This window comes from Monodelphis domestica, chromosome 5, assembly GCF_027887165.1.
Source record: "Monodelphis domestica isolate mMonDom1 chromosome 5, mMonDom1.pri, whole genome shotgun sequence".
Lineage (NCBI taxonomy): Eukaryota > Metazoa > Chordata > Mammalia > Didelphimorphia > Didelphidae > Monodelphis > Monodelphis domestica.
In genome coordinates, this window is record NC_077231.1 from 33,419,758 (window position 1) to 33,490,952 (window position 71,195).

Consider the following 71,195-nt stretch of genomic DNA (forward strand, 5'->3'; position numbering starts at 1 on the left):
GAGGGGTGGAGTTGAAAGGGGTTTATTTGCTCAAGGAAGTCATGGAGGAGGGAAATATGGAACAGGATGAGGAAGGAAGGGAGGGACTGAGCTGGGAGGGAGCCGGGGAGAGGAGAGGAGTTCAGAGTCTACCAGGCAGGAGGGGCACTTCTGCCAGGCTGGAGAATCACAGAAAGGGTTGGAGAAGGGGGATTTGGAGAAGCCTTGAAGGGCAGACCAAAAAGCCGAATTTCATGGCTGGAGCAGCTGGCCTTCCCTCCCCTTGGGGCTGCCCTAAGATCCTTGCTCCTCGGCTGACCCCAGCTGTGGCGTCAGTGCCCCTGACTTCAGCAGGGGTCAGTGACTCAGTCCCCAGCAGCAACAATATGGGGGGGGGGGATGATGGAAGGCTCTGGGTGTTACTAAGAGTCAGTCGGAGTCCTGCTCCCTGGGTTGTCATACCCTAGGGAGCACCCCCCCCCCCCAGCCAGGCACTCTGGGCAGGCAGACTCGGTCCTGTGGTGTGGGGGTGGCCTCCGGAGGCTTCTTTGCTCTGGAACACCCCGCCCCCCCTCTTTCTGATGTCACTGAGTTGCTCCCCCCATCCCCTCCGCGCCCCAAGCAGCAGAGGAAATGGTGAGGCAGGGAAGGGAGCAGGAGAGCGTGAGAAACTGACGCCCAGCCCACAGCTCTTCAGGCCACCCCAGGAACTGGACAGGGCCCAGGCCCCTCTGGGGAGGTCTGGGGGAGGAGGGTCTCTCCGGCCAGCCCCTCAGGCTGGGGGGAGGGCAGTGTGCCCAGCCTGCTGGAGGAGGCTGGGGAGAAGCTGGAGAGTCTCTGTGTCTGGCCCCAGGAGGAGAGGTAGGGACTGAAGGGCTCGGCCAGTTCTTGCACGAAACTCTCCAGCAGGAAGAGGCACCGAGGTGTGAGCTGGTCTGTGGGACACTGCTTCCCTCGGAGGTTGTGGCAGGCAGCCCCACGACCTTCTGAGCACCGTGCTGGACACTGCTTTGTACCCTGCCTCCCCTGACCCCAGCCCAAACGGCCTCCCCTCACCCTCACTACCCAGCTTGATTTTTGGCCCTGGCAGTGCCAGCAGCCTGGAGGTGACCTTACTGCAGAGATCTTATCTCTTTCTCTCCAACACACACATCTGGCCTCAGACCTTTGCTAGCCGTGTGACCCTGGACAAGTCACTTAATCTCTGTCAGCCTCAGTTTCCTTATCTGTAAAAGGAGGAATGATCCCAATAGCAACTCCCTCCTAGGGCTGTTTGTAAGAATAGAATGAATAATTATTTGTTAAGTTCTTGCACATAGTGTTCATTCCCTTCCCTTCCCTTTTCCCTCTCTGTGCCTGAAGATCAACTTTTATGATCTCCAATTTCCTTCCAGCTCTAAATTCTCTGATCCTCAGTGTATGGATTATGATGCCCATTTTACAGATGAGGAAAGCTGAGGTCCGCATAGGCAAGAGATAGATCAGGGACTTGAACCCACATCAGAGGATTGCAAATCCAGAGCTCTTTCCAGGACAAACTTTCATCAATCCCCCCTCAGTGAGGTGCTCCTCCGTAGACAGACAAAAGGGGAAACAGTGGCTCCCTGCACAGAGCCAGACCTGGAGATGGGGGTCCTGGCTTCAAGTCTGGTCTTAGATACTTCCTAGCTGGGTGACCCTGGGCAAGTCACTCAACCCCCATTGCCTAGCCCCGACAGCGCTTCTGCCTCGGGTCGATACTTGTATCAGGGATAAGACACAAGGCAAGGGTTTCAAAGGAAAGAGCGGAGGACACTGTATCAATCCTAGGACAGAAGGGAGGCATTTCGCAGGGGGAGAGAAGTTCTCCATAAGGCAAAAGGACCGACTCCACCGGCTTGGGGAGGGAGTGCTCTGTGCATGGGACCAGCATTGATTAAGCCTGAACGGCACACCAGGCTCTGGGCTGAGCCTGGTGGGAGCTGCAAGTTGTAAACAATCAGCGCCACAGAAAGGGTCGATCCCATGCCAGGACGTGGAGTCCTCGCTTCTGGTCCCATCCCACAGGTTGGGCTAAAAAAGCCCCAGCGGCCAGGGACTCCCCTCCAGGACCAAAGGGGTCCCCGAACCTCCATCCCCCCCTCGCTCTCCCCTGCCACTGCCCCGAGCCCCATGACACACCCTGCTTGGCACCTCCGGGTCAGAGCAGCCCTGGGCCTGGTGCCCAGCGTGGGTGGGAGCCCGGGCCCCACAGCTTTAGGGGGAGAACACATCGAGGCGGGGGCGCGGGGGGTGGGGGTTTCCTGGGTCCCTGGGACCAGCCGAGACAAACAGCCACCATTGAAGGCTTGGAAAATCCCGCCTGGGATTCCGATCTCTCCCCACGTCACCAGCCCTTTGACTATTGTCCCTGTAGGAAACAGGCCGATGGGGACAGAACGGCTATTGTGTGGAGGGCCCCACCGATCAATGCCTTGTTGTTCCCCTCCCAGGCCAGGATGGAGACTCCTCGGCCATTCTTCCAGTTGCTGAGTGGAAAAGAAAGGAAAGGGCCCCGGGGGCTCCTGGGGCTTGGAGTGGGGAGGGGGTGCGAGGGCAGGGCTTCCAGAGATGGGCAAAGCTGGTAGCCTGGGAGGGCCCCTGGCTCCTCTTTCTCCTGACTGGCTTCAGAGCATCTCCGCCTCCTGCAGAGACTGTGATTAGAACATCAAGGTTTACAAGATGTCTTTTTCTCAACAACCCCTTGAGGTTTTATCTCCATCTCAGAGGGGCCAAGTGCTTACTTTCAACCAGTGTCAGATGGGAGATTTGAACCCAGTTCTCTCAACTCCAAAATCAGCACATTTCCCAGCCCCCCGTTTTCTCATCTTCTTAAAGCCTGGAACATTTTTCCTATAGTTTCTTTATTTTTTTCCAGATTATCTGTAGATTTTTTTTTAAACCCTTACCTTAGTATCAATCCTACGACAGAAGAAGGGCTAGGCAAGGGTGTTAAGTGGCTTGCCCAGGGTCACACAGCTAGAAGTATCTGTTTGAACCCAGACCCTAGATCCAATTTTAATCATTGTTTTCTGACTTTGCTATAGATTCTTTCCCAAGACACTTGGAAGGAACCCTCTCCCTTGACGCCACATCTAATTGGCATAGGGCAGGAAGGAGCCCTCCATTTAGATAAGAAGATCTGGGTTCAAATTCTAACTGCTACTCAGTAATCATATCTCTTACTATCTCTGCAGTGGACAATCACTTCCCTTATCTAGGACTTTATTTCCTCCTCCGTAAAATGGGAAACTTAGATCAAATGGTAGGTATCAAAAGACCTCTTTCCAGTTCTCTGGTCCAGTGGCCAACAGGGACCATTCGAGAGGATAAAGGTTCATAATGCTCTTTCCAAGGCAGGATGCTTGAGTGGAGCATTCCCCTAGAACTGGGTCACTGGAGCCCAGCTGTGGAGCTTGGGAACTCCCCTGGCTCAATCGCTTATTGACTGTTGTGATTAAGAGGGAGCCATTCCACCCCCTGGGGGTGGGTTTCATCACCCCAGATCTTTCTTTACCAGAGAATCTGAAGGAAAATTAGATGTTATCTTTTCTGGGCTTCCTAAACCTGAAGGTTCTTGGAGCACGGATGGAGTGATGATGTTCCAGATCTGAGTTCTTGTCCTGAACAATCCTGATTTACTGTTACTTTGGCCAAATCACCACCTCTCAGGGTCCTTTTTATTAAGAACCTCCAGGTCTGGTGTTCTATCCACTGTGCTACCTAGCCACTCCTTGAATTAGATGACTTTTAAGGTCCTCAGGGCATTCGTTTTCTTCTCTGTAAAATGGAGATGGCCTTTAAGGTCCTTCCTAAATCTGATATTCTATAATTCTGAAAGTTCTTGGTCCTCACCTCTATCTCGATGCCCCCTCAGGGTACTATTCAGCACCAAGGACAAGCCACAGATATTCTGTTAGCTTGGTAAGTTTTGCTGGGCTAAACCTACAAAAGGACTTGGCTACTCCTACCATGTTGCAGTAATCCTGAAAGCCTGAGATCTCAGAATCCTTACTATTTTTGTTGTCTTTTTTCTCTTATCCTTCCCTCCAAGAAGTCTCCTCTGATTTTCCTCCCAAGCTTTTGTTGCTCTTCCCCAACTCAAAATTACCTTGGGTCTATTGATCTCATTTATTGTTGTAGGCTCCAATGCAACACAAATGATTCATTCCTGTCTACATATCTCCAGGATCTGGCCCCTTAAACTCCAACCTGAGCACCACTTTCATAGGCTTCTCCTTGGAAGGGCCAAGATTGCCCTCCAAGTCCATCCTGTTGGGCTCTCCACTGAAGGCTCCATCGTCCTTCCCTTCTCTTCCCTCCCACAGCTTCCCCACGGCTTTGTCTTGTAGCCACACATTACAGAATTCCCACGAAGAGCTTGTGTAAACCCTAGTGAGGCATTACCTTGTCCACTTGATGCCTCACAACTGCCTGCTTTAGGGGGAGATACGCAAAGTCCTAGGTTCAGCTACAAGTCTGTTTTTTTTATTCAATATATTAAATATATTAATCAGAAAAGTCACATACTATAAATCCAGAAAAATACACCAATATAAACGTCAGACTCTGTCCTAGGTCATTTCTTCTAGTGACAGACAATTTATTTACATCGTGGCAGGGGGATAGAGGGGATGGGGAAGGGCATCTTCAGACAAGTCTGGAGTGAAACTGTTGGGTCCCCCCAGCATCACCTCTCGCCCATGCTCCCTCCCACCCATCCTCCTCACCCCGGCCTCTCTCTCTGGTATATACAACAGCAGCTTGCTGCCTATTTACAACGTGCTTGTTAAAAAGATTTATTATACAAAAAAATTAAAGCAAGAGGGGATGGCCAGCCTTTTTGTCAGGGAGGGGAGGAGGGCCGGAAAGAGGCCTCCCCCCCGGCGCCGCCTCCTATTAAGGCCTAGACAGTTCTCCGCGCTCCCTGGGAGTGCGGAGGGGTCCTGGGCACGGAGCTGGAGCTGAAGGCACTGGGGTGTACGGGCGTGTGCGGGCTCGGGGTCTCAGAAGGGCAGCGTGTCCATGAAGATCTTCTCCACAATGGCGGGGGGCGGCACCAGATCCTCCAGCTTGAGGTAGAAGATTCGCTGCAGCCCCTGGGTACACAGGGTGCGGAGCTCGGGCAGCTTGCCCAGCAGGCGAGACAGGCAGCTGGGCGGCTGGGGCTCTCCGGACGGGGAGGACGACACGTGCTCCTTCAGACAGCCCGCGATGCGGTTCTGGAGCTCTTCCACCCTCCGTGGCTCCTGCAGCCCGTGGCGGTCTGTGGGCAGAGAGGGGCAGGTGAGACACCGCCTGGCCCAGGCTGGGCACCGAGAGCCAAGGGCCCTGCGTCTCCGGTAGGGCAGTAGGGTAGCTCGCTGCTCCCTCCTGCCCCACTGGGCACTGGCTCCAAGGTAGAAGGGAGAGAGGCCAGGCAAAGGGGCTGAAGCCGGACTGGCACCCAAGACCTCCGGACTCCAGGCCTGGCCCTCTACTGAGCCCCCCTCGCCTCCGCTTCAGGCTCGGGCTTCTGGAGATCCCTTAGCATCAGTCCCTGCACTGGTCAGACACTGGGGTCCTCGTAGACCCTGCTGTGTGCACTTGTCTCACCGCCCCTTTTGGGGAGCCTCTTTTCTGTCCTAGCCACAGCTCCGAAGGAAGGGCTGGGTGAACACGGCTAAGCGACGGGCCGGGCCGCCCAGCAAGGCCACGTCGGAGGCCACATTTCTACACGTAAAACTCTTCTGCTGGGTTCCACATGTCCTATCACGGCCGCGGGTTTCCTTACTGTTCATTTCTGCAAGTAAATCATCTTCTAAAACCAAACCCCAAGACAGCCCAAACAACTAAAGTGAAAAATGGCCGGCTTCCGTCGGCTTCCAACTCCAACAGCTCTTTCTCTGGAGGTGGATTTTTTTGGTCCCAAGTCCCGAGAGCACATTTGAACCCAGGACTTCCTAGGTCTAGGCTTAGCTCTCAAGGCGCCGAGCCACCTGCAGCCCTCATCATTGCTTGCCTTCTGAAGGAGAAGCAAGGGACAAGAGAGAGGGAGATCATTTGGAACTCAAAATTTAAAAAAAGGAGTGTTCAAAAACTGTTTTACGTGTCACTGGGAAATAGTTAATGAAATAAATACTGGTTGCCTGACCTTGGACAAGTCACTTGACCCCGCTGGCCTCAGTTTCCTCATCTGTAAAATGAACTGGAGAAGGAAATGGCCAACGACTCCAGCAGCTTGGCCAAGCAAAGCCCCAAAGGGTCACGAGGAAAACCCCGAGCATCACGTTAAAAGAGTCAGGGGGTGGCTCTGTGGCCAGAGGCCGGGTCTCCCTAACTCTGGGCTCAGACACCCCGTTCCACGGGGGCCCACGCACTCCGATATCGCTGGGAAACGCTGAACGGGTTCAAAGACCACAGACCACTGAAGGTGTCCACGTGTGGTGGCGGGCATCCTCGGGGACTGGTGATGGGTTGGCTTTGGCAGGGCACTTCCCTGCCTTTCGGGGCCCTGACCGGAGGGGCTCCCCACTCCGCCCCCACCTCCATCCCAAGCCCCCGTACCGGTGATGATGACGAGGGCGGCCAGGCAGGAGAAGGCTGGGACGTCGATGACCATGCTGTGCAGGGACCGCGAGAAGGCCAGGATGCTGTCGATCCAGTCCCCGAAGCCGCGCACGCACTGCAGCCGATGAAGGACCAGCCCCGTGCAGAAGATGAGCTTCCCCTCTCCCGGCTTAGACCTGCGCCAGGGGAGACGGCAGGTGGAGCCCCAGGCCGGGAGGACCCTGCGCTCCCCGGAGCCGAGCCCCGGCAGGCAGCAGCACCGCCTCCCAGGCCTCCTGGGACACCCGCTTAACCCACTGGCTGGCCCTGCCTGCTCAAGGCCCCTAATGGGCGGGAGCCATGCTCGGGGCGCAGCGAGGGGAAGCGGTCTGAGCTGGGGCTACCTGTAGGCCAGCCGGAGGATGAAGAGCTCCAAGAAGGCCGACTCCAGCAGCAGGTCCTGGTCGGCAGGAGGCAGCTCCAAAAAGCCGGGGATTTTCTCGGCCCACTTGCGGATCACGTCCATGGAGCCGGACAGCAGGTCATAAAATTGCTGCACGTCTCCGGGGTCCTCCTTCCCAAACTGGGGCAACACTAGCTCCTGAAACTGAGGGGGCCGCTGGCTGAGTGGGGGGTCTTGGGAGGTAGGCTGAGCTGGACCCCTGACCCGGGTGCCCCCTCCCCAAGGGGACCTCAGACCCAGATCCCCCCTCCCAGAGAGAGGGGACCCCACCCCCGGATCCCCCCTCCCAGAAGGGACCCCAGACCCCGATCTGCCCTCCCAGAGGGGACCCCACACCTGGATCTGCCCTCCCAGAGGGGACCCCACCCCCGGATCCCCCCTCCCAGAGGGGACCCCATCCCCGGATCCCCCCTCCCAGAGGGGACCCCACCCCCGGATCCCCCCTCCCAGAGGGGACCCCAGACCCCGATCTACCCTCCCAGAGGGGACCCCACACCCGGATCCCCACTCCCCAAGGGGACCCCACACCCGGATCCCCACTCCCCAAGGGGACCCCACACCCGGATCCCCCCTCCCCAAGGGGACCCCAGACCCCGATCTATCCTCCCAGAGGGGACCCCACACCCGGATCCCCACTCCCCAAGGGGACCCCACACCCGGATCCCCACTCCCCAAGGGGACCTCAGATCCAGATCTGCCCTCCCAGAGGGGACCCCACACCCAGATCCCCACTCCCTAAGGGGACCCCACACCTGGATCTGCCCTCCCAGAGGGGACCCCACATCCGGATCCCCCTCCCAGAGGAGACCCCAGGGCCTGGGTCCTGCTGGTCAGTGGCACGGCTCACCTTGGAGTAATCCAGCTTGGCAGTGCTGGGCACAGAGTCAATGTGTGCCCGGACCAGGGACGTGAGGAGGTTCACCGGAGAGGAGTCCGGAGTCTGCTTGGGTTTGGAGGGGAGGCGCCCCCGGCGGCCCTTCAGACTGTCCGTCCGGACCACTAAAGAGAGGGGGTCAGAGGTCAGGGAGTCCCTGGGCCGGAATGGCGGTGGGTTTCTGGGTGCAGAAATGCACAGGACCTCCAAGAACCCCACTGCAGTGGGATGTGGGCCCCCCTCTCGGGGCCACCCACCTTCCTTCACCATGCCCACGGCCAGACACTTCTGGAAACGGCAGAACTGGCAGCGGTTCCTGCGCCTCTTGTCCACGGGGCAGTCCTTGTTGGCCAGGCACACGTACTTGGCGTTTTTCTGCACCGTCCGCTGGGGGCAGGGAAGAAGGGGGCAAAGGAGGAACAAGCTGTCAGGCTCCGGACAAAAGCCGCCTCTGTTCCCGGCTATTTTCCTAACATTTGGGGCGGCCGAGGGGGAGGGGGAGGGGGAGGAGAGGAGGGTCTGGGGGGGCGGGGAGGTTTCGGGTTTCACCAGAGGCCAGCCCAAGGACACGGAGATGGGGGGGGGGTGGCCCAGGAGGGCTCCCCGGACCCTGCACCTGTACTTTTCAATCTGGCCTCTGGGCCAACCCCTCCCCCGCCCAGTCCGTGAGGGCCGGGAGGGGGTGAGGGAAGGGTGGGGGGAGCAGGCACAGGCCCAGCACTGGGACAAGAACACAGCCTGTTCCAGAGGCCCCCCAGACCTCCTCCCAGCTCCTTTCATCCCCTGCCAGGAACATGACTGCCCCGGGGCTCCCGCTCCCCCCTCCCCCCCACCTCGGGGCTGGGGTGCTGAAGAGTGGAAAATTCAGAGCCCAGACATCCTGGAGACTTGGATCCCTGCATGGCCCAGGAAGCGAGGATCTGGGCCTCCCTCCCCCATCCCTCCGGGCTAAACCCCCAGAGAGCCCCCCAGGGGCACCCCGGGCTCTGGTTACCTTGAAGAAGCCCTTGCAGCCCTCACAGGTCCGGACCCCGTAGTGCTGGCAGGAGGCGTTATCCCCGCACACGGCGCAGCGGCCTTCAGGGCCCCCCGGGACCCCTCCTCGGGCCTTGGCTGGGGACAAGGGCCCGTCCAGGTGCGGGGAGCCAGGGGCCAGGGCAGAAAAGACGGGCTGTCCGAAGGCCTCCCCGTCGCCCAGCCGGTGCGCGGCCTGTGGCGGGAGCAGCTTCAGGGGGCTGGGGGCCAGGGTGGGGCTGGGAGCGGCCGGGGGGCTGAAGGAGAAGAAGGCGGGGGGCTGGGGGCGGCCCTTGGGCAGCTGCTCCGTCCATGCGCGGAGGCCCTCGTAAGTCTGGTTGGGGGAGAAGGGGCCGAAGGAGCCCCCGTCCCAGGGGGACAGCTGCGGGGGCTGGAAGCCGGGGGTGGACGGGGACGGGGCCGAGCAGGGGCTGCCGTAGTAGTCGGAGCCGCTGGACGACAGGGTCTCCTCCAGCTGGTTGCTGAAGGAGCCGGGGTAGCAGCCGTAGATCTGAAAGTCCTCGAACTTGAAGGAGGAGGAAGCTGGGGACGTGGCCGACGAGGAGGACGTGGACGAAGAGGAGGACGACGAGGACGAGGACGACGACGAGGGCTGGGGGGCCCCGGGCGGAAGCTGGTACAGGAAGGTGTCGAACTCGCCACTGTAGCTATCCATGAAGGTGCTGAAGCTGGGCAGCGCCGTGGGGGCTGTGGGGGGCACCTCCGGGCCGGCCAGGTCCATGGCGATCCGGCTCTGGATCAGGGGCTCCCCTGAGAAGTGGTCACGAGGTCCTGGGCTCGGAGCTGATGTCCCATACTGGGCCGGGATACAGGGCATCTCTGGGGTGGACGGGAGACAGGGAGACAGCTCAGCTCCTCAGCACAGCCTCCCCAGGACGGAAACGAGGCAGCCCAAACTCACAGGGACCCGGGGCAGCCAGGGCACCAGGGCAAGGGAGCCCAGCCCGCGTCCAGTCCGGGGAGAGGCGGGTGGGCCCAAAAGAGCCACAAACGGCACTTTTCTGGGAGGGGAGGCGGCTCTCCATCTCCTGAGCAGCAAAGAGGAGGCCATCTCTGACAAGTAAGAGATGTGCCAGGCTGAGCTCTTCCCCTCCTCTTGCCTCTTCCCCAGGCAAGGGCAGACAGCACCCAGGGCTCCCCCCCCTACACCCTGGGGCTCCCCAGCTTTAACCCCTCATCAGTGGGTGCCCTGCAGACTCGGGGCATCCCCAGACAGAGGCAGACAGCACCCAGGGCTCCCCCCATTCACCCTGGGGCTCCCCAGCTTTAACCCCTCATCAGTGGGTGCCCTGCAGACTTGGGTCATCCCCAGACAGAGGCAGACAGCATACAGGGCTCCCCCCATTCACCCTGGGGCTCCCCAGCTCTAACCCCCAACACTGGGTGCTCTGCAGACTTGGGGCATCCCCAGACAGAGGCAGACAGCACCCAGGGCTCCCCCCATTTACCCTGGGGCTCCCCAGTTCTAACCCCCAACACTGGGTGCCCTGCAGACTCGGGTCATCCACAGAGGCAGACAGTACCCAGGGCTCCCCCCATTCACCGTGGGGCTCCCCAGCTCTAACCCCCAACACTGGGTGCCCTGCAGACTCGGGGCATCCCCAGAGGCAGACAGCACCCAGGGCTCCCCCCATTCACCCTGGGGCTCCCCAGCTCTAACCCCCAACACTGGGTGCCCTGCAGACTCAGGTCATCCCCAGACAGAGGCAGACAGCACCCAGGGCTCCCCCCATTCACCCTGGGGCTCCCCAGCTTTAACCCCTCATCAGTGGGTGCCCTGCAGACTCGGGTCATCCCCAGACAGAGGCAGACAGCACACAGGGCTCCCCCCCTACACCCTGGGGCTCCCCAGCTTTAACCCCTCATCAGTGGGTGCCCTGCAGACTCGGGGCATCCCCAGACAGAGGCAGACAGCACCCAGGGCTCCCCCCATTCACCGTGGGGCTCCCCAGCTCTAACCCCCAACACTGGGTGCCCTGCAGACTCGGGTCATCCCCAGACAGAGGCAGACAGCACCCAGGGCTCCCCCCATTCACCCTGGGGCTCCCCAGCTTTAACCCCTCATCAGTGGGTGCCCTGCAGACTCGGGGCATCCCCAGCTCTAACCCCCAACACTGGGTGCCCTGCAGACTCGGGTCATCCTCAGGCAGGGCAGAGGCGGCTGATCAGGTAACAGGCTCAAAGACCTTTAAAGGTCGCAGTGGGCTGCTGGAAGCCGCGCACAGGCAGGAAGGCTGGGGAGCCCGGGAGGGAGAGGAGACAGCTCCTGGGAGGGGTTCCAAGGCTGCCTCCAAACCCATTTTTCCTTGTTATTTTTTCAGTGCCATTTCCAGCTCCAGCAGGGTGCTCGGGAGCCTTGGAGGAGGGACAGGGAAGAAGCCCCTGGGCCCGGGCCAGCGATCCCTTTGGGCTCTCGGGTTTCGCTCTAAATCAGCGTCTGGCCCAGGAACACCGAGGACAGGGATAGGAAACGCCTCAGTTTACTTCTCCTTCACCTGAAACTCGGGGAGCCCCAAGAGACAGCGAGCCTAGGAACGCCTGGGATTGGGAAATGGGGGGGGGGACAACAAACTCTCCTGCTAGCTTCATATGTGACCTCGGTTGGGCAAGTATGTCCTGCCTCCATTTTCCTCATCTGTGAAATGGGGTGGGGGCTAGCCTCCACGGTCTTCATCCGGGAGCCAAGGGAGTGGGTCTGCCTAAATGAACAATTCCGGGGAGCCCCGGGGCCAGGAATACCTTCAGAGGAGGCGCCCGTGCCAAGAGGGGCGGGTATCACCCCCCCCCCCCCCAGCCAGCACTTGCCAAAGGAACAAGGAACCCTCTTGCTCCGCCCCATCCATTATCTCGGTGGGCACACAGCACAAAGAAGAGGATTAATGGGGTGGGGGCAGGGGGAGTGGCTCTGTCCCTGTCCCCAGTCATCCGCGCAATCCAAGGACAACAAGCCCCTTATGGCCCCGGCCAGGTCCCTTCTGGGCTCCACTGAAGTAGGTGGGGGTGATTCAAGTGTCCGGGATGAGCTGCATCTCCCCTCCTCCCACCAAGCGAGGCTGGGGGTCACGCCCCCCCCCATGAGGCCAAGCCTGGAGAGGATACGGGGGGGGGGGGAAGCAAAGCGGAGTGATCCCTAGCCAAGGCCTCCCCTTATTCCAGCCTCCTCATCGCAGGGCTGGAGACCCGACCCCGAACAGAACGAGACCCCCCAGACGGGATACAAACACCAAGAACGGGGGGGGGGGGGGGGGGGAGGCTGGGGAGAATCCGGCTTAGGGCAGGTGCTGGCAACCGCGCAGGCTGCACCTGTTCCTCCAAAGCAGCCCCAAGCTGCACCCCACCTGTGAGATCCAGCCTCCGAGGGGGAGGAGCATCCTCCGAGAGTCAGCCCGCCGCCAAGTCTGGGCTTTTCACCCCAATCCGGCCCGAATCCCGCCCCCAGGACCAGATGTGAAAGTGCAGGCGGGCGCCGGGGCCAAGCCCGGCCAGCCCCGCTCCTCCCGAGCTCTGGGAGTCCCCCCCTCCCCCGCGGTGGTAGTGCGCACCCACACAACGGTCTGCCCCACCGGCTGACACTTCCTCCCTCTCCGGGGCTCGAGCTACTGCTTCTCGTGCCTCCCCACCTGCAAAGCGAAACCAGCCCAGCCTACAGGGTCCAGAGAGCCCCGGGCACACAGCCGGCTGGAGACCGACCCAAGCAAGCACCAGGGGATTCTCTGCCGCCGCAGCAAAGTCACCCGCGCCCCCTACCCAGGAAGAGCTTCAACCCCCTAAACAACATTCTGCAGAGGAACTCGACGGTCAAAGCCAGGGGCCAGCAGGGGAATGTTTCCTCGCCAGCGGGTGCCTCCATCTCCAGCTGTTCTCGCTTTGCACGGGGCACCCCCCGCCGAACCCAAGTCCGGATCCCCATTCCAGTGTCACCCCGTGCAGACCCAGCCCGGTCCTCGGCCTCCGTCCGGGCATCATGCGCCCCTCTCCAGGTCCACACGTCCCCCGGCACAGTCACACACATTCTCCAAGTGTGTTCCGTCCCACAGTCCTCTGGGGCGAGTTACCTACCCAGGGGGCTCCCGGCCTGTAGCTCGTCCTTCCCCCGTCCAGGGCTGCCAGCTGGGCCAAGAGCCCGGGTTTGCAAGCTGGGTCTCGTCGCCCCAGTGCTTCCCCCCAGAACTCTGCAGCCTCCGCCACTGGGGCTCTCCCAGCGAGCCAGAACCTACTCTTAAGGACTCCGTGACGCACGGAGAGGGCGGGGGCGCCACTGACGCACGCAGCCCGGGAGCGCTCCTGGCCATACAAGGGCGCGGGGGGCGGTGCGGTTCCGGCGAGAGGGAAGGCCGGGGGAGCGCGGGGAGGGGGAGCCCGAATGGGCGGGGCGCGAGGGCCTGGAATGTCTGCGCGCGTGACGCACTCGGGGTTCCATTGACGCAAAGAGCGGGGATTGTTTGATCTATAAATAGTCTCCGCTCGCCCGCCGGGCTGGCTAAAAATAGCCTCTGCCTAGGCCCCCCTTCTCCCCAGCCGGGCTAGAGAGGGGACCGAAGGGGATGGGCGGCACCCGTAAGCCCAAGGACCCCCTCCCCCGCACACCCCTACTCCTGCCTTTAAGCTTGGCCAGCCCACCCCTCAGGTGCAAGGAAAGGTGAGCGACGGCTCTGGGTGCAGCCCGGAGCTTTGCCGAGGAGCCCCCGAGCCTTCCGGCTCTGCTTCCAGCCCAGCTGGCCCCGGGGCTTTGTCACTCTTGACCCTGGAAGGAAGGAGAGAAGAACGGCCCAGACGATAGGGGTAGCCAGATAGAGGAGGCCGCCTCCGGGGACCTCAGGGGTGGGACAGACCCGCCCTCCAAAGGGCTCCTGGGGCATCCCCGGGCACCGGCACTCCCGCCCCCGCCAACTTTCTCCTGGACTTAATCATGCTACCCTCGGGCCAAGGAAGATCCACGTTAGGGCAGAAAGGCGGCCAAGGATTATCTATGGCCAGTTTTGCCCCCCACCCCGCCCCCTCGGACGGGAAAGCTGACTTGGCCAAGGTCCCCAGTCTCTGAGCCCCCCAGAATGGGCTCTAGGCGACTTCAGGGAGCAGCCTACGTTACAGCCAGCTCCCTACTGCCTGCAAGCCTCCCTCCACCCAGGCAATTCCCAAGGCTTCTCTTTGGCCATCCCCTCCTCCCCACAATGTCCCAGGCGGAATCTAACTGACCAGGTGGAAATCCACATCCACCTAAGTCAGGCTGGTGGCCAGTGACCCGAGGGGTGGAAGAGGAGGGAGAACAATCATAGCTGACATTCCCAGAGGCCGGGAGGTTTGCAAAATGCTCTCCCTACAGATTTGGGGGGCTCCCCAAAGGGACAACCTGTGTGTCTGTTGGCTCTCATTTGGGTCTCACCATTGTACAAATGGGGAAACAGAGTCTCCAAGGAGTTAGAGATCAGTCAAAGGACGGGGGAAGGGTTACAACTACTTGAACCCAACCTCCAAGTAGAGCTTTCTTTCCATTACACCCCCACTGCCTCTCTAAGCAAGCACACGGAACAATTTAGACTTTAGTTAGTAAGAAGCAGTGATGCTGATAGGAAAAACTGCCTTGTCTAACCTTACAATGGCTAGGTACACAGGTCAGAACCAGGGCTAAGGGAGTAATGGCTAGCACCAGAGAGCAGGCTAAGGTTGGCAAACCACTCTATACTAGAGGGCTCTCCTTAGATCCAAAAAAGCTGGGTTCAGGTATGGGGAGAAGCAATGAAGAAATACTAGGACCAAGTGAGAGAGCCAGGGATCCGGAATGACCCGGCCCCACAGTCTGCCCACTATGAAGAACAGGGTGCCAGAGGAAACAATTAGGGAAGTAGAACAGGAAGGAACCCTCCCATTAAACCCATTTATTTAGAAAGAGGGGAAAAAAAAACTGGCCAGGGCAAGAAGTCAGAGCTATGTCTCTCTCTCTCTCTCTCTCTCTCTCTCTCTCTCTCTCTCTCTCTCTCTCTCTCTCTCTCTCTCTCTCTCTCTCTCTCTCTCTCTCTCTCTCTCTCTCTCTCTCTCTCTCTCTCTCTCCTCTCTCTCCCTCTCTCTGTTCTGTCTTTCCCTTCTCTCTTCTCCCCCTTTCCTATCTCTCTCTGTTCTCTTTCTCTCCCTCTGTCTCCTCTCTCTCCATTTCTCTTCTCTTTTTTCTCTCTCCTTTGTTCTCCCCCACTCTTTCTTTGTCTCCATCTCTGTTCTCTTTCCTCTCTGTCTCCTTTCTCTCCCCTGTCTCTCCCTCCTCTCTTTCTTCTCTGTCTCTCTCTCCTTCTCTGTTCTTCCCCTGTCTCTCTCCTCTCTGTTCTTTTTTTTTCTCTCAAGTTCATTAATATTCTTTCCTCAAACTCCTCCCCCAGTTGATCTCTCTCTAAATAGAACCCTGGAGTCCTGAATCCTTCCAAATCTACAACTCCAGCCCAGGACTCTCTCCTCAGCTACACCTCTACCTAAGATGATATGATGCCAGCACCTAACCTTCAACAGGTTCAAAAATGGAACTCAACAACCCTCCCCACAAAACAACAACTAAGCAAGATACTATGAAGTCTTAATGGGATAGAGTGGGGAGTTGGGGCCTGAGTTCAAATTTGACTTCCTCAGACACTTCCAGGCTGTGTGACCCTGAGCAAATCATTGAACCCCAATTTGCCTAGCCCTTGCCACTCTTCTGCCTTAGAAATGAACACTGAGACAGAATGTCTGGATTTTAAGCAAACAAAAACCCTCTGCAATCTTCGTGGATTCATTGGGGAAATCCAGGAGCAGAAACAATCTTTCACCAAACCCTACCACTTCTCTGAAAAGCATTATTAGATTCGGCCTAGATCCTTCTCCCCTGACCATCAGTCTGGTCTGGGCAGGCTTTTGCCTCAGGAAAAGCCTCCTTCAAACACTTTTCATCATTCCACTTCCCTGACAGGAGCCCACAAAGGGCGTTCTTATCCCTACCCAATCAGAGTTGTGGGATGTCATCCCAGAGAATCTAATGCTACCCACTGAGAAAGAAAATGACTAATCCCAAGTCACTCCGCTGGCAGATGGTCACAGCCCAGGTCACTGGATTGGCTCAAATGTTCTTTCCATCAGAATGTGCTGTCCTAGTGGACTCCCCCCTCTCATCCAATGGAGGTGGCCCCACTGGATGCTTGGAAATGGTGGCCAAGGAGCTAGCTGGACCCCTTCCTCCTCCTCTCTCACTCTGAGCCTTAACCGCATTCCCATAAAGCTCTTCCAGCCACCTCCTGGGCAGGCTCCACAGTGGACCCACTGCTGAGAGTGAGAAGCCCATCTGGACTCTGCCCCAGGCTCCAGCACACTCCTATCCAATCCACAAGTCAACTTCAGAATGTGGAGACTTAAAACGAACAAGCCCTCACCTTCTACCTTAGAATCTATACTGGGTATTGGTTCCAAGGGTGTCAGAAGAGCTGTCAGGGCTAGGCAATGGCAGTGAAGTGACTTGGCCCGGGTCAAGCAGCTAGGCCAGATCTGAAGCCAGGCCCTCTAGACCCGAGCCACCTAGCTGTCTCCTACAAGTCATTTTAATATTGGAGCAAAGTGTAACTAAAAAGGAAGGTTGGTCTTGGCTGTCGCTCCATCCCTTTCAGCACATGACATAATCCAAACCAAATCAAGATCATTTATATTTTTTCTAATCTTTATTTATAGATTTATGCCATCCAGATTGTAAAATTATTTTTATTTTACATTAAATCTAATAACCTCTGACTGAACTGTTTTTACACAAATCATAATAAGTATAACTATTCAACACATCGAGGCTGCCCCTTCATCAGCACAGGAATCCGAGTAGATGGCAGGGATGTGCGTGTCTCTGTGGACAACAGTGGAGCCTGAGAGCCAGGTGCCTCAGACACTTCCCGGCTGGGTGACCCTGGGCGAGTCAGGTAACCCTCACTGCTTTAGCCCTCCCTGCTCTTCTGCCTTGAAGCCAATATGCAGCATGATTCTAAGACAGAAGGTAAGGTTTAAAAGAACGGAGTAGGCAGCAAGGGGGAGTGGAGCAGGCTGCCTTGTGCGAAACAGATCCTGAGCAGAAACCTTCCTTCCTGGCGAGTCTCAGAACCAGCTAAGTCATCAGGAGAGAGCGCCTTTCTTCAAGCCGATTCAGAAATCGAGTCCCACCACCGAGGCGCAATCCACACATGTGAGCCTTGGGAAGGGAGTGGGGCCCAGTAGGCTCTCCCCATCTGTGACCCCCCCAACCCAAACTGCCCCTGCCCTCCTGGATAAAACGGGAACCCAGAGAGCAGGGGACTGTTGGAGGGGCGAGAAAACCTTAGTACGGGGGAGGCTGGGACAGGCTGCCTGCAGGAGAAGGCATCCGAGCAGAGCAAGTGGCAGAAAATTGAAGAAAAACGCAGATTCCGAGACACCCAGATGAAGGGCCAGTGCCCTTCAGACATGGAGAAGGCAAGTGATGAGATTCGGGACATCGGTATGGAACAGGAAGTGATAACGCATTTCAGGCATGTCTGACCCCATCTGGGATGCCGGGGTGGCGCGCTCAGCTGGTAAAGGCCCGAGGTCAAATTTGAACTTGGGTCCTCTTCCCTCTACCGCATCCCTGACTGTCCTAGAGTACTATATCATGTTAGCTATTAATGGGCCAAGAAGTCTGTGTTAGCCCCTTAGACGCAATAAGGAATCACAGATGTTTCTCAGGGAAGGGAGTCCCTAGGCAGACAGACCAGATGATTTCAGCTGCTTTGTGCAGGGGGGACTGGGAGGATTCTTCTTCTGCCTTTCAGTCCCTCTTCCCCCTTTTCCGGATTGGCTTCCCTTCATGGGCCACCTCCCCTCTTTGCCACATAAGATGGGGGAAGACTTTCTTCCTCCCTGTATTGGAGAGCTTGAGTTAACCCAGTGGCCATGTGAGTAGAGGGAGGGATTCCAGAGATGTTGTGGAGGTTGAGGCAAGGAGATTTGGCATCTAATGAGAAAATGGGGGGAGAGCAGAGCAGAAAGGGGGGACACAAGACAACAATGACTAAGGCTGTGAACCTGGGGGCCTGGAAAGATGCTGGGATCCACAAAAGAAGGGACGACACTTGGGAGGTCTGTGTTAAGGGGTTCGGTTTCATTTTGGATGTAAGTTTGAGATGCCTGAAAGATGTCTGGGCAGTCACCCTGCTTAGGTCAAGGACTAATAACTTGGAATGGTGCACTGAAAATGTTCCTTTGAGGCCCTCGACCTCTCAGACCCTTCAGAGATTCAAGAACTTACAAATCCAGATTTGTTTATTTTACACCCTTACCTTAGTATCAGTTCTAAGGCAGAAGAGGGACTAAGACTAGCCAAGGGGTTAAGTGACTTGCCCAGGGTCACACCATTGGAAAATATCTGAGGCCAGATTTGAACCCCTGGGCTCAGTTCTCAATGAACCATGCTACCTACCTGCCCCTGTCCATAGATTGGTTCATCCAGTTCATCCACCTTATAGGGAAAGATTGGAGAAATGGAATCCCTCAAAGGACCCCATGACAACTCTGTCACCCCTGGCCAGCTGGTACTAGAGCATGTACCCCTGGGCATCCAGATTCAAGAATCACACAAGGGATTTCTAGCTGGAAGGGGCCTCGAGGATATTTGAATCCTAATTGTAAATTAGAATTTAAATCTTTATTTTGAGATTAAATTGAAATCCAAATCCTCTCATTTTCATTTGGTCCAGGATCTGGAATCATGGATTCTCCTAGTTGGGAAGGACCTGGGAGACGAGAGGATCCAACTCGTATGACAACTACCTGAAGCCCATCTGCCTGTTTGCCAGCAAATGTTCCTTTAACCTTTGTCTAGAGACCCTCACGAGAGGGAACCCTCTGCTACCTGAAGTGGCTCACGTCGTTCTAGAGAGTTCTGAATGTCAGGAAAGAGTCCCTTACACGAAGTCTAAACCTGCTATTTCGTAACTTCCAACCACTACTGTCTTCTGATTGAAAGCCGAAAACACAAAAGTCCAATTCCCTTTCCACACGGCAGCCCTTCAAATAGTTAAAGAAACTACTCGCGGTCCCTGCCACGTCTCAGAGCCCTGGCTCTTTTAACCAGTCTGCAGACAGCATGCTCTTAAGACGTTTCAACAACCATCCTGGCCACCCCCTCTATGACTTCACTGCAACTTATTAACATCTTTAATTAATGTGCGGCAGCCAGAACCAGAGGGTTCCAACTATGGTCTGCTCAAGATGGAGCATCCTAGAACCATCGTCTCCTTCATCCCGGACATCATGCCCTTCTCAGTGGATCCACAAGTTCACGTCAGCTGTTTGACTACCATAGCACAGGGCACTAAAGCCCCATCTCTGCCCTCTGATCTTGGACTTGTGACCTTCATTGATGTTCCCCCCTCCCAGGTGGTAAACAGTCTGATACAGGTTTTACTACTGCTTTCAGGCAACACATATTTCCATACCCCCCATGCCACGACAGAAGACACATACGGCGTATGTAATCAAAAGCTCAAGGAGGATATGAAGTGAAGATGGCACACTTTGATCTGCAATCAGAGCCAACAGTTCCTTTTGTGGCTGTGAGGAGCATTTTTTACCATGAGCCCCTGGGCTATCTTGGAACCGCGCTTTGCAGATGCTATTATGCACGTACACTGTTCTCCTGGTTCTGCTCCCTGCAGTTCGCATCAGCTGATATAAGTCTTCACAGGTTTTCCTGAAATCATCCTGGTTTCTTACGGCACAATAGTATTCTATCACAACCAGATGCCACAACTTGTTCATCTGTTCCCTAAGTGATGAACAGCCCATCAGTTTCCAATTCTTTGCCACCATGAAAAGAGCCGCTACCAATATTTTGTGCCAGTAGGTCCCTTTCCCTTATCTCTGATCTTTTTTTGGGGAATATAGACCTAGCAGTGGTGTTGAATAGCTCGTATTTGTTGTTTTTTTTAAACCCTTACCTTCCATCTTGGAGTCAATACTGTGTATTGGCTCCAAGGCAGAAGAGTGGTAGGGCTAGGCAATGGGGGTCAAGTGACTTGCCCAGGGTCACACAGCTGGGAAGTGTCTGAGGCCAGATTTGAACCTAGGACCTCCCGTCTCTAGGCCTAGCTCTCCATCCACTGAGCTACCCAACTGCCCCCGAACAGCTCGTATTTTTAAAGTCCAGGGTTTGCAAAGTGCTTTATAAATATTAACTCACTTCATCCTCACAGATGTCTGACAGGCTATCAATCACACCCACCATCTCTTTCAGGGTTGTCTGGGATAGGGGCGAGTTCAAAGACAGCTAGGTGCTCTCTTCCATGCTCTCTACTTATCATGGATCTCAATTCCATAGTCACCAATTAGAAAGAAAATAGAAGCAGGATGAAGTGAATTATTCTGCTTTCTGTCTGTCATCTGTTCTCCTGATTCCATCCACCTCTACCATCAGTCTTATCCCTTCTTTTCGCCAACACATTGTTTTTAAACCTTTACCTTCCCTCTTATAATTAAGTATTGATTCCAGGGCAGAAGAATGGTTAAGCTAGGTGATTGGTGAGGCCAAATTTGAACCCAGAACCTCAAGTCTCCAGCCTGGTTCTCTATCCACTGATCCATCTAGCTGGCTCCCAACATGGTTTTAAAGACAAAAACGTCCTCACTTTAATGCTCCAACACTATACTCTCCTAGTGCCATGTCAACCCTTTGTATTCATCTTTCCCCTTTCTCTACATCCATCTTTTAAAAATATAAATTGGTTGATCAGTTCCTTCCTTGTGTATCCAAATAGATTTCATCGACATTTTGCCCTTCACTTTCCTCATCAGAATATTTTGCTTCACCAAGAGCTTCCTGTCCTCTGACAGAATTTTATGCTGTAGAAATTTCAGAGCAACACCCTTTTATAACAAAAAACTAGAGAAAAAAATGGATGCCCATCAACCAATGAAAGGCTGAAAACAAATATGGCATATGGGAATAGAGGAATATTATCTGAGGCATATGAGGCATCCAGAGAAACTTAGACAGATTTTCATGAACCAATAAAGAGGAAAAATAGGCAGAAGTAAGACCGTAAATACCCACAACAAATACAACAATGGTGATGAAAACAGCACGAGAAGAAAGTCAAATTTTGAGAGGGGAGAAATGAACTAAGGTCCCAGAAAGCAGATAATGAAACCTATTCTCTCTTCAGAGCAAAGAAGCAGAGAACTAGTAGATCAGAATATTGTATAAACTTTCAGATGGAGCCACTTGCTTGATTATTACTCTTTGTCAGCCTCTGGAGAAAGTGTTTTGAGATTCCCAAACTGTTCAATTCAATGAACATTTATTAAACACCAGTTGCATAAAAAGCAGTGTCAGAGAGTGTGAGGGTGATAAAGTTCAGACAGTTTATCATTACCCTCCAAGGCCTTTTAGCTGAAAAGGGGAGTCTGACAGTCAAATATCTTTTAATACCATAATATCAAAATTAGCAAGTAATATAAAAATAAGTTCATCTTTAAAAATCAAGAAAAAAATTAACTTCCAATCATAAGCTGAGTATCCAAGACCATGTCCCTCATCACTTCTTCAGTCTCAGAGAAACTGTTCTCACCCCCCCCCAAACATATTACCTTGCAACAATATCCCTATCACTAATCAACACCTTCTTGTTGTTTAGAGGTCTTCAGTCATGTCCCACTCTTCAGGACTCATTTGGGGTTTTCCTGACAAAGATCCTGGAGTAGTTGGCCATTTCCTTCTCCAGTTCATTTTACAGAGAAGGAAACTGAGGCAAACAGGGTTAAATGACTTGCCCAAGGTCATATAGCTAGTAAATGTCTGAGGCTAGACTTGAACTCTGGTCTTCCTCCCTCTAGACTTGGTACTCTATCCACTGTACCACCTTGCTGTCCTTCAATATGACCTTTAAAAAAAAAAGATGTTTTATTTTACCAATTCTATGTAATAAAGTTTTCCACATAAGTTTTCTCAAGTTATAATATCCAAATTGCCTCCTTGTCTCCCTCCCTCCCTTCCCAGAGATGAGAAGCAATCTGATCTGGGTTATGCATACTCAATATGGTCTTAAAACAGTTATTATTGAGAACTTTTCCTTTTTTTTTACACCCAATTACTTTCTGTCTTATACTATATCAGTTCCAAGGCAAAGGAGATAACCTTTGTATCTTTTGAGTAAATTACTGGAACTCTTCACTGGTTTAAAAAAAAAAAAGAAGAAGAAGAATGATGGTGTGGGACCAGATTACAAAAACTCCTCCTGCCTCGGTGATTATTAAGATTCTATTCCAGCTCTAACAGCAGAGAACCGTCCCAGCCTCACTGCCAATCTGCCAAGAGACCCTGAGCCTTAGTTAGCATCTTCATCTTCAAAGGGAAACCCTTTCCAGAGGGTTGCTCTAGGAATCTAACATTCTAACCAGTTCCCAGAAAGTCTTGAAAGATTAAAGAATGCTGCTGACTCTGGCTCCACCGTTTATGCTCTCTGATTGTCGGGAACAGAGACAGGCAAGTCCTCTCCCCCCTCGACCCATAATCCTCCTTTTCTCCTTTCAGTTTTTAAATGTGTGCTTCTCTTTATTATTCTCCTGTCCCATGGACTCTCCTGAATCCCAAGGCCGAGAGAGAGAGGAATTCTGCTGTTCTCCTTTACTTTACTGTTCTCCAGATTCTCGTGTGTGTGTGTGTGTGTGTGTGTGTGTGTGTGTGTGTGTGTGTGTGTGTGTTCGTGTTCTCGTTCACAAAAGTCTTCCCAGGAGAGTCTCTGAATCCTTCATGTTGGTCATTTCTTCCGGCACAATAATAGTTCATCTGAAGCAGATCTCCCAATTCGTTTAGACTTCCCCCAAAGGATGAGCAACACGCCACTTTGCCGCTAGGTCTTTGCTACTACAAAAAGGGCCTGCAGAAATATTTCTTCCTATTTGGGGCCTTTTTCCCCTCTATCTCTGACCTTCTTGGGGTGTTTCAAATGACATCCATACAAATATTTTGCAAGCCTGGAAGCACTGGAGAAATGCTAAGCTAGCATTATCATTACCCCCAGTTATATGTGGCCCCACTTCCTACTTGAACCAAAAGGGAATAAAGCAAGCTCCTTCTTTCCCTCCCTTGGAACTGGGGATAAGAAATGGGCGGTACCAAGAATCCATCCAGCTTCCAGCTAGGTGTCAGTAAGAATTCCCAGAGTGGAAAGCTGGGAAACACAGGGCAAAAGGGTCTCCATCCTTCCCTAGATGCCTTAAAGGTCTTAACCTGCTGTCTATCAATCTGCGCCAACCCCATCTTATTCCCCATCTGTCTAGCATGAAATTTGGCTTGGCTCCTGGAACAACCCCAGGCTGATCCTCATGCCAGGGTCTCAGGCCACTTTACAGACCCCACGCCAGATTCCACAGTCTTTCCCTCTGCCCCCTCACCAAGGCCACCACCCAGAAGAGGTGGCCAAAATTTCAATTCCCAAAATAAAAACCTTCTGATAGCAAGACACATCCGGAAAGACTGAGACGTTTTCCTATTGTTAAAGTATTTTTAGACCCAGGCTCTGGATTTGTTTAGAGACTCACGTTCACGTTCAGGAGAACAAGAGAGACAGAGACAGAGAAACAGAAACAGAAATGGAGAGAGAGAGAGAGGAAAGAGGGAGAGACAGAGACAGAGAGAGGGAGACACACAGAGAGGGAAACAGAGAGAGAGAGTGGGAAAGAGACAGAGAGAGGGAGACAGAAAGAGGAAAAGAAGGAGAAAGAGAAAGGGAGGGGGGAGGGAGGGAGACAGAGACAGAGAGGGAGACAGAGACAGAGAGAGAGACAGAGAGACAGAGACAGACAAAGACAGAGAGAGGGAGACACACAGAGAGGGAAACAGAGAGAGAGAGTGGGAAAGAGACAGAGAGAGGGAGACAGAAAGAGGAAAAGAAGGAGAAAGAGAAAGGGAGGGGGGAGGGAGGGAGACAGAGACAGAGAGGGAAACAGAGACAGACAGAGAGACAGAGAGACAGAGACAGACAAAGACAGAGAGAGGGAGACTCACAGAGAGGGGAACAGAAAGAGTGGGAAAGAGACAGAGAGAGGGAGAGAGAAACAGAAAGAGGAAAAGAAGGAGAAAGAGAAAGGGAGGGGGGAGGGAGGGAGAGAGACAGAGAGACAGAGAGAGAGAGACAGAGAGACAGAGAGAGAGACAGAGAGACAGAGAGAGAGACAGACAGAGACAGAGAGAGGGAAACACACAGAGAGGGAAACAGAGAGAGTGGGAAAGAGACAGAGAGAGGGAGAGAGAAACAGAAAGAGGAAAAGAAGGAGAAAGAGAAAGGGAGGGGGGAGGGAGGGGGAGAGAGACAGAGAGGGAGAGAGAAAGAGAGAAGAAAGAGGGTCAGACAGACAGAGAGAGGGAAACAGAGAGAGAGAGTGGGAAAGAAACAGAGAGAGGGAGAGAGAAACAGAAAGAGGAAAAGAAGGAGAAAGAGAAAGGGAGGGGGGAGGGAGGGGGAGAGAGACAGAGAGAGAGAGACAGAGAGAGAGAAACAGACAGACAGAGACAGAGAGAGGGAGACACACAGAGAGGGAAACAGAGAGAGTGGGAGACAGAGAGGGAGAGAGAAAGAGGAAAAGAAGGAGAAAGAGAACGGGAGGGGGGAGGGAGGGAGAGAGAGACAGAGAGGGAGAGAGAAAGAGAGAAGAAAGAGGGACAGACAGACAGAGAGAGGGAAACAGAGAGAGAGAGAGGGAAAGACAGAGAGGGGAAGGAAGAGTCAGAAAGAGAAAAAGAAAGAGAAAGAAAGGGAAGGGGAGGGAGGGAGAGAAAGGGAGGAAGGAAGAGAGGGAGGGAGACACACACACACACACACACACACACACACACACACACACAGAGACAGAAACAGAGAGAGAGAGAGAGACAGAGAGAGAGGGAGAGAGAGAGAGAGAGAGAGAGAGAGAGAGAGAGAGACAGAGAGAGAGGGAGAGAGAGAGGGAGAGAGACGTAAAGAACTCCAGTTAATTCCATGTCAGAGTTGAACCCTGGCCCTGCTCCCAGCCCCACTGCTACTCCAGGGAATGTGTTTTGTGGTGAGGAGACTGGCATGCTTTCAAGCTTTTGCTCCAAGGGCACAAAGAGCCCAAGGAAAAGGCAGATGCAAGAAGCAATGAGAAGCCCAAGGTTGGGGGAAAGGAGACAGCAGAGGCCTTAAAACCTGAGAAGCCTGGCTAAAGCAAGCCCTTGGTCTCCCAAAGCTCTCCAGTCTCTTCCCTTGCTCTCGGGACAGAGCCATTCTTTGCCTTGGCCAGGCGGGAAAGGGGCAGAGGAAAGAGCTCGGTCCTCTGGTGAAGCTCTCAGAGAGACCCCTCAGAGCCTGGCAGTGCCAGCATTCTCCAGCTCTACCCATGGGATGCTCAGGCAGAGGTTCCAGGATGCTTCTTCCCATCGCAGGCCTCCCCTCCTACATGTGCCCGTGGCTCCAGCAGGGTCAGACAGACAGGACTTGGAGGGAGGCCCATCATCACTCACCAGTCCGCTCATCGGGCTCTGCTCCGGGCCCAGAGGTCCTCAAAGTTAGCAGGGAGGGCGGGGGGCTCCTTGCTGCTCTCGGGGCTCGAGGGAAGGCGAGCTTCTGCCTTTGGCCGGTTCTCCAGCCCAAGGCGGGGAAAGACAGGGCCTGGGACGTGAAGGGCCAGGATCCTGGGGCTACTTCTAAGCCAGGGTGTCCCAGTGTGTTTATATAGCAGAAACCTGAGCTGAGCGCTCCCAGGGCAAGCAGCCAGCCTGGGGTCTCTCGGTGGAGAGTCTGCATTTGGCTCCGGTCAGCAAGAGCCCAAAATACTCTGTTGACAGGGCAGCCGGGTGGCCCCTGCTTGGGCCGGGGCCCAGGCCCCAGCAGACAGGTGCCCACGTCACAAGACCAGCAGCTCTGGGGACTCACGGGACCCCGGGCTGGCAGGCTGGGCAGGGTGGCCCCGGCATCCGAGGCCCTGGCGGTGGGAGGGAAGGGATATTCCTCCACTGGTGCTCAGACAGCTTGGCTTTTTGTGCCCAGAGGGGCAGGCTGGGTACAGGGCTGGGGGAGGGAAAACCAGGGGCAAAGGGGCAATGCAGGGGGCAGGCCCCCCCATTCTCCCCTGTAACCACCTGTCCCTCTCCAATGCCCGGGAGCCACGTGCGCTGCTGGAGCAGAACCTGCTGATGAAGGCGGGAAGGGCTCTTCCTAGGGTCCCTCCCAAACCTGGAAGCCCTCGGGGGTGAGGGTCTCCCCCCCCTCGCAAGAACATTCAGGCTTCCAGCCCTCACTCTGGGGCAAGGGCAGGGACAGGGGACCCTGAATCCCCCTCCCTCGGCTCCGGGACGAGCCACAAGGCCTGCGAGGGGGACATCGGTGGGAACCCCAGGGGGGTGAACCCTAGCAGCATGGCATTCCCCCATCTCCTTCGGTGACCCAAGAGGCCCGGGAGGTCTCACCCGCCTTCCCTCCGCTCCCCAGTCCCAATCGTATCTGATTTGAGGGCCAGAGAAACAGAAACTCCTTCCCCAGAAAGGCCAGCCCTGGCCTGGGAGTCAAGACGCCAGGCATGGCGTTTATCGGGAAGCTTCCATGATCTGCACTTTGGAGCCCAAGAAGGGCCCTCAGTGATCCTCTGCTCCGCCTGCCTCCACTTTGCCCACGAGTAAACTGAGGCCAAGGGAAGGGACTTGCCAGCCCAGAGCCAGCTCTAACCCGCCAGGGTTTCGTGGCTGCCCTCGGCCACTGACCCGCTCTGGGCGAGCTCATCACCTTTGGGGCTCTCCCTTCTCTTATCTACCACGGGAGCCCTGGCCTCTGAAATCGCCCCCCTTCTCTTCTCCCTTGCTCCCCACCCACGTCTGCAACACCCCGAGAGCCCCTGGGGCCTGCATCCTTCCCCAGCCTCCTCCGCTGCCCCCGGTGCCCCACCGAGGAGGGCTCCGGCCACAAAGGGGCACTTACCCCGCTGCAGGCAGCTTGGGTTCTATTCAGGACATTCTTGAAGCATTCCAGGCCTGGCAAGGAGGGCCAGAGAGGCCGGCAGCGTTGGGGTAGGAGGCCCTGGCCTGGGGCCACGAGGCCGCCTGTGGAGGGAGAACAAGAGTGAGAAGGGAGACGGGGATCCAGCTGGTTGCAATCACCAGAGGCCCAGCCAGGAAACAGGCATGAGTGGGAGCTTGGCAAAGAGCAGGAACAGACGTAGGAGCCCAATGGCGGGGACGGTGGGCGGGCAGGGAGAAAGGAGGGAAGGGCTGAGGTCCACACGCAGCGGCCTCACCCTCCTGGAGCCCCCACGTCCTGAGGGCCCCGCTGGGGGCCAGAACCCTCCCTCTGAGGGACTGGGGCCTGGAGGGGTGGGCACGACCCCCAAAGGGCCCACTGCAGCCCACACGGAAGCCCCAGATCGGAGAGAGGCCCCAGACCAAGGCAGAGCAAGGGGCCGGGAAGACCCAGGCCCTGGCTTCCCTCCTGGCCGCCTCCTCCTCTTTATTCCTCAGGCAGAAGTGTTTGCAGCCTCCAGGGTGGGTCATTTCCTTTCAGGCCTGGCTCTACCAGGCTGCAGTAGAGGACGGGGGCGTCCCAGCCTGTCCCCACCTTAGAAGCCACCTTCCCTGGGCCTGCTAGCCCTGATCTGGGGGTGAGGGCTGGTTATCTCTGCCCTTTGCAGACTGGAGATCTGGGCAGGAGGGAGGGAAGCAGAGATTCAGATATTTCCATGACGAGGAGGAAGAGGGGGAGGGGGGTGCGGCCCTGCCCTGGTCCCCACCCTGGGGACTCGGGCTTCTCACCGATGGGTGGCCCTGAGACCACAGATCCGTCCAGAATGGCCTGTGGGCCCGGCCAGGGGGAACGAGGCCCAGAGCGAGGCCCTGGCCTTTCTCTGCATTTCTGAAGCGGGGACTGAGAGTCTGGCTCAGAGGGGCGGGGAGCTGTAGCCCGGCTCTGCCCTGGGGCCGGCCTGCACCTTTGGCCCTAGGCTTGGAGAGTCGGAGGGAGGCGGGAGGAAGGGAGGGAGCCATTCCCCGCAGGGGCTGATCGCCCCAGAGATCCCCGTAAAGTCCTTCCTTGGGACCCAACGCAGCTGCGGAGGCGAGGCCCAGGCCTGAGGAGAGCCGAGGCGAACAGCGGGGGTGCCCCAAGGGCCCAGAGAAGCCCACGAGAGAGGAGGGGGAGCCGGGGACCGAGGCCTGAGAGCTGACAGGCTGCCCCCTGTGAGAGGCTGTTCCCTCAGCCGTGCCTGCTCCCCTTGACCCCGTGGCGGCTTCTCAGCAGAGATCCCACGGGGCGGCCATTTCCTTCTCCAGTTTGACAGATGAGGAAACCGAGGCACCCAGGCTCGTGACTAGCGAAGGAGTGTCTGAGGTGACCTCTGCACTCGGGGCCCTTCCACCAGCCATGCTCTCTGCCGCTCCTGTTCCGGCTTCTGCCTCTGCCCCAGGGGTGAGCCTCCTCCAGGCTCCCCATCCATCCATGGGCTGCCAAAACAACCCCCTTTGTTCCGCTCTACCTTCCAGCTCTGGCTGAGAAGGCCTAGAACCCACGGGACGGCCACTCCCACCACATCCCCCTGGCCCCTAGGAGGCCGGTCCATCCACCCCTGGCCCCTAGGAGGCCATGTCTGACTACAGCAGGCTCCTAGGAGGTCATGTCTGTCTACAGCAGGCTCCTCCAGAGGCCGGTCCACCCCGGGCTCCTAGGAGGCCGGTCCGTCCACCCCGGGCTCCTAGGAGGCCGGTCCGTCCACTCCGGGCTCCTAGGAGGCTGTGTCTGTCTACAGCAGGCTCCTAGGAGGCCGGTCCGTCCACCCCGGGCTCCTAGGAGGCCGGTCCGTCCACTCCGGGCTCCTAGGAGGCTGTGTCTGTCTACAGCAGGCTCCTAGGAGGCCGGTCCGTCCACCCCGGGCTCCTAGGAGGCCGGTCCGTCCACCCCGGGCTCCTAGGAGGCCGGTCCGTCCACCCCGGGCTCCTAGGAGGCCGGTCCGTCCACCCCGGGCTCCTAGGAGGCCGGTCCGTCCACCCCGGGCTCCTAGGAGGCCGGTCCGTCCACCCCGGGCTCCTAGGAGGCCGGTCCGTCCACCCCGGGCTCCTAGGAGGCCGGTCCGTCCACCCCGGGCTCCTAGGAGGCCGGTCCGTCCACCCCGGGCTCCTAGGAGGCCGGTCCGTCCACCCCGGGCTCCTAGGAGGCTGTGTCTGTCTACAGCAGGCTCCTAGGAGGCCGGTCCATCCACCCCGGGCTCCTAGGAGGCCGGTCCACCCCTGGCCCCTGGGAGGCCGGTCCGTCCACCCCTGGCCCCTGGGAGGCCAGTCCGTCTACAGCAGGCTCCTCCGGACGCTGAGTCTGTCCATCTCTGCCTTTTCAGGTGGGCTCTGACCGGCCTCCCTGGGGCTTCTGGCTCCGGACTGTCCCCCCGGCTGCCCAGCTCCGTGTCTGGTCTTCCTCCATTAGGGCTCTGGGGCCTCTGTAGCCCGGACGATGGGCTTTTCACTGGCCCCCCCCAGGCAGCCTGGAGAGGTGGCCTCTGCCCAGAGCTGGTGGGGAGCCTGGGCAGTGGCCGCCTCAGAGATGTAGGAAACTCTGGAGTGGAGCCTGCAAGGGTCCCTTAGCCCGCTGCCCAGCACTCCCACGCTCCGACCTCAGAGTGGGGGGCCAGCAGAGACTCCTCTGTCCTGGCTCCAGCACAATTGGGGATCAGCCCAGGAATCCCTTCATTTTACAGGGGAGGCCGGGGAGGCAGGGGAGGGTGAGTCCTGACTGCGCTTTCCCAGGGAGGTCCAGGCTCCTTTGCCCCTGCCCCTGCCTAGGGGGGTGAAAGGGAGGAAGCCTGGACAGATCTGCCAAATCCTGCCTCAAAACTTACTGTGTGACCCTGGGGAAGGCACTTGAACTCACCTCAGCCTCAGTTTCCTCATCTGTAAAATGGGGATAACCAATAAGAGCAGCGACTTTGCAGGGTCGAGAACCCAATGGGGAGGCTGGCATAGGCGAAAAGCGCTCTGCAAAGCAAACAAGAAAAAGGATTAATTATAATAACAATAATAATAGTAACAGCCCCGGCACAACAGGCCCAGGTGATGGCAAGCCTTTCGCCTTCCTCCGCCCCCACCCATTCGGCCGCAGCCCACTCCTTGTCCTGCCCCTCCCCCCGCGGGTGAGGCAGCAGGTTTTGCTCCGCCCCCATTTTCCAGACCTGCTTCCCCAGGCCGAGCGCCCCTCCCCCCTTACCTGGCTTGCTGGGGTGCTCCGCGACGCCGGGCTCAGCCGAGCACGGAGCCTTTCATTCTGCGGACCCTGGACCCCCGCCCCTGGCACAGGTCGCGGGGCGCGGGGGTCCGCTCCAGCCTCCTGTTCTTTCTCCTTCCACAGCAGCCACCTCCAGCTCGGCGCCCCCCGAATGCCGTCATCTCCCACCTCCGCCGTCGCCACCGGCCCGCTAGCCCCGCCAAGGAAGCCCCCAGTCAGGCTGTTCTGGGGCCTCGCCGTCGCCCCTCCCCCAGCTCCCCAGCTCGGGCTCAGCGCGAGCGGCTATTCCGGCAGCCGACGCACCTCCCCCCGCGGCTGAGCGGGGGAGGAGTGACGCGCGCGCCCATTGACGTCTCCGGAATCCCGGCGGTGGCGGCTGCCCGCCCTCCCGCCTGCCTCTGGAGCATCGCCCGCCTCAATGGGGCTAAAAATAGCTGCGCCCCGGCGGAATAGCCCCGCGCGCCCGGCGCCCCGCCCCCACCCGGGCAACCCCCCCCCCTACCGCGCGCCACCCCAGGCTCCCCACCTCCGCGCCTTTGCTGGTGGTGCTGGGCTGGAGCAACGGCTCCGCCCTCTCTGCTTGCACCCGCGGGAGGCCCGGAAACGACGGTGAATTAAGAGCGGCACCTGGGGAAAGGCGATTAATTATCCAACTAATTAATGAATACCAACCAGAAGAATTGCAAAGCGCTTTCCAAGTATTAGCCCATTTTATCCTCTCACCGGCCCTGCGACGTAGGGACTTTTATTTTTACATGTGGGGAAACTGAGGACTACAGATTTAGTGATCGACGCAAGCTAGGAAACGTCGAGGTCACGTTCGAACTCAGGGCGCTCCTCCAGCGCTCCATCTCCCGTGACTACCTAACTGCAGAGGAAGGACACTGAGGCGCGGAGGGGTATCGGGATTGGAACCCAGGCCCTTCACTCCAAACCCAACATTTCATTGACATTTCGGTTCTACCTACAGAGAAGTGTGGCATAGTGGGGAAAGGACTTAGGAACACGTTACTCGGGCAGCTAGTGCTGGTGTTCCATTCCCAGTCCTTTAACTTCTGCCTGCCTTGGTTTCCTCATCTGTAAAATGGGGATAACATCGCCTACCTGAGAATGAGAAGTACTTATCTCCTCTGCATGGGTCAAGTGCTTTGCAAACCTTAAGACCTTGTATAAATATTAGGTATTAGAGCTGCACAACCTCATCCTTCTCAGTTCCCCGGGCAAGTCTCTGAGACTAATACACGGCTGAGGATCTGCATTCGGGGCAAAGAACTTCTACACTGAAATTACAAGACCGCAGAGGCATGCCCTACCGCCCTCCAGGGCACTTCTCTTGCCCCTGAGGCAGGGAGTGCGGTGTTACTGCCTCCATTTTACAGATGGAGAAACTGAGGGCCAGTATAGTTCCCCGCCACCCCTCCCCGTATGTATGTATGTGTGTAAGTGTTGGCTATCCCATTGGAATGTAAGTTCCTCAAGGCCAGGGACTATTCCCATCTTGGTACGTCGCCCAGAACTGGTGCGTGGCGATTGCAGAATACATCCTTGGTCCCTTTCCGATCCGCTTTGTTCATTTCTAGACCTTCACTGATGTCTAAAGCCTGAGAGCTACCATGACAGACATGGACCTTTCTGGTCCCTGTGCCTGCTTCAGTCTCTACTTGGAATCGAATCAAATGTACCTAATTCCTAAATACCTCTCCTCCCCCTCCTCCTCCTCCTCCTCCTCTCCCTTCTTCCTCTTCCGACCCCTTTCCCTCCCCTTCTCCTCTCCCTCCTGCTACTCCTCTCTCTTCTTTTATTCTCCCTCCTTCTCCTCCTGTCCTCCCACTAAACTCTCTCCTCCTCCTCCTCTCTCTTCTCTCTCCTCCCCTTCTCCTTTCCTCCTTCCCCACCTCTTCCCTTTCTTCGCCCACCCACCCCGCCCCTTCCCCGTGGCTCACCTTCTCCAGAAGGCTACTTAGTAGGTCCCTGCGTTCCCTCTCTTGCCTCTACAATCTGGCTCCCCGCCCTGTACCTGACAGTCTCTGAACCAGCTCCTCCTCCCTCCTGGCCTCTGAGTGCATGGATGGCGGTCCTGTGTCCTAGATGTTCCTGGCAGAGCTCCCTGCTCTTCTCCTACCTCCCTGAACGCTCCTCAGCTTTTCCTGCTCTCCCTAGGCTCTCCAGGCCGGCTCTGAACAGACCTGTGTTGAGGCCTCTTCTCCTCTTCCACAGACCGGCCCGGGGCGTCGGCGGGAAGCTGGGTCCGGCCCCTGGGCAATAATTGCTCCTTCCCCGGTGATCTCAGCTCCCACGGGCACAGCGCTCATCTCTCCATGGGTGATCCTTAGACTAATCCTGGGCCTCGTGTCCCGGCGCTTGTGGCGGCAGATCAACTTGAGTCTAAGGAAAATCCCCTCTTGTTCTCGCTAGAAGACAGCTTAAACTTCCTCGCCTCACCCCTCATTCTGCGGCGGGCCAGTAAGATCCTCGCTCGGGGTCTCGCCGCTAGGAAACGTCTGACGCCGGATTTGAACTCAGAAAGAAAAGAATCTTTCTGACTATCTACTATGGTGCCCCCTAGAGGCCCCTACAATAAGATTTAAAAGCGTCTCCATCCAAGAAACGGAACAGGCGTAGTCACTATCTCCATTTCATGAATCAATTTCAGTGCGTCAAATGCCTCCATTCTCCAGCACTCCTGTCCTCTTTCCCCTTTTCCCCGTGGCTGCCGGCGGTTAGACTGTACATCCTTCTGGCTCTGCTTTTTGCGTTTTCCATGATTCCTTCGCTTTGAGTTGCCCAAAGCAGTGCTGTCCCTCGCCCCCACGAGTCCCCCAGAGATCAGCGTCCTTCTGATTTCCGAGCCCTTTCTGGCTTTCTCAGCATTCCTCCTGCCCGCTTCATGGCCCCGAGGATGCCTTTATTCTTAAGGATGACACTCGAATTCTGAATGATCTTATTTAGCTATTAGTTCTGTTGGAGGACTGGAGCCCGATTCTCTCTTTTCTCTGGATCTCCCCCACAGCACCCATGACCAGAGGCTGCAGAGTTCCCTCAGTGTTTTATTTTATTTTGTTTTGTTGTTCTGTTAAAAGAGTTTCATAAGAGCCATTTTCTTTTGAGTTCATGTTTCTATGTTATGGGTGCACGTTTTCACATCATGAAGGATAAGTTAGATCTCTCCCCCTACCCAGTCTTGGAAACAACAGTTTTAACAAGAAAGAGGAAAACATGTAGCTCAGCCTAACCAAGAAGGACCTCAGCCAAGTCTGCCAGTCTCTGCAGCGCTCCACGCTCAGGGGCTCCCATTTGTGCAAAGAAGGGAGGGAGCAGCATTTTCTCAGGAAGTCAGTTTGGTTGTTAGAATTACAGAATTCTCAGGGATTTTTTTTTGTTCTTTCCATTGACACTGTGGTCATCATGATGCATATTGTTTTCCTGCTTCTATTTAATCCAATCTGCTTTGGTTCATCTAAGCATTGCCAGGTTTCTCTGAATTCTTCATATTCATTCCTTCTTAGGACACAGGAATGCTTCTTAGACTCAGACCACATTTATTTTGATTTCCCCCAATCAAGGTACATCTACTCCATTTCTATTTTTTTTTCTACTACAAAAAGGACTGCTAAGAATAGTGTGTGTGTGTGTGTGTGTGTGTCTGTGTGTGTAAAGCACCTTTCTTCTTGAAAAATGCCCAGCTGTGAGAGCTGAACATTTTGGCCACTTTCTTAGAATGATTCTAAGTTGCTTTCCAGCAGGGTTGGATCAACTCACAGTTCCATCAACAGTATATTAGTGGGGGTACAGCTAGTGGATAGAGAGCCAAGTCCAGAGACAAGAGTTTGGTTCAAATCTGGCCTCAGACATTTCCTAGCTGGGTGACCCTGGGCAAGTCACTTAACTCCCATTGTCTAGTCCTTACTGTCTTCTGCTTGGAACAAAAACCGTAAAAATAATAGGCAATGAATTGATTATTGATTTATAAACTGATTTAGATACTCTGCTTGTTGTGCTTACAAAGTATCTTCAGTTTATATCAGTGAAGTGAAGCTCATAAGTGAACTTTACTTTAGGGCCAGGCGCAAGGAAGCTAAGGAGACTCTCATATACAAATAAACTACTTATTGAGAATATAAGGATAAAAAAAAGATTTCTAACTCGAACGGATTCTAACTCCACCCAAATAAAACTCCCTGGTTCCTTGTGGAGCTCTTTCTCCTGTTTCCACAGGCTATACTGATCCTTCCTGATATGACTAACCAAAATTTTCACTATTCTAAAATAAACTAAGCACTATTATCCTTATACGAAGTATATAACTCAACTTTGCCTCCAAGTTATAAAAATAACAAAGGCTAGCTGGCTGAGCCTCAACAAGAATCAAGTTAGCACTCTGAGTCTTAGTCCAAGCCAAAGACCAGATCTTTCTTTTTAAAAACAATTTATGTAACAGCAATAGACAGTCACTAGTATTTCCCAAGCTGGAAAAGGAAAATCATTTAGCTCCTTCAGGTTTTTCCCTTCTTTCCTTTTACCTCAGACAGTAAGGAAAGAGAAAAGAAGATGTGGCCTGCTTCCACCACTCCAAGAAAGTGAAAGTAACTGCCAGAGACCAACTGCCACAGAAAAACCTTTACCCTTCCCACACACAGTCAACATTTGAAACTGACACTCTCAACTCTGTTTCAAACTCCAATTCTTTCTCAAGCCAGTTTCTTCACTTCTTATCTCTAAACTAATATAACAAGACTTAATTTCTAATATCATCTTTATAATACCCAATATTGAGTCTAAGACAAAAGGTTAGGGTTTTTAAAAACCTCAACAGTATGGGTTCTCCTGTCTTTACAAAGTCCATAAGTATTGACTTCCTCCATCTTTTCTCATCTTTCCCAATCAATGTTGTTTAATTGGCAATTACACCAGTGTTTTTTTTTAACCCTTACCTTCCATCTTGGAGTCAATATTGTGTAGTGGCTCCAAGGCAGAAGAGAGGTAAGGGCTAGGCAATGGGGGTCAAGTGACTTGCCCAGGGTCACAAAGCTGGGAAGTGTCTGAGGTCAGATTTGAACCCAGGACCTCCCATCTCTGGGCCTGGCTCTCAATCCACTGAGATACCCAGCTGCCCCCAATTACACCAGTTTTTGGTATAAATTGATATGTGGTATAAAAATGCAGTACCAAACATTTAAAATGTAAATATTTGGTATAAAATAACAAATATTTAACACTTAAAAAGGCATCAAAATAGCACATATTTAAATATTCAGTATAAAATAACAAATAATTAATATTTAAATATTTTTTAAAATAATCATCATTTACATAGCACTTTAAGGCTTGGAAAACACTTTCCAACTCCCTCATTTTATTTTTATGACAACTCTGGGAGATAGGAACTATCATTATCACCATTTTACAAATGAAGAAACTGAGACAGACAATGGTTAAGTGCTAAGTATATATTTAAAACAGAAATCTATCATTAGCAATGTAGAAAGATTAGAAGCTCCCCCCCCTCCCAAATCAAGGAGTATATACCTATTCACTTACAATCCTGAAAGAACAAATGCAACAGAAATAGGGGTTGCCATTATTTCATAGACAGGTGGTAGTGAGATGGGAGAGAATAACTCTAGCTTTGTTCTATATGCAATTTAATAAATTTTGATAAATTCTTTAAAAATTAAATTCCCATTTCCCTCTTTGTATCTCATTTTCTGCATCTATAAAATAAAGGGGAGCTGCTAGATTAGCCATCTCTAAAATTTCTTCCATATTTAAATCCTAGGATATACTTTAATATTTTATTCAACCTCCCCTTTTCCTGCCAAAACAAAAATAAGGAAACATATAGAATGTCTCCATCTCCTAAACACCAAAATAATTCAGTCTAATACATGGATTATCATCCATATTCATCTAAGATAACTCCTTTCAATTTATGATAAAGAATGCTATCCACACTGAGAGAAAGAACTATGGGAGTAGAAATGCAAAAGCAAAACAGATGGCATCGCTTATCACATGTATATATGGGGATGGGATTGGGGGTTTAAGCTTTAAAAGATTGCTCTATAGCAAAAATTAATATGGAAATCGGTATCAAGTGACAACATTTGTACAACCCAGTGGAATTGCTTGTAAGCTCTGGGAGGGGGAGAGAAGAGGGGAGGGAAAGAACATGAATCATGAAAACATGGCAAAATATTTTAATATAAATTTTTTAAAAAGATAACTCCTTTCATTGCATTTCTTTTCTGTTATCATGCCCAAGGTTTAAGCTCTAATATCTGTTTTCCAGAGAAGAGAGACTTGAATATCGATTTAGAAATAATACTCCAAGGTAAGATAATCATACGTGGAAAAGAAGTACAGAAATCTAGTTGGTGCAGTGTTCAGATTAGTAACTTATTCTGGTTCTTAGGGTTCTTTTAGCAAAATCAGGAACCACCACAACTTCCTTTCCAGGCTGCAGTCCAAGACAGGGGAACTGACCCAGTGATAACTCCCCTCCCCTAAAAGAATGGTATTTCATGCTTAGGAACTCCTCCAGGCCCATTTGACATGGGTAATAGTAGTAATAATAGCAGAAGAAATGGCAGTGGTAGTGGTACTAGTACTAGTAGTAGTAGTAGTAGTAAAAGTAATTTAAGATTTTTTTAAAGCTTTATATGGTATCTAATTTAATCCTCTCAATAACCGTGTGATGTAGATATTACTATTATTGTCATTTTACAAATGAGGAAACAAGTTGAGAGTAGTCAAGTGACTTGTACAGAGTGAGTTAGTCAGTGTTAGAAGCAGGAATTAATCTCTGGTCTTTCTGACTCCAAGTTAGCTGGTTCACATATATAAAATAAGTTTATTATATGTGTGTATGTGTGTGTGTCTGTGTGTCTGTGTGTCTGTGTGTCTGTGGGCATGTTAAAGGTCCAGTTAAACCTCTCTTTTAGTCACTCTGGAAGCCTCTTGCATCCTGATGACCATTCAGTGACTGAACTAGCAAGACCTCTTCCCAATTCCTTCCCCACAAAGGAAGTAGAAAAACAGATTTATACCATAACCTTAAAGTGTTTCCCATCACAAAGTACCTAGATTACCCTTAAAATTTGCAAAGATAGCCATTATAGAGAGCTAGGAAGGTACAGCAATTGGCCCAAGAATGCAGCAGGGGCATGATGAGAACACAGGTCCCTAATGTTCCAGCTCTAGGTTATCTATCTATCTATCATCTATCTATCTATCCATCCATCCATCCATCCATCTCTCTATATGTGTCTTTATCTACCTATTCATCTATCTATCTATCTATCTATCTATCTATCTATCTATCTATCTATCTATCTATCTATCATCTATCTATCCATCCATCTGTCTCTCTATATCTGTCTGTATCTACCTATCCATTCATCTATCTATCTATCTATCTATCTATCTATCTATCTATCTATCCATCCATCCAGCTCTATATCTGTCTGTCGGTCTGTCTGTCTGTATCAATCAATCTATCTATCTATCTATCTATCTATCTATCTATCTATCTATCTATCATCCATCTATCCATCCATCTATCTATCTATCTATCTATCATCCATCTATCTATCTAACCATCTGTCTCTATATCTGTCTGTATCTATCCATCCATCTCTCTATCTCTCTCTGTCATCTATCTATCCATCCATCTGTCTCTCTATCTGTCTGTATCTATCCATGTATCTATCTATCATCTATCTATACATCCATCTATCTATCTATCCATCCATTTTTCTATATCTGTCTGTATCCATCCATCCACCCATCCATCCATCCATTCATCCATCTATCTATCATCCATCCATCTATCTATCCATCTGTCTCTCTATATCTGTCTGTATCTATCCATCCATCTCTCTCTATCCATCTCTCTCTCTCTCTCTCTATCTATCTATCTATCTATCTATCTATCCATCTATCTGTCTGTTTATGTCTCTCTATAGATTTACCTGTCAGTATCTATCTGTCTGTCTATCCAATTATGTATTCATTTTCATATATGTGGAAGGATATATAAATAAAGGTACATATTTATATATAAAGATATATAACATTTATCCTCATATGTATGAAAATATGCATTCACTTTTAGTAAAATTACATATTCATTTTAATCTATAGTATATATGGAAATATATTTCTATATGAAAGTGTATAAATTTGAGATTATATAAAATTATATATTTACTGTCATACATGAAAAGCATGCATTCATGTTCAAATATATTTGTATAAATGAAAGTATGTATATTTATATCATAAAAGATGTTTAAATTATGCATTCAGTTTCACATCTTTATATGTGAAATCATATGTGTATAAGATAAATTAACAAAATCTGCATTCAGTTTCATACATGTAAAATAGGCGGTCACTTTCACATGTATATGAATATATATCTTTATACATAAAAGTATATATGAGGAATGTATGCCATTATGTATTCATTTTCATATGCATGAAAACTGTACTTTCAGTTATGTTTCTAAAGCACATGTGTATATGGAAAGTGTGGAAAGCTCCGTAGACTCGGAGTCAGAAGACTTGGGTACCGGCTGTCTCCACCACTTATTATGTAACTGGGGGGAAATCCCCCAGGGTCCCGGAGCTTTAATTTCCTCATCTGTAATAGAAAGTTAAGAACCCTTCAGCTGCCCACTTGACAGGACCAAAGTAAGGAAAGCTCTCGGTAAAAGGGAAAGCTCTTTTCTCACCCACGCCTTCCACCCTTTCTTTGAATACTTTACATTTGTATAGCATTTTCCAGTCACAAAGGTCTCTCTCACACACACTAGCTCATTTGTTCCCCCGAGAGAAGTAGACAATACAAGTATTGTTCTCATTTTACAGAGAAGGAAACTGAGGCTCAAAAAGGCAGATGACCTGTCCAGTAAGTTGCAGAGCTTCCAAGCCAGCACTTAACCCACCACATCAGGCTCTCCTCCTCTCACATTCGAATCCAAGGAATGAGAACACAGAGTGTCCCGATCGCTTTTCCCCTCCTCCTAGCCACCCTTACTGCCAGGCCTTCCTCCTCCCACCCAGCAGGCAAGATCCCCAGACACCGAGAGCAGAGGGCTTTCAGACAAGTAGGAGTCAGAGGAAGCCACGAGGGGGGCATTTCCGGGGAGAGTGAAATTGAGAGAGGAGTGAGTACTTCTCTTGCCCAGAGGCGGGTGGCTGCTTTTCCTTGACTGGGAGCATCAATTGGTTTATGGAGGTATCCAGAGGCTCGGGGGACCATCTCAAAGTACCCAGCTTCCCTACTCATCGTGACAGACTCTGAGGAAGCTAGTGTGTGACCCTGGGGGCGATTTTTCTCCTCACTCCTTTACTGTGACATTATTTGGGGATCCATGTTGGGCTGCCCTAAGCAACAGTTAAAGGGCAGAAATCTCTGTAGAGAGGTGGGAAGGGAGGGGAGGAAAACCCCCTAAAACAAAGCATCCATCATTGACCTCAGGCATATCTCTGAAGTGAGTTTGAGATCCTCAAAATTTCATCAGATACTAGATCTAGAAAGAAATCATGTCTTCATCTGGTTCTACTTTTTCACTTTATTAAAAAAAAAAAAGAGGCTCTAGAATGAGGCAGCTAGGTGGTGCAGGTGAGATCCTTGCTGGTTGTGGAGACAGGAAGACTTGGGTTCAAATCCTGCCCTTGGACATTTACAAGCTGTGTAGACCTGGGCAAGATACTTTGTTTGCCTCAGTTTCCCCCCATGGTAAAATAGGAATAATAAATAGCACCTATCTCCCAGAAGTGAGGATTAAATGACATAATATTTCTACAGTATTTAGCACCATGTCTGGCACAGAATAGATAATAAATGCCTGTTCCTTTCCTCAGCTCTCCACCTCCAATGACTGATTCAGTGACACTAGGACAAAGCCTGTTCTGAGCTCTTTGGGGAAAACCAAGGAAGACAAAAGGTCCTTCCTATCCTCTCAGTTAGGGACTCTGCCCTGCACCTAGAGTGATAAGGGTGGGGGACCAGTATTCACTAGCCTATTTAGGGTAGCAAAGCTCTCTCCCAGACCCATAACTGGAAGTTTTGGAGGGAGTGGGCTTTCCCTCAAAGTATAGCTGGGAGACCCCTGACCAGCCCCAGGTTTAGAGATCATTAGTGGTATGAAGGAAACCATTCTGAGCCTTCAGCCTAAGCCAGTTCACTTCCTAGGAACCTTGTCCTAGAACAAACTCCTCCTTTCAAGTCTTCTTCACTCTATCATAGACCAATCTTTATGATCATCTCCCCATCTTCCTTTCCACCACCACCATATTCCAGAACCAGGTTCCCTTTTCCCCTTCTATCTCCACATACTGCAGACCCACAAGAGCAAGGGCGTGCTGGAACCAGCTCTAACTGGCTTGTGAGAGACTTCCATTTTCAGGTTATACATTTAAATCTTAGAAATCAGCAATCACAGAGCCAACTGGTGGCACAGTGGATTGCAAGCTAGGCTTATAGACAGGAGGTCTGGGTTCAAATCAGATTTCAGATACTTCCTAACTATGTGACCAAGTTACTTGAATCCCAGTTGAATCCCTTACCTTTCTTCTGCCTTGGAACCAAAACACAGTATCTATTCTAAGCTGGAAGGAAAGGGTTGGAAAAAAAAAGGAAATCAACAATCACTACACATCAGAGCTGATTTCATTCTTCTGTTGGTTGTCCTAAACCTAAGAAAAATGTTAATAATGTAGAGTAAACTTTAAAGTATTCCTGCATAAATTCCCCTTTGAGAACCCAATTGTTAAACATGCTGGTATTGCCTGAACTTAGCAGGAGTCCAGTAGAAGACTCAAGGGATGAAGTCATCATTACGCTGGAGGGTTGGTGATACTAAATTAATGATGATGATTTTTAAAAACTGCTAACATTTACATAGTATTTACTATTTACCAGGCACTGGGCTTTATAAATATTATCTCACTTGATTGTCACAACTCTGGGAAGCCAGGTACATTATTATCTCCATTTTATAGATGAAGAAACTGAGGCAAACAGAATTTACATGACTTACTCAGAATCCCACAGCTAATGAGAGTCTGAGGACAAATTTGAACTCATGTCTTCCTGACTCTAAGGCTGAACCATCTACCTGCCATCACGATAATAATAATAATGATATTAACTATGGGCATCCATGTAGCACTTTAAGGCTTGGAAAGTGCTAATAATAATAATAGCTAATATTTATCTAGTGCCTACTATATGCCAGACACTGTGCTAACTACTTTAGAATTATTATTTCGCAATGATCCTGAGAGATGGGTACTATTTTTATTCTCATTTGACAGATGTATAAACTGAGGCAAACAGGTAAAGTATCTTGCCCAGGGTCACCTAGTGAAGTAACTGAAGCCTGATTTGAACTCAGGTCTTTTTTTTTTAACATTTACTTTCTATCTTAGGATCAATACCTTCCAAGGCAGAAGAATAGAAGTGCTAGGCAATTGGGGTTAAGTGACTTGCCCAGGTCATTGAGCTAGGAAATGTCTGAGGTCCAATTTGAACCCAAGACCTCCCATCTCCAGTCTTGGTTCTCTCTCCATTGAGCCAGCCATCCAGCTGTTCCTGAACCTTCTTTGCTCCAGCACCTCTATTCTATCCACTGTGCTGCCTAGCTGTTGTAATGATAGTAATAATTATTATGATGGTAATTATGGCAGTAATAATGATGATGATGATGATGATGATGCTAATTCTTGGCATTTACATAGATAGCATTTAAAGGTTGGAAAGTGTTTCACACTCAGCCTCCTAATTATCCTGCACGAGAGGGCATTTTCTAGAGTCTATTTTTAAGAACGTAACCCACAGGAACTGGTCACACATGTCCTTTGGTCAGGAGCCAGAGCACAACTGGCACACCACTTGGGCTATCCTCATGCACTCTCCACAAATACAAGTACAGAAGAACAATGGCCATTCTCCAAGGCATATGAATGGGGAAGTTTCAAGTTGTTTTTGTTTGTTTGTTTGTTTTAAAGCAAGGCTATCCACAACCATATGAAAAAATGGGACAAAGAGGAAAAATTCAGACTTGAACAACCCCGAAGTTCCATGTCAAACCCATTAGACTGGCAAAGATGACAAAATGGGAAAATGGCAGAAGTTGTGGGAAACAACTGGGAACCATGCCTGAAAAGACACTAACAGTGATACCACTACTAGGTATAATTCTCCAAAATGTCAGAGAAAGAGGGAAAAGACCTACACGTACAAAAATATTTAGAGTGTGTGTGTGTGTGTGTGTGTGTGTGTGTGTGTGTGTGTATGCATGTAGGTATCCCACATCATGGGGACTAGAGGCACACCCTACACCTGGGCAATCTCGAAGATCCTTGGAAAATGTTTTGGTCCTCCCTTTGTACCAGAGGAGGTCTGAATTTTTTCTTTTCTTTTATAGGATATTGACAGTACCTTAAAAACTTATATGAGTAAGATAGCTCTAAATTTCTAGTCTTTGTACGTCATCTGCTGGCTTTCATATCTTTTTCACAAACTAACTTTTTTACTTTAACTTGAAATTGTGTATGTGGTATTAAAAGATAAAACATATTGCTATTATAAATACTATATTACATTATTATATAGTATATTATTATATAATACATAATGTGTTATTATATAACCTATTATTACATAGTCTATTGTTTGATAATATAAATACTATTTTATGCATTTCTGACTTTCTACTCTTTTTTTCTGTCATTCGCACAATTCCCAGAAAATTCCCATTTAATTTCTTTTGCCAACCTGTGATATTTCAGAACTGCAATGGGGAAGTTGAGATGTGGAAGGGTTACCTGTCTATGTAATAATGAATTAGAAATAAAGGGCTTATCAATGGGGAGATAACTGATGATATAATCATGTAAAGCAATACTATCGCACTATTAGAAATGGCAAATAATAAGAGAACCATGGTAAGTCTTTATTTTTAATGAACCCATGCATATAATATACACAAAGATTACAACAATGGGGGATGCCCTAGGGAACTGGAATGCTCAATAACTGTACTGGACAATCTTGGTCCCAGAGGAGAGATGTGGCAGCACCTCCCTCTTTTTAGTTGAGAGAAAGGAGACTTCAGGGATGGGATGTTGCATCTATCATCAGACTGATTTGATTTTACCAAACTTTTTTCTTTGTTAAAAAGGAGGATTTATGTGTTAGAGGAGAGGATTGAGTAAGGAGGGCAATTTATCTAGGAATGACTAAAAATCAATTTGTAAAGACAAAATGCATCAATAACATGTTAAAAATCATCTCTCTTGCATTTATTTATTTATATTTTAAAGATATTTTATCTTATAATATTTTTACCAATTACATGTAATGAAAAATTTCCTCATAACTTTTCTGAAGTTACATGATCCAAATTGTATCCCTAACTCCCTTTCCTTCCCCCTCCTCCCAGAGCTGGCAAGCAATTTGATCTGGGTATACATGTATTATCATGTAAAATATATTTCCATATTGTAAGAGACTAATCTTATACAACAAAAACCCCCAAACAAAAACACAAATAAACTAACATGAAAAATTGTATCCTTTGATCTGTAGCTGACTCCAACAGTTCTGTCCCTGGAGGTGGAGAGCATGCTCTGTCATAAGTCCCTCAGAACTGTCCTGGATAATGAATGGATTGCTGAGTCTCTCCTACATTTTTTAAAAAATCTGTCATTCTACTGGCTCCTTCCTCTCAGCTTACAAACATGCTCACACCTCTTCTGTTCTAAAAATAAACAAATAACACAATACCTTCCCTTGACTCTGCCCCTGAACTGAAAAACAGTTTAGCAAAAATCAACTGACAGTCTGGTGTTGTGTGGAACATTTTCCACCTGTGGTCCCCCATCTTTCAACCCAGGAGAAACATGCTTCCATCTCAATCCTCTGGAGCCAAGAGTGTCCAACACAATTAATCAAGCTGTCATACTATTCCTCTCCTTCCTTCCACTTGTAGAAAGTTCAGTTCCCATTTCCTTGTCACTCACTCACTGCTCAACCTTCTCCACTGAAATAGCTTTCTCGCATGATCACTTGATCCAATGGCTCTTTCTCCTTCGGTCCTCATTCTCCACCTCTTGTGGAATTTGACATTGTAAATCACCCCTTTCTTTTTGGCGTGCTTTCTTCTCTTGGCTTCGATAACTTCATATTCTCATGACATTCTTCCTACCTCTCTGATGGTTCCTTCTCTGACTTTTTTTGGTTATTTCTCCTTTTACTTCTTAAATAGGGATAATATCCAAGACGTCCAAACTACTTTTCCCGTCATCTCATAATACCTTACAAAATAAATTCTGCACAAAGTTGGACTAAACCACTGCTATCTCCAAGCCTTCATTTCCTCTGTTCCCCATGCTTGAAATATATTGCCTGTCATCCTCCTCCCTCTATTAATGTCCTTCCTGATGTTTAAGACTCAATTCAGGTGCCATAAAATCTCTCTTGACCCCACTAGGCAAAAGCAAGTTCACTTTCTTTACAGTTTGTAAAGTATTTCAAGGAAAAATGTGTATATACATACAGGATTTCTAAGCCTGTAGATAGGTGACTCAGGGGGTGACTCTGATAGATATTTTTGGAATCTTGCCCATTGCTTTGCAAGGGAGACTGACTTCCAGGAAGCTGGAAAAGGGCCACAAGTTCAGCTGCTCTTTCCTCCATTCTATGAAAGAGGTATTGGAATAGGAGAAGGAAGGAACAAGCATTTTTATTTAATTAGTCAATTTAGACTATTTTCCCTTGGTTACAAGAGTCATGTTCTTTCCCTCCTCTCCCTCTCCCCCCTCCCATAGCTGAGGCACAATTCCACTGGGTTTTACATGTGTTCTTGATCAAGACCTATTTCCATATTGTTTATGTTTGCACTAGGGTGATCATTTAGAGTTTACATGCCCAATCATATCTCTATCGAACCATGTGATCAAGCAGTTGTTTTTCTTCTGTGTTTCTGCTCCCGCCGTTCTTCATCTGGATGTGGATAGTGTTCTTTCTTGTAAATCCCTCAGAATTGTCCTGGGTCACTGCATTGTGGCTAGTAGAGAAGTTCATTACATTCGATTGTACCACAGTGTATCAGTCTCTATGTACAATGTTCTCCTGGTTCTGCTCCTCTCGCTCTGCATCAATTCCTGGAGGTTGTTCCAGTCTCCATGGAATTCCTCCAGTTCATTATTCCTTTGAGCACAATAGTATTCCATCACCATCAGATGCCACAATTTGTTCAGTCATTCCCCAATCGAGGGCATCCCCCTATTTTCCAATTTTTTGCCACCACAAAGAGTGCAGTGTGATAAAGGAGGAAAAGGTTTGCAATTTGCAAACACTGTTGCAAAAACTGAGAAATGCAAACCTTAGGGAATGATTGACAGAAGCATATGATCAAGGGTCACATGGGAGCCTGAGGGATCTGGGAGAAGATTCCATCAACTGATTTCTTCTTTTCTGAAGAAATTGAGATTAAGGCTTGAAAAGGATTTTCCCTTGTGATCAATGGAGGAAGGAGGTTTCCTGGATCTGGCTGCTGGCAGCATCAGTCTGGACTTACTTGGACATCTAACAACATAAGATCCTGGCCCTATTTGATTTGGACTCCTGGTGTGAGATTGGGATATTTGGGAAGTTAATTTTTTAGCTTAGAAATATAGTTTAGTTATATTCTTTTAAATTAAGTATAAGAATAAGTATATTCCTAAACCCTTATTCCTTTCCTACTCTTCCCAAACAATAAATTAGAATATATTTATATGTTTTCCTCTTGTTTTTCCCTTACCCCAAATCCTGCCATAACATGAATATTCTTGTACATGTATTTTTCCTTATTATCCCTTTGGGATATAAATCCCACAGTGCTATGGCTGGATCAAAGGGCATTTATTAAGCACCCATTATATTTCTATGTGCTAAACACTTTATAACTATTGGGAGCTTCTAGATGGCTCAATGGATGGATAGCAAGTCCTAGAAACAGTAGATCCTGGGTTCAAATTTGGTCCCAGACACTTCTTAGCTATGAGAATCTAGGCAAGTCACTTAACCCCCCTTACATAGCTCTTCTGCCTTGGAACTGATACAAAGTATTAATTCTAAGATAAAGAGCTTAAAAATTACTTTACAAATATTATCTCACTTGATCCTCACAACAATTCTGTAAGGTAGGAGCTACTGTTCGTTTGTTTTTAAGCCTTACCTTCCTTCTTAGATCAATACTAGATAATGGTTCTTTGGCAGAGAAGGGGTAAGAGAGGCAATTGGGATTAAGTGACTTGGTGACTTGCCCAAGGTCACAAGGCTAAGAAGTGCCTGAGATCAAATTCGAACCTGGGACCACTCAAGGCATCATTAGGGCTAAGTGGATCAAAGCTCCTTTATGCCTTAGCAGAAGATGTTTGGGAATTTTAAGGGGCTGAAAAATCCATCCCACTAGAGCAAGTCAAACCATAAGCTTCTTGGAACTTAATTGTAAGGTCCTTGAACCTTCTAGCATATCTCTTAGTCCTTACTCAAAATCTTTCTAGTTTGGTAGGAGCTGCCAGATCTTATATTCTTATGTTATGGGCTTTGAGTCAGGTTCAGCCTCCCTGAAATGAAGGATTAGTATAGTGTGTCAGCCACTAGCCCCCAAAGGAAAGGTTTTACTGTTGGAACTTATTCATAGTGAACCCATATTGGTTTTTCTCTTTTCAAGTGTTCCTAAGTATCTCCTCAATAAATCCCTCCTAAAGAACGTGGGGTGGGGAAATCATGAATCATATAACCATGGAAAAATATTCTAAGTTAAAAAAAAATTTTTTAACTTAAAAATAAATAAATCCCTTCTGGACAAAGAATGTTCTCTGCCTCCAGAGAAAGAACTATTAGAGTCATAATGCAGATCAAAGTATACTATTGTAAAGGGTAAAATTATGGTTGGATTGAATATATAAGAGTGTGGTCACCAAGAAATATATTATTCAAGTCAGAATGACTTTTTTATGTTAGTTTATTTACAAAAGGAGAAAGAGTAAGAAAATCAGAGAGAGGATAGGGTAAGATATCTAACCTAACACACTAAGTATTTTGCTCCAGCCCCTGGCTCAACGCAGGCAGGGCTAATTAGTCCTCAGCTGGAGGGTCCTCAGCCTTGAGAGGAAGACCTGGTGATGAATAAAGCAAGGGCTTCAGCCATGAAGTCTCTCAAGAGGGGAGGCCTCTCCTGTGGCTAGTCACTCCAGAAAATCCAGGAAAGGGAGAGATTTAAGAACAGTTTCACCAAGTCCAGGGTCTCAGGTCCATGAAGTAGATTCTTCACCAGCCTCCAACTCAAACTTGGAACTCCAAAGAATTAGCCCATCACAGGGAGTTGTAACTCCCTTTAAAGATGCTCCTTTGCGTAACTTCCTGTGCCTTCCTCTACTTTTACATGGACCAATTATAGTCTTTAAATTTTCTTAGGACTGCCCAGGGGACAGCAGTGGTTTCTGATTAGTCACCCACTTTCACACACATGAGTCACAGACCTCCCCCATTTAAGGATAAGTGGGGTATATATGCTTCTGGTGATTAAATCTAAAAATGGGCAGGGGAGAGTTAATTCCATCTTCACAATTACCCCCCCATCATTTGGGAGACTAGTCTCCCCAATTGGTCATTTAACATAATCATCTTGTACCTCTAAAAATCTAACTAGAGTATGCATACAATATTGTACCTTCTAAGAGGCAACTACAATAGTTAGAGATAAGAGAGAAATAGAAGAGAGAGAAAGCAAAACCAATGTTTGCTAAAAAACCAATTGGGGGTAGTCCCCTTTGTCATAAAAGTTTACATTCAAAATAAATGTTCACCCCCCTTCATTGTAATCAATTGCACCCCAAAATTCATTCTGGTTCTTCTTGATGCTATGTAGATTTTTGCAGGCATCTTTCTCCAAACAGTTCATTTTCTGGATTCAAGGAGTTAGCAAACTTCTTTCCCTGAAATTTTTCTCAAACAAAATTTTAAATTGTGGATTTTATGAAAATATATACAATCCTCACTGAGGAGGGTGTTGACCAAAACCCAGGTCAGCTCAGGATATGTGACTGAGTTATGGGGTGTATGAGCCAATTATCAAAAGAAAAACCAAAAACATAAAAAGAAAAACAAATAGAAGAAAAATTAAACTTTGGGAGAAAGAAAAATTCAAAATCAGAATCAAAATATCAAAAATCTATATGTATAAAAATTTCCGAGTAAACAAGAATAAATTCATAATAGGCCCTAGTATTAGGGTCCAATTAAAGTAATTTCTGCCCCACAAGTCTGTAGGACAAAATGCACTAATATTGCATTTATCCATTGGCAGCCAGGACTATAGGAAGTTGCCATAATATAAGAGAGAAAAAAGGACTAGATTTTCACATGAAAGGGAAGTGTCATTCTCTGGTCTGATTTTACCTTCACATTCAGGGATAGGGGGAGCCAGGATGATACCCAAACTTCAGTACTTGTTTGAATGTGGGACCAGTAAGGAATGCATCTGACATATGTCAAACAACCACAACCTTGAACCTCAAACAAATCCTCTGTCTTGACACAGATTCTCATCAATCCTACCAGGATTGGTTGATCTCCTTGACCTTGTGTTTCTTTTGCATTGTATAATGGCTCTTTTTTCTTTCTCCTGGAATCAGACACAATCATTAATCACAGTCCCATAACATTTATCAATAAATGGCAAATTTCCATAGTCTAAAGCTTTTGGGTATGCATTAATATTAGAGTAAATATATATTTTAAACTTATATTACTGCAAAATTAAAAAGTAATTATATGTACTTTAAGTGCAAGAAATAAAAAAGAAGAAAATTTGAATACTCTATTGTATACAAGGAAATACAATGATAAGATTTTTAAAAATCAAAAATATATATTTCACAGTCAGTGACACACTGTGTTTGGCCAAGGATAGTCAGAATACAAAGTTTCTCACTCAAAAATGAAATCCATTTCCTTTTTAATTTATCTCTGATCCATAGTGTGAGTGTACATAATTTTTACCAAGTAGCACTTTTTCAAAACAGTAGTATAACAACTAATTCACATTCAAGAAGTACCAAAAATGCCCCAAATTACAAAAACACATTTAATGACAATAGCAAACAAACCTGCTGTGTGATTTTTTTTAAACTATGAACTCATAGACACTTGTCACAAGTTTTACAGATGTAGCAAATCGTTCAACCTTGGCTGAGATATTTTTAACAAAGTCTATTATGTCATCATTCCAAAATTTGGCAGAGGAGTCCAGAAAAGACAACAACAACAACAACAACACAGACCTCTATATTGCTAATGAAAACCTTTTGGGTCTAAACATGTCACCAAGAATTTAGATCATTCTGGTGGAAAGGTAGAGTAAACTGAAGAGTTACAAATATTAAAAACAAACAAACAAGCAAGCAAACAAACAAACAAAAAACCATTCCGGAGGTACTAGACTTCACAGGAAAAAAAATCCTTCACATGTCCCAGATGAGACTATAACCTATTACAGGGTAACTAAGCTTCTTAGGCACCTTGCATCCTCTGGTATGAGACTATAACAGTGTAACAGACCTGTCTCCAATATGTCCCACCCATTTCACATGGAGCTAAGGAATAAATAGTGAAAATCACTTCAGATGTCTCATCCATTACATTTTAAATAAATGCAGAGGTAGGGAATACAATAGTACTATTGCACTTCACTTCAGCTACTAAATGGACCCTTACCTCTTGTTACAAAAAACTCAAAGGCAGGCAAATGATCAGTCAGAGGTATTGAATGCTATTAAATATCTAAAAATCACTTCTGAAGATCCCTTAAAATAAATTTAAATTATTAGGTCATTAAATTCTCCAAAGATTGTATACAGGTTATAACCAGGTTGATGGAGTCCATCCATCATCATCTATGAGTTAATCTCCATCTTCACATTATCTTTCACATTAGTTTATTTATTAATTTATTTGATATATATTATATATAAATATATATTAGTTATTGTTTTTTATTTATTATTATTTATTAATTTTTATTATTTTTATTTATTATATTATTTATTGTGTTTTATATGAGCAACAATTACCAATATGGAAGTATGTTTGCATGTATAATAATACCTGTATAACATATATAAATAACATGTATAATCCAGATCAGATTTCTTACCATCTCCAAACAGGGGAGAGAAGGGAAGGAGGGAGACAGTTTGGATCTTAAAACTTCAGAAAATGTTTGTTGAAAATGATTACTCCACGTAATCCATGTAATTGGGAAAATAAAATATTTTTTCAAATAAATAAATCTCTTCTAGATTTCTGCTACAGTGTCAAGATTAAACTCACTCATGAGTAGTTTTCAAGATTCTTACAGTTTGGTGATTATAGGCATAAATAGAATTACTCCTGGGCAAAAGAGGAGAAAATCAAGCCCTGAATATTTCTTTCTCAAATAGTTACAGCTATTAGAGAACTGGGACTGGAGATGAGTGGTCCTGGATTCACATCTGGCCTCAGATACTTCCTAGATGGGTGACTCTAGACAAGTCAAATAACTCCCATTGCCTGTTGATTCTAAGATAAAAAATCTTTTTTTTTTTAGACACAATTATTTAGCAACCAAGCTGGGTCTAGACCCTAACTTCCCCCAAATTTTCTATTATGAAATTAATCTGGACCACATTGGATAAAAAACTGGTTGGTAGTATTGAGTTGGCAGCAGACTAGCTCTCATTCTGTGTTCCTCAGGCCTCTACGACTGCAAGAGGAAAAGTCTGCAAGTTGTCTGACACTAGCTCTGTTCTACACTAAGTCAATCAGAAAGCCATCATCACATGAGAATCAGAAGTCCATTATATATATAATCAGGAAGGCAGAATCCATTCAAGTCACTCAGACTCGGGGCTCACTTGATTAAGCTGGCCCAATACAAACTTTAAGGAATTTCACTTTCCATTTCCTTAGAAGCCCTGGGATCAACGTTCTCCCAATTAATATTACCCTACTATGGACACAAATATTTGCTCTATTGTTTTCTCTTAATCAATGGGATCATATGCAAATAAAATAGCCAAAGGGTGGGGGAGACAAGTTGGAGCTGACTATGGGTCACCCAGGCCCTGAGATTTCATCAGGGGGAGCTTGGAGAAGTACTTTTTACAAGAAAAGGAATTGGCTTGGCTAGAACCAGCAGAAAAGGAGCTTAATCTAATTAGAGGTAAAGAGAATGCTCATTTTCTCCCCTCTCTCTGGTTAGAAGGGGAAGATATAAGAGGGAATACATAAAAAAAATTAGAAGGGGCAACTGGAATAATAGGGAATAAGTCAGTCAGACAGTTAGTATTTGGTAACTGTCCATTATGGGTCAGGCATTGTGCTAAACACTTGGGATACAAAGTCCCTGATTTCAAGGAGCTAATAGTCTAAAGAGGAGGAAACACTCAGGGAAAAAAATGCACAAACAAGTTCCATGTTGGAGATATCAAAGAGTAATTTCAGAAGAAAGACTACGATTTAGAAAAGGACCTCAAAAGACTTTTGCAGAAGGTGGGACATTTGGGGTGACACTTAGAGGAAATAGGGGAAGTAGAAGGCAAAGATGTGGACTGTGAGAATTTCAGGCATGGTGAAAATGAGAGGAGTCAGGAGATGTGCCTGGAACCACAAAAAGGCTAATGTCATTGGATCAAGGAGTGTGAGAAGACTAGAAAGGAGTTAGGACTAGGAAGGAGTCTGGCTATCCAGGGCTTTGAAAATCAAAAGGGATTTTATTATTGATCCTGGAAGAAATAGGAAGCAACTGGAGTTGACTGAATATGGTCACACTTGTATTTTATTTCATTTAATTTTTTTCACACATGTATTTTATTTTTCAATGTTTGACATTCTTTTTTTAAAATTTTATTTATTTTTAAATGTTTTTCCATGGTTCCATGATTCATTTTCTCTTCCTCCCCACTTCCCGAGCTGATAAGCAATTCCATTACATGGGTATATTAGAGAGTTCAACTTGACAGCTGAGTAGAGGGTGGGCTAAAGTGGGGAGAAAGTTGTGGCAGTGAGCAGACTATTGCCACCATCTAGGCGTGAGGTGAGGAGGTCTTGTACCAGGGTGGGGTGGCTGTGTCAGAGAAGAAAGTGGGCCACAAATGAGAGATGTTACAAAGGGAGAGACAACAGGAACTGATCCATTGGATTGGGGAATGAGAGAGAATGAGTTGTCCTGATGATAAGAGACCATCTCCTCTCAACCTAAGCCCTTTTACCAGGTCCTTTCTCCAAAAACTCCCATGGTAGGCAGGGGCAGACCAGATTAACTGGGTCTTGTGTTCCTGCTGCTGTTGCCAGGCAACATTGCTTCTGCTGATGCTCTTGATGAAGGTGCCAGTTCTGGTTACCAGTTACAAAGCACCATCTGCCTTAAAGGAGCCAGGGATTTTTGAGGGAGCAGAAGTAGGAGAGCTCTTAAAACTATATCCTCAGTGCCCTTATGATGGGTAAATGGTACAAAGATGGATGGGCACCTTCTCAGGCACCAATATTGGGAGTGATCTGATTCTTCTACCTCCCCAGCTCCCTTCTTGTGATATCATTCAATCATTTTTCAGTTGTGTCTGACTCTTTGTGATCCTCTTTGAGGTTTTCTTGGCAAAGATACTGGAAAGGTTTGCTGTTTCCTTTTCCAGCTCATTTTACAGATGAGGAAACTAAGGCAGAGTTAAATGACTTGCCCAGATTTGGAACTATGCCCAAAGGGCACTAAAAGACTGTCTGCCCTTTGATCCAGCCATAGCACTGCTGGGTATGTACCCTAAAGAGATAATAAGGAAAAAGACATGTACAAGAATATTCATAGCTGCACTCTTTGTGGTGGCAAAAAATTGGAAAATGAGGGGATGCCCTTCAATTGGGGAATGGCTGAATCAATTGTTGTATATGTTGGTGATGGAATACTATTGTGCTCAAAGGAATGATAAACTGGAGGAATTCCATGGGGACTGGAACAACCTCCAGGAAGTGATGCAGAGTGAAAGAACCAGGAGAACATTGTACACAGAGACTGATACATTGTGGTACAATAGAATGTAACAGACTTCTCTACTAGCAGCAATGCAATGATCCAGGACAATTCTGAGGGACTTATGAGAAAGATGCTTATCCACATTCAGAGGAAGAATTGTGGGAGCAGAAACACAGAAGAAAAACAACTGCTTGATCACATGGGGATATGATTAGGGGTGTAGACCTAGTGCAAATCTCAATAATATGGAAATAATTCTTGATCAATGATACATGTAAAACCTAGAGGAATTGTATGTTGGCTATGGGAGGGAGGTAGGGGTAAGGGAGGGAAAGAACAGGGATCTTGTAACCATGAGAAAATATTTTAAATTAATTGATTAAATACAATTTTCTAAAACAAACCAAAAAAATAAATGACTTGCCCAGGGACACATAGCTAGTGTCTGAGGCAAGATTTGAACTGATGATGTCTCTCTGACTCCAGGTCTCTTCTGGAGTACCTCAAACATAACAATAAGACCTATTATGTCTGTAAACACAAAACCCTGAGGAAGCCTCTGCTTGCCTCAGAAGTCTTGGAGATCTGGGTTCAAATCCCAGATGTGCCTTTTCCTACCTGTGTGATCCTGAGTGACTCAACCACTGAGCCTCAATTTCATAACCTCTATAATAAGGGTAATAATACTGTTACCAACCTTACCTTCTCCTGGTTATTGTGAAAAAGGTCTTTTTGTAAACCTTAAAATGTAGAATGTGAATTTCTGTTATTGTAATTCATTTATTCCTATAGAAGATTGGCACAGGTTGCCTGAGGCCAGAGTGGACAAGTGCCAGCATAGCCCCCAATCCACCAGTCTGTTCATGTGCCTTAGAGACTGCGCTAGAATGGCCAGGTGGGAGTCTCAGCCCATGGACACCCAAGGATTAGGGATTGCTGCCTAAGACTCCTACGCACACTCAAAAAGGGCAAACCAAGGATGTGGCAGGAAAGATTTGCCTCCTCATACCCAGACTCAGTATGTCTGAGGACTCTCTTTTTCCTTCTGAGAATACATCCCGACGTCCTCCCTTTGCCGCTGTATTCGTGTAAACAGGGCTGCCTGGGTTGATAATCCCCTGTTATCTGAGATCTCTGGGCAACCCCATGTGCATGTGTGTGCACAGGTGTCTCTGAATGTGTGGATGGACTTTGTGAGTCTGGGAGCCAGTGAATGTCTGTGGAATGAGTGTTCACGTGGGTGCCGCTTGGTTTTGTGTGTGTAGCTCCTGGTAGCCAGGAGCCTCGTGCTCCTTTTGGCTCTTACAGCCCTATGGGTCATAGGAGACCAGGCAGCACAGAGCTGGGGAAAGAGTCCAAAGAGGACTTCCCACTGAGCTTGGGGCTAGACTAGGAATAGAACCGAAGAGTCCTGCCTCCTACTCCAGATTACATACACACACACTCAAATCCACATACATATACCCCTACAGTTTCTCTCCCACACATAACCTCTGGTTGGCACTGGGTACCAGCTAAAGGAATAAGAAGTATGGTAGGGGGTCAGGAACATTGGCTAGAAGTCCTGGCATTGATCCCTCCAGACTTCATGACTGTGGGTAAGTAATTAGGGACAGCCAGGGGCTATAGTGGATGGTGATAGCCTGCCCAGCTTAGAGTCCAAAAGACATAGTTTCAAATCTTGCCTTAGATACTTCCTAGATTTATCACCCTGGACAAATCAATTAACTTTAGTTTGCCTCTGTTTCCTTATCTGTAAAATGGGAATAATAATAGTGTCTACCTCTCAGGGTTGTTGTTGAGGATGAACAGACTTTATGAACCTTAAAGCACTATGGAAATGCTAGTTAGCTCAATAGTAGCAGCAGCAGTAGTAGTGGCAGTGATAGTAGTACTATAGTAGTAGTAGTGATAGTGGTAGTAGTGGTGGTGGTGGTGATAGTAGTAGTGATAGTGGTGGCAGTAGTAGTAGTAGTAGTTCTTAGAACCCTAGTGTCAAAGCAGGGGGGAGCTTAGATCTGGTCCTGCTCCCCCATTTTGCTCTCTCTTAACCACTTAGGCCAGTCTCCTCCAGAATCCTTGGGGCTTGGCTGGAAGTCCTGTTCACACAGTGATGAAGAAGCTGAGTCCTGGTGTCAGTGCCTTTCCAAGGACTCGGCTTAAGACTCTAAGTAGCCGGCTGGGATTCGAACCGCGGTCCCTGGATTCCTTGCCAGGCGCCGCTGCACTGGCGGACTGTCGGCAAGTCCAAAGAAACCGCTGGCCTAAGAGGGTTCTAAGGTCCGACCAGGCTCTCAGTCCCAGGAGGCCGGAAGCGGGCGCTCAGAGCCCCGAGGCTCTCTCCCTGCAGAGATCCCCAGCAGAGAGGTGGCCCTGATCTCTGCCTCCAGGGAAGCCTTTGGAGATTAGGAGGAGCCTGGAGGAGAGGGGAGGAGGCAGTGGCAGCCGCATTTAGTCTTGTCCTCGTGAGCGCCAAGGAGCTGCAAAGAACTCAGACCATAAATGTCCAGACGAAGAGTCATTTTGGATCCCGCCTAGGACACATGAGAGTGAGGAGGCTCACACCTCCCCCCGTTCCTCTTCCCCCCCCCCCCCCCCCGCGCCTGGGCAGTGCCATCTCCCAGGGGACAGGGAAACCTGAGCTGGGCAACCTCACCTTGGGAACGACTGGCTGGTCAGCTGATACTGCCCAGAGACCATTCATCATATGCCCTGCCCCCATCCCAGCTGGGGCTATTTTAAGTCCCGGGTACAGGACAGCTTATGTAACCGGCTGACTTCCCAGGGAGCTGGGTGTGGTCTCTGACTGGGGGGTAGAGTGGGCCTGGGAAGTTAGGACCCTCCTAGGAGAGGCCAGTCACCCTGGACCAGTCAACGTGGGGCTCCTGGGCTTCTTGGTCTGGAAAAACATTTGGAGCAATGAAAAGAACACTGGCTGTGAAGGGAGAGGACTCTTCTCCTATTGCTGGCTCCGCTACTTACTAGTCATCTGACTTTGGATAAATCTCTTCCCTTCTTTGGGTCTCAGTTTCCTCTTTTGTAAAATTCCAGAGATTCCAGAGGACTTGGCTTTTTATGGTTTTTGTATGTATGTAAATATGTATATTTACCTTTAGCAGTCAAGTGAAGCTACATAGACAGACCCTTTCTTGGAAAAACGATTTTAAATACATAAAATGATATCTAGAAAAGTGTAAAGGAAGCTAATTTTGTTGAAATACTGTCAGAGAAAAAAAAATTTATTTTGATGTTCCGTTCCATTCAGGTTCCAGGTTAAGAGTTCCTGGAGCTGGTTCTGAGGTTCCTTCCATTTCTCAGCTCTGAGCTCCTCCAGGCTGGATGAAAGGGTTACATTCTCTCCTCTTCTCACCTGGCTCAGCCTAGGGACGGATCCAGCTCGGAGCCTTTTTCTCTAACCCCTAGAAGTCAACCAAAGACTTGAGTCTGATTTTATAGAGAGAAAACGAAAGCCCCCTTCATTCACTCTCGTCTCTCCTGCAGGACAGAGCCTTGCTCCTCATACATTTATGGAGCCTTGTTATTGGGTGCTAGATATTAGGGATACAGAGACAAATATTAAATAGCCCCTGCCCTGGGGGGGGGGCAGTACATTCTGCTGGGAAGGACCACGATTTTCTCAGTCAAGTCACTATAAAACATATGTAGTACTCTGGAGGGAGAGAGAAGAGATCTCTAAGAGGATGGAAGGATCAGGGTAAGCTATTGTGCAGACCAGAGTGCTGAAGGCTCAAAGGAAGCCAGGGAGGCAGGGGGAGAAGGAGCGGTCTCTAAGCATGGTGGACAGGCAGCCTCTGCAAATGAGCCCAGAGGCAGGAGATGGAATGGCCCATCCAAGGCATAGCAAGGAAATGAAGGAGAGAAGGAAGAAATCAGGCTAGAGGGAGAGGTGAGAACCAGGTGGTGCAGGGCCACCCAAAGGCATTGTATTTTATCCTAGAGGTAATAAGGAAACACTCAATCTATTTTTTATCCCTCACCTCTGGTCTTAGAATCAATACTGTCAATTGGTTCCAAGGCAGAAGAGTGGCAAGAGCTAGGCAATGGGGGTTAAGTGACTTGCCCAGGGTCACACACTAGGACGTTTCTGAGGCTAGATTTGAACCCAGGATTTCATATCTACAGGCCTGGCTCTCTATCAACTGAGATACTTGGCTGCTGAGACACTGAACCCTCTTAAGTAAGGGAATGCCATGACCAAAGCTTGGAGCATGGAGAGCAACTTGAAGGCTCCTGTAATTGTCCAGGGGAAAGAAGAAGAGGTGGTGGCTGGATGAGTGGGGAGAAGAGGGAGAGATATTGGAGACAGTGAGGAAGTGGAGACAAGAAGATTGGTGACTGATTAGACAAAAAATCAGAGACTGAGCTTGCCAAGGTGCTGAGCCTCACGGGAAGATACCCTTACCAGGTCTAGGGCCATTGAGAAGATGGTGAGTTAGAACCAAAGTCATCTTTCTAGAGCATTCTGTGTTTTAAACCTGGCCTGGATAGTATTCAATATCATCTCCATTCTACAGATGAGGAATAGGAAAACGGCAGCTGCAAGATTTGAACCTAATACCCAACTCCAACTACAATGTTTATCCCATGGGCCTTCTGTTTCTCATTGATTTCCTAACCCTGGTAACTAGTTGAGTGGCCCTTCTTCTCCTCTCTAAGGTTAACCTCTTTCCTGATCCTTGAGGGAACTTGTTTCCAGGCTTATTCCCTCTTTTCCAGAAAGCCAGGGGACTTAAGAGCTTGAAGGCACCCCATAGAAAGCAAATAATTCATTTCTCATTTTATAGAGTAGGGAGACTGAGACCTCAAGAAGGGCTATACAGTAAGTTAATGGAAAAGCCATGACCAGAACCAGGCTTCCTGGCTCCTACTGCAATGATATTTCAACTGCTATAAGTGAGAGATGCCAAGCACCTTTCATCTTTTCCTCTCCTTTCCAATCCTATTGCCCCCTCAACTTGGGGGCAGGGGAACATTTATTAAGACCCTACTAAAGGACAACTAGGTAGCACAGTGAATAGAATCTCAGATCTGGAGTGGGGTGGACTTGGATTCAATTCTGATTTCAGACACTTCCTAGATGGGAGACCCTGGGCAAGTCATTTTAACTTCAATTTCCCTCTCTTCTGTCTTAGAATTACAGTTAATTACAGCTAGCTGCCCCCCACCCAATATACTTTTGATGGAACTGTGAGTTGATCCAACCCTGCTGGAAAGCAACTTAGAATTATTCTAAGAAAGTGGCCAAAATGTCCAGCTCTCAGAGCTGGGCATTTTTCAAGGACAAGAAGAAAGGTGCTTTACACACACACACACACACTCTATTCATGGCAGTAGCATCCCCTAGAAATGGAGTAGATGAATACTGATTGGAGGTAATAAATGATGGTATATATTAACAAAGAATTATTATAGACCTTAATAAATGTTTTTTAGAGGGAAGTCAAGGTATCTATTATGGAGGCAGCTAAGAGGTTTGGTTGATAGAGTTCCAGGCCTGAGTTCAAATCTAATTTCAGACACTTTCTAGCTGTATGACCCTGGGCAAGTCACTTAGCACCAAGGTCTTTATTGTTCTTCTGTGTTGGAACTAATACTTAGTATTGGTTTTATAATAGAAGGCAAGTATCTATCAAGGGTGAAACATTGTGTTGGGTACTGAGGATACAAAGACAAAAATCCAACAGTCTCTTTCAGAAGTCTACTTTTTGGGGGGTGCTACACTTAGTACTGTGCTAAATGCTTTACAAATGCCATCTCACTGGATCTCCTCAAGAACCCTGGGAGGTGTTATTATAACCTCCATTTTACAGTTGAGGAAACTGAGGTGATAGAGATTAAATGACTTGCCTGGGTTGACACAGATAATAAGTGTCTGAGGAAGGATTTGAACTTAAATCTTCCTAACTCCCTGCCAGGACTATGCCTCATTCCTCTTTATATTTCCTGACCATGTCTGGTATAAATTGTTGTTGGGTCAGTTAGTCATGTGACTCCACTCAGGTTTTCTTGGCAGAAATACTAGAATGGTTTGCTGCTTTCTTTTCCAAATGAGTATTTGACAGATAAGGAAATTGAGGCAAACAGGGTGAAGTAATTTGCTCCATAGTTCTATCTGGAGTAGCTATTTAATATATTTTTGCTAACTTGACTGAATGACTGACCATCACCAATATGATACCCAATTTTGTTGATTCTTCATTCAGAATCTCTTTGGTCACTCTTATCTAGACCTCATTTGGTTACCTCCTTTTGCCTTTCTAATCTGTCTTATGCATTGCTATCTAACTAACCATGAGGTAAGAAACTATCAGAGTGCATTATGGGACTAAAATAAATGAAAGGGCAGCCAGAAGTGGTTGGCCATCCAGATTATGCCACTAAATCAGTCATGAGAAGCTGGGTGTATTCCTTCTCTGGGTTTCCTTTTTTGCATCTGTAAAATGAAACAATTGGACCAAATGATCTCTAAGGACTCCCTTTTGGCTCTTCCATTTATTCTCCTTTCCTATGAATTTCCTGGCTCAAACCTACTGCTCAAGAACAAGTATTGAGCTATGACTAAAGATAGGAGGTCCAGGGTTCAAATCTGAACTCAGATATTTCCTCATTGTGTGACCTAGGGAGATCCACTTCACCCCTATTGCTTATCCACGTGTTATCTCTTCTGATTTGGAACCAACATAGTGTTGATTCTAAGGCAGAAGGTAAGGTTTGTTTTTTTAGATTGTCTTTCTCTCCTTACCTCTTTTGTAGAGGCTGGGGCTGTGTTGCGGATCTGTGGATATGAACTATTTGCTTTTTGCGTATTGATCAGTTTTGTTGATTTCCCCCCTTATTTCTCTTTTTGATTTTTAAAAAATTTCTTTGTTATAAAGGATGGTTCTCTGAATAGGGAAAAGGAGTGGGTAAAAGGAGAAATGTAGGCAATGTAATAACAAAACATCAATGAAATAATTTTAAAGTGTCTCCCTAGAGCTTATTCCAGGAGAAAACTCCATCTAAATTCAGGAGACAAAAAGGGATCTTGACTCCATCTCTTATTAACTATGTGACAACCTCCCTGATCCTCGTTTCCTCACATATCTCTCCTTCACATTCCCCTGGTTTGTTCCTGGGACTATATGCTTCAGAGACCAGAAACAAAGGGTTAAGAGCAAATAACCATCATTCTTTTATTGATTGTTGTACTGAGGGTGATCCTCTTCCTCCTCTTCCTCTCCCTCTCCCTCTCCCTCCCTCCCTCTCTCTCTTTCTCTCTCCCTCTTTCTCATCATCAGATGCTCAAGGCATCAGAGAGTGATCCCAGTCAGGGCAAGTGGAGTTAGGACCCCAAGGTGCCCAATGGAAATGTTGGGCCATGAGACTCTCAGTAGGATAGGATATTTCCTGACCCTGAATCCTGTGTTGAATTAAATAACCAGCCTGCGTGGTGGTGAGATCCGGTATTTGGCTACTCTAGGGCTGAGGTGGTGGTGGTGGTGATTGGGGAGATGAATGAATGATAGCTCTCTTTGATCCAATGCCTTTCAAGAGCATTCATTCCCTTGGGAAAAGGAAAACTGAACTTTAAAGCAATTAATGAGGCTGATGCATTTGTTAGACAAAAGGGATGACTAGTCCTTTCCTTGAGGGGTACACGGCTGCTTGGAGTCTTATTACAGTAATTGTTCATTCTGATTTCTTGTAGTAGGCATCTAAGTAGTGCAGTAGAGAGAGCCTAGAGTCAAGAAAACTTGAGTTCAAAATTGGCCTCAGACACTCACCATCTGTGTGACCCTGGGCAAGTCACTTCATCTCTGTCTACCTCAGTTTCCTCACCTGTAAAATGGGAATAATAATAACATCTACTTTCCAGAGTTGTCATAAGGATAAAATGAAGTGTTTGCCAAGTGCCTTGCAAGTTTTAAAGTGTTCTGTAAATACTCATTATAATAGTAAAGGTATTCTAAATTGTAATGTAATCGAGGTTTCCTTTGGGGCTATACTATAGAAATACCAAATGGGAGAGAAGAATCTTCATGGAAATAAGACATAATCAGATTTGGGGCGGGGAGATTTTCCTGAAGTTGGGAAGGAGGGCAAATTCATTAAGAATTTCTGATATGTCCAAGTAAATGAATTTTACCTTTAAACACTAGCTCAAGAGTATTCCACTGTCCAAGGTACTTCTGCATTTAGGAAGGGTTCCTGACCTTTCTAAAGATCTAGAGCAGCAGGACCTCCAATCGACCAATCAATAAACATTTATGAAGCACCTATTATGTGTCAAATATTGTCGCTGAGCACTAGAGATACATTGTACACCGAGACTGATACACTGTGGCGTAATCAAATGTAATGGACTTCTCTACTAGCAGCAATGCAGTGATACAGAGCAATTCTGAGGGACTTATGAGAAAGATGCTAACCACATCCAGAGAAAGAACTGTGGGAGCAGAAACACAGAAGAAAAGCAACTGCTTGATCACATGGTTCAATGGGGATATGATTGAGGATGTAGACTCTAAAAGATCACCCTAGTGCAAATATCAATAATATGGAAATAAGTCTTGATCAATGATACATGTAAAATCCAATTAAATTGCTCGTTGGCTATGGGAGGGTGTAGGGAGGAGAGGAGGGAAAGAACATGAATCATGTAATCACGGAAAAATTCAAAATTAATTAATTAAATAGATTAAAAAAAAGATTATTCCTGTTCTCAAGAGTCTCAGTCAATGGAATAACATTCAAGCAAATAAATGTAAAGCAAGCTATATACAAGACAAATAGGAAATAATGAATAGGGAGAGCTGGGAAAGACTTCCTGTAAGAATTTTAGTTAGGACAGGGGACTTCAGGCAGACAAGCCCATCACTAGTTGGACCAGAGGAGAGAGAACACTCCAGGCATGGAGGACAGCCTGAGACATGGAGTATTGTGTTTGTGAAACAGCCAGAAGACCAACGTCAATGGTTCAAAGAATACGTTTCAGAGAGTAATATGTAAGAAGACTGGAAAGGTAGAGCAGAGAGTTTTATATTTAAGCCTGGTAGTGATTGGGAGCCATTGGTGCTCTGTAGCTTTAGTAGCCAAATGGAGGATGTAATGGAGTGGGAGAGATGTGAGATGGGCAGACACACCAGTAAGCTATTTCTATAGTCCAGGCATAAGGGTCTTGTAATAATTACATTGATTGAAGAGGTACTGGGGATAAAGAAGGGCTGGTAACAGGGAACAGAGGAGGTGAAAGGACAGAGAGACCCTGGAGGGCTGGAGGGGTAAAATTGAGGAATACCCTCTGGCTGTTTTTGAAATTCCCTCTCACTCAGCCCACAAGAGAGGTACCCCTGGGCAAGGGTAGGTTAATGATGACAGGACCAATGTCCTTAAGAGAACTTCTGGGGACTAGTGGAGATTACATAGCAAGACTTGACTAGTAGTTGAACCCCAGGGGTTCCCCTTGCCTAGCAAACAGACTTACTCTCATTTCACCTAGGCTAATAGCTATCTTAGCCACCAGTCTCTCATTCTTTGTTCTCCCTTCAATATGAATCTGATTGAGATTTTCAATTTCTCAAGTGGTTTAATAATTTTAGTAAATCAACTAAGGGGAGAGGTTTGAGGGAAGAGGAGACCCTACTGGGTTTCTAGTTTTCTTCAGCTGAGCCAAGATGGCTCAACTTTAACTTATCTATCTTCTTCTTAGCTAATCAATGTCTCTCTCCTATTTTAACAAGTGGCAAGTGTCCTTCTTGGGAAGGTCAAGGGATGGAAAGGATATTCAGGGTGACCCCCTGAAGTTAAGGGATCTACTTCCACAGTGTCTCCTCTGAATGTGGATAGTATTCTTTCTCATAGACCCCTCCAAGTTGTTCAGGATCACTGCTTTGTCACTAATGGAGAAGTCCATTACATTTGATTGCACCACAGTGTATCAGTCTCTGTGTACAATGTTCTCCTGGTTCTGCTCCTTTCGTTCTGCATCAATTCCTGGAGGTTCTTCTAGTCTCCATGGAATTCCTCCAGTTCATTGTTCCTTTGAGCACAATAATATTCCATCACCAACATATACCACAATTTGCTCAGCCATTCCCCAATTGATGGGCATCCCCTCATTTTCCAATTTTTTTGCTACCACAAAGAGCGCAGTTATGAATATTCTTGTACAAGCCTTTTTAGAAGGGGCCATTCTTGAGAAATGTTACAAAGGTAATTCTGACTGGCCTTTGCAATGGATTAGATAGAAGAGGGGAGAGATAGTGAAGTGTTGAGGATGACTCTTAGTCTGCAAGCTTATAAAGGGCAAGGTTGATGGCACTAACCCCTGCAGTTATAGGGAAAGTAGGAGGTGAGGAGGGTGAAAGATAAGGAATTCAGTTTTGGATAGATATTGACTGGTCTCAGACACTGCCTAGCTGTGTGACCCTAGACAAGTCACTTTACCTCCATTGCCTAGCCCTTACTGCTCTTCTGCCTTGGAACCAATACAGTCCATTGATTCTAAGACAGAAGGTAAGGTTGGTTTTTTTTTTTTTGTTTTTTTAAGATATCTATTGGCCATCCACTTCAAAACATTTGAAAGGCAATTGGAGATATGAGATTGGAGGCCATCAGAGAGTTTAGGGAAGGATAGGGAGATTTGAGGATTATCATTGTCAAGATGGTACTTAAATCCATGGGAGCTGATGAGACCAGCAGATGAAATGGAAAAGACCCAGAACTTAACTGCTGGGAACACCTATGGTTAGAGGAAATGATCTCAACCTGAGGATCCAGTGAAGGAGACTGAGGAAAGGTCAGGGAAGTAGGGCAACAAAAACAGAACGGTGCCCCAAAAGCCTAGAGAGAAGAGAAAATCAAAGAGAAGAGAGTGATCAACAATGTCAAAGACTTCAGAGAAGTCATCAAGAGTGAGGACTGAGAAGAAGCCATTGGGTTTGGCAACTAAGATCAGGAGTAAGTTTGGAGACAGCAGTTTGTGTGGAATGATTAGGTTAAAAGCCAGATTGTAAAGGGATAGGAAGAGAGTGAGAGAGGAAAGTGGAGGCTCCTATTGTAGATGATACTTTTCGAGAGTTTAGTCCCACAGGTTGGAAAAAGTGCAGGACAGGAGGACAACTGTGTGGGTCAGTGGTTAGAGGGCCAGGTCTAGGGGCAGGAGGATCTGAGTTCAAATCTGACCTCAGATACTTCTTAGCTGGATAATTCTGGGCAAGTCACCTAGTCCCAATTGCCTAGTCCTTACTGTTCTTCTACCTTAGAACCAATAGACAGTATTGATTCTGTCAGAAGGTAAGGGTTTTTGAGAGGGGGGAGATGGAGAGGGAGAGGAAGAATGAGAAGGAAAGAGAAACAGAGATAGAGACAGGGAGGGAGGGAGGGAGGCAGAGACAGAAAGAGAGAGAGGGAGGGAGACAAAGACAGAGAAAAAGAGACAAACCCAAAGAGAGACAGATACAGATAGATAGAGAGAGGGAGGGAGGGAGAGACAGACAGAGAGACAGAAGGGGGAGACAGAGACAGAGAGAGATAGAGACAGACAGACAGACAAACAGACAGAGACAGAGACAGAGAGAGAGACAGAGAGAGAGAGGAGAGAGAGACAAACAGAGACACAGAAGGAAGGAGACAGAGACAGAGAGCTCCCGTGGAATGTGGTCATTCCCACTTGTGGAGGTACCTAACTAGCCCTATTTTACATGCCAGGAATAAATCCACCTGAGCTCCCTGCCCCACCCTACCCCCGCCCAATACTGTGCGCTGTACAGATGCAGAGTGTTCTATGCCCTGCCGTCCCATCGGTAAAGTAGGAGTCATACACAGGATGAGCTTTACTATCTCACACTATAAAGCTGCTCTGTCAGCCTGACTGTTGTGCGGCACTGCCCTCTTGAGGCCATCAGAGATATAGCTCCAGGTTATTTCCCAAGTCCTTTCCCCAAAACCCTTGGTATGGTGGCTTTAATGAAGACAAGAAATGATCCTGCAATTCAGTGGATTTGAGGCTGGTCAGGTGTAGTGGAAGGGAAACAAGAGCCAAAACACCTGAGTTTTATCCTGGTTTTTAGCTGTGTGACCTTGTGGTAGTCACCTAAACTATTCTGAGCCTCATCTATAAAATGGACATATTAATATATGTACTTGCTATTGGAAGGACCTACTAGAAGGAAGGAAAGGAAGAAAACAAGTGTTTTTTCAGGGTCTACTATGTGCCAGGCATCATGCAAAGCACTTGAAAAAGATGATCTCTCCTGTGTAGTACTTGATATTATCATCCCCATTTTAGAGTTGGGGAATCCAAGATAGAGATTTAAAATGACTTGCCCAGGGTCACACAGCTAATAAATGTCCAAGATTAGATTTGAACCCAGGTCTTACTATCCACTTCAGCCAAAAGTCTTTTTTGTGACTTTGAACAAATCATTTATTCTTCCCCAGCCTTAGCTTCCTCATCTGTAAAATGAAGATCTTACTAGCACCTACTTTACAAGGTTATTGTGAGGATGAAATGACATATCATGGGTTCAGCATTTTGTAAACCTTAAAGAATTTCCAAATCCATATTAACTATTGTATAAAATACTATATCAGTATTAGTTATGATTAAACATTATTTTTTCATTGTCACCATTTTAATTTAACATAATACTAGAAATGCTGTCTATAGAAATAAGAAAAGAAAAATACACTGAAGGAATAAGATGAGTTAAACATTATTTAACAGCCAGACAATGTTGATTAACAAGAGAACAATGTGGGGCACCTAGTGGCACAGTGGATAAAGTGCCAGGCTTGGAGTTGGCAGGACCTGAGTTAAAATTTAGCTTTAGACATTTGCTTGCTATGTGACCCTGGACAAGTCACCTAACCCAGTTTGCCTAGCCCTTGCCTTTTTGCCTTGGGAGTTCAAGGGGAAGGAAGACTTTAGCCACAGAGTTTTGCCTTCTTTTTTTTCTTGCTTTCTGAAATCAAAGCTGGCAAGCTTATCAAGTCAGTGGGTTGGATGGCAGGATCCAAAGAATGCCATAGATTTTCCTGAACATTTCCTGGCCCTTGAAAAAGGTTACCTTATACAGCTGTCAGCTGCCAAGAGGGACAGCCCGGATGAAGAGGAGATGGCTGGATTAAGGAGTATGTGCTTGGATGGTGAGGAGCCTGCTCTCCAGTAGAAAGGAGATGGAGATAAATTGGAACAACCATTTTGGAATTATGCCAAGAGATTGCCTAAAATTGTCTACATCCTTTGACCCAGAGATCCCACTGCCAGGCATCTATCTAACCGGGGAGGTTAACCAGAAAAAGAAGTACCTTATCTGGACCAAGATATTTCTTGTGGCACTTTTTGTGGCATCGAAAGCCCAATGCAAACTAGATGTCCATCAAATAAGAAATGGTGAAACAAAGAATGCTACATGAATGAGATTGAATATTATTGTGCTATAAAAAACAATGAATATGGTGAGTACAAAGAAGCGACAAAAGGCATATCAACTAACGCAAAGTAAAGGACGAAGAATAATTGCCATTGAAAGGTATAAAATTCCAATGGCCAAGCTAGGTCCCAAAGAGCGGATACCTTCCCTTACCCTAATTTTTAAAAAAAATCCTTACCTTCCGTCTTGGAAGGCAGAAGAGTGGTAAGGGCTAGGCCATGGGGGTCAAGTGACTTGCCCAGGGTCACACAGCTGGGAAGTGTCTGAGGCTGGATTTGAACCTAGGACCTCCCGTCTGTAGGTCTGGCTCTCAATCCACTGTGCTACCCAGCTGCCTCCCCCCTTGCCCTAATTTTTATAGAGGGGAGGGAACATGAACTTAGAATACTGCATGTATCATCTGGTTTGGATTTTTGGTTTTAAATAATTCTGGCTAGTTTTGCTGACTTTCTCCCCCCCTACCCTTCTCTTTTTTATTTTCTATTATAATAGAGGGTTCTCTGGTATGGGCTGAAAAGATACAGTGGCAAATATAGTGATATAAAACAAAATATATTCATTGAAATTAATTTTGTCGTGAAACTCTCACCATCCATTTTATACTTAATAGTAGTATTAGAATTAGTATTAATTCTGAGGCAAAAGAGTGGTAAGGGCTAAGTCAGTGACAGCAAAGCTTTTAGAGACTGAGTGCTCAAACTGCAACCATCATGCCCCATGTGAGCTGCCCTCATTCATAGGGTTTGGACAAGAAGCTTTCTAAAAACTGTGTTGTTTGGGGAAATCCCAGAAAATCCCCAGACTGGGGAGGGAAGAAGTGCTCCCACTGGACTGGGGGCAGACAGGCACGTGATGAGAGAGATGTCCTCAGGTATGCCAAGAGGGGGATGGGAGTAGCCCCTTCCGGCACATGTGCCATAGATTCACCAACACAGGGCTAGGCAATGGGGGTTAAATGACTTACTCAGGATCACACAGGTAGAAAGTGTCTAAGGTCAAATTTGAACCCTGGACCTCCCATCTCTAGGCATGGCTCACAATTGACTGAGCCACCTAACTGTCCTCACTATCAATTAATTTAAAAAATTTTAAATATGGAGTAGGTTATAACTCCATGGTGAGGCTAATGCTATACCCATCTGCCCCCAGCCCATTTGCTTGCCTTCTGTGGTCTGGCTGTCATATGATCAATTCATTAACCAGTTAGAGAAGGCAGTATTATTCTGACCACCATGTGGCTACCAGCCAGCAGCCACCTCATTGTGTGCATGTAGGCTTCTCCAACAGCTTTAATATTTCCTGTTGCTCATCAGTGAGTTCTCAAACTCCTCACAAGTAGATTACTCCCCTCTGCAAATAGCCTGAGATTTTCAGGAGCTTGTGGCCAGCACAGCTGGTCCCAGCTTCTAAATAGCTGCAGGAGTAGAGGCTGAGACATGCTCAAAAATGGCCCTAAATAGGAAGCTGAGTCCCCTTCCTCGTGTTTAAGATGATCCCTGTTCATTCATGACCAGCCAACTCCATCCAACTTCATTCATAGGGTTTGGACAAGAAGCTTTGTAAAAACTGTGTTGTTTGGGGAAATCCCTGAAAATAACTGTAAATAAGCTTTAGGCTCATTGGATTCTCTGCGCAGGCATCAGAGAGCAGAACCAAGAAAAGAGATTGCTGTTTCTAAACTTGCCAAGATTTTCTTCTCAGCCACTGGGAGAAACGGGGAGAGATGCAAGAGGTTGGCAATTGCTCTGAGGGATCTCACTAAGTTTGGGAGTTTCATGGTAGTTCCTAATCATGCTGGCTTCTATCCTTTGATTGGGTCTTCATCTTTCCTCCTCCTGTCTTTGCCCTGGAATTGAGGTTGCCAAGCTCCCATTCTCTCGGGATCTTGAAAAGGCAAGCCAGGGTATTTAAACTGGCAGGTGCATCAAGGAAGTCACTAGGAAAGGAGGACTGGGGCATCCTTCTCCAGGAAACGGAATAAACATAGTCCTGGGGCAGGGCATCCGTGTTAATGAAACTGAAAGTAGTCTCATCCCCATCTTGAAATCACTCCTGATGATTCCCACTACAATAAAATAAAAGTTGGGCTTTTCATTTTACAAAGGATGGACTAGGTTGATAAGAACCTAGTGGAGAGAAAACTGTGGGTCTCCTATTATAAAACCTGCTTATTCCAAAGTGTTCCCCAAATTGGGGTCTCCCCCCAACAGAAGGTCACACTGAAGTTTTGAGTGATATGGCTGAGATGAGTAATGGGTGTCAAACAGAATCTGGAATCCTAAACTAACTCTTCCTTTGCCTCTGGAATGGGTAACCTCTATTTCTGGCCATTTTTTTCTCATCACTTCTTCTCTTCAGTCCCCTAGTTTCTTCAGATTTATCTGAAGACCCTCCAAACCAACTATCAAGGAGCTGAAGCAAGGTCCATTTGGGGGGGGGGTATTTTTATTTAATTAGTCATTTTGGAACATTATTCCTTGATTATAAGAATCATATTCTTTCAAAAAAAAAGAATCATATTCTTTCCCTCCCTCCTCTCCCCCCTCCCCCATCCCTTTCCTTAGCCAACATGCAATTCCACTGGGTATTACATGTGTCCTTGATCAGAATCTATTTCCATGTTGTTGATGTTTGCACTCGGATGATCATTTAGAGTCTACATCCCCAATCATATCCCCTCAACCCGTATAATAAAGCAGTTGTTTTTCTTCTGTGTTTCTACTCCTGCAGTTTTCCCTCTGAATGTGGATAGTGTTCTTTCTCATAGATTCCTCCAAGTTGTTCAGGATCACTGCATTGCCACTAATGGAGAAGTCCATTACATTTGATTGTACCACAGTGTATCAGTCTCTGGGTAAAATATTCTCCTGGCTCTGCTCCTTTGGCTCGGCATCACTTCCTGGAGGTTGTTCCGGTCTCCATGGAATTCCTCCACTTTATTATTCCTTTGAGCACAATAGTATTCCATCACCAACATATACCACAATTTGTTCAGCCATTCCCCAATTGAAGGGCAGCCCCTCATTTTCCTTTTTTTTTTTTGCCACCACAAAGAGCGTAGCTATGAATATTCTTGTACATGTCTTTTTCCTTATTATTTCTTTGGGGGTACAAACCCAACAGTGCTATGGCTAGATCAAAGGGCAGGCAGTCTTTTAGCGCCCTTTGAGCATAGTTCCAAATTGCCCTCCAGAATGGTTGGATCAATTCACAACTCTACCAGCAATGCATTCATGTCCTGACTTTGCCTCATCCCCTCCAGCAGTCATTACTTTCCTCTGCTGTCATGTTAGCCAATCTGCTAGGTATGAGGTGATACCTCAGAGTTGTTTTGATTTGCATTTCTCTGATTATAAGAGGTTTAGAACACTTTTTTCATTTGCTTATTAATAGTTTTGATTTCTTTATCTGAAAACTGCCTATTCATGTCCCTTGTCCATTTATCAATTGGAGAATGGCTTGATTTTTTTTGTACAATTGGTTTAACTCTTTGTAAATTTGAGTAATTAGACCTTTGTCAGAGGTTTTTGTTATGAAGATTGTTTCCCAATTTGTTGCTTCCCTTCTAATTTTGGATGCACTGGTTTTGTTTGTACAACCCCTTTTTAATTTAATGTAATCAAAATTATTTATTTTACATTTTGTGATTTTTTTTCTAACTCTTGCTTGGTTTTAAAATCTTTTCTTTCCCAAATATCTGACATGTATATTATTCTGTGTTCATCTAATTTACTTATAGTTTCCTTCTTTATATTCAAGTCATTCACCCATTCTGAGTTTATCTTGATGTAGGGTATGAGATGTTGATCTAAACCTAATCTCTCTCATACTGTCTTCTAATTTTCCTAGCAGTTTTTATCAAATAGTGGATTTTGGTCCCAAAAGCTGGGATCTTTGAGCTTATCATAGACTGTCTTGCTGAATTCACTTACCCCAAGTCAATTCCACTGATCCTCCTTTCTTTCTCTTAGCCAGTACTAAATTGTTTTGATAGCCACTGCTTTATAGTATAGTTTGAGATATGATACTTTAAGGCCACCATCCTTCGCATTTTTTTCATGATTTCCCTGGATATCCTTGATCTTTTGTTCTTCCAAATGAGCTTTGTTATGTTTTTTTTCTAATTCTGTAAAGAAGTTTTTTGGTAGTTCAATGAATATGGCACTAAATAAGTAAAGAAGTTTGGGTAGGATGGTCATTTTTATTATGTTAGCTCATCCCATCCATGAGCAATCAATGTTTCTCCAATTGTTTAGATCTAGTTTTAATTGTGTGGAGAGTGTTATATAGTTGTGTTCATATAGTTCCTGTGTTTGTCTTGGCAGACAGATTCCTAAGTATTTTGTAATGTCTAGGGTGATTTTTTAAAAATTTGGTCAATTTCAAACATTATCCCTTGGTTATAAAGATCATATTCTATTCCTCCCTCCCCTCCCACACCCCTTCCCTTAGCCCATGTGCAATTCCATGTGACCTTGATCAGAACCTATTTCCATGTTGTTGATGTTTGTACTAGGATGTTCATTTAGGGTCTATATCCTGTCAAGGCTGATTTTAAATGGAATTTCTCTTTCT

General features: G+C 47.8%; 1 protein-coding gene across 3 annotated transcripts; it reads right to left on the reverse strand.

Annotated features, from left to right (window-relative positions):
* Positions 1–4,463: 4,463 nt before the first annotated feature.
* NR4A1 (nuclear receptor subfamily 4 group A member 1) lies at positions 4,464–30,739 on the reverse strand. 3 transcript variants are annotated; one of them, XM_056798187.1, is made up of 10 exons: positions 30,642–30,739; positions 30,098–30,305; positions 29,765–29,868; positions 26,837–26,958; positions 8,857–9,716; positions 8,120–8,249; positions 7,836–7,987; positions 6,930–7,132; positions 6,544–6,722; positions 4,464–5,263 (listed from the first exon to the last, which is right to left on the reverse strand). In XM_056798187.1, exons 5-10 carry the CDS (start codon positions 9,712–9,714, stop codon positions 5,004–5,006), a joined length of 1,782 nt encoding a protein of 593 aa, XP_056654165.1. In that variant the 5' UTR covers positions 9,715–9,716; positions 26,837–26,958; positions 29,765–29,868; positions 30,098–30,305; positions 30,642–30,739; the 3' UTR covers positions 4,464–5,003. The 3 variants fall into 3 exon arrangements, with proteins under 3 accessions (XP_056654165.1, XP_056654163.1, XP_056654164.1); XM_056798185.1 differs by lacking the exons at positions 26,837–26,958; positions 29,765–29,868; positions 30,098–30,305; positions 30,642–30,739 and adding an exon at positions 25,387–26,769; XM_056798186.1 differs by lacking the exons at positions 26,837–26,958; positions 29,765–29,868; positions 30,098–30,305; positions 30,642–30,739 and adding an exon at positions 12,957–13,326.
* Between the last annotated feature and the right edge of the window lie 40,456 nt (positions 30,740–71,195).

Bases quoted from the DNA above. Each gene is read 5' to 3' on its own strand.
- NR4A1 (XM_056798185.1), bottom strand. From the start codon at position 25,669: ATGCAGACTCTCCACCGAGAGACCCCAGGCTGGCTGCTTGCCCTGGGA. The intron at 9,717-25,386 runs GTGAGTGATGAT...CGTCCACCCCAG, and splicing joins AGAGCCCGATGAGCGGACTG to AGATGCCCTGTATCCCGGCC. The intron at 5,264-6,543 runs GTACGGGGGCTT...CTCTGCCCACAG, and splicing joins CGCCCTCGTCATCATCACCG to ACCGCCACGGGCTGCAGGAG.